This window comes from Parambassis ranga, chromosome 9 (genome assembly GCF_900634625.1).
Source record: "Parambassis ranga chromosome 9, fParRan2.1, whole genome shotgun sequence".
NCBI lineage: Eukaryota > Metazoa > Chordata > Actinopteri > Ambassidae > Parambassis > Parambassis ranga.
In genome coordinates this window covers 11,641,024-11,702,135 of record NC_041030.1, presented here as the reverse complement: position 1 = coordinate 11,702,135, position 61,112 = coordinate 11,641,024, and the positions used below count along the sequence as shown (strand labels likewise).

General features: G+C 40.3%; 6 protein-coding genes across 9 annotated transcripts; 3 read left to right on the top strand and 3 right to left on the bottom strand.

Annotated features, from left to right (window-relative positions):
- Window positions 1–2,803: 2,803 nt before the first annotated feature.
- On the bottom strand, window positions 2,804–15,223 carry zfr (zinc finger RNA binding protein). Of its 2 annotated transcripts, XM_028413292.1 has the most exons (20): window positions 15,123–15,223; window positions 14,864–14,945; window positions 12,407–12,686; window positions 12,153–12,294; window positions 11,815–12,033; window positions 11,402–11,643; window positions 10,805–11,008; window positions 10,302–10,614; window positions 10,006–10,199; window positions 9,792–9,911; window positions 9,307–9,452; window positions 9,066–9,231; window positions 8,707–8,909; window positions 8,436–8,586; window positions 8,092–8,233; window positions 6,087–6,184; window positions 5,144–5,239; window positions 4,713–4,824; window positions 4,374–4,471; window positions 2,804–4,212 (listed from the first exon to the last, which is right to left on the bottom strand). In XM_028413292.1, exons 1-20 carry the CDS (start codon window positions 15,157–15,159, stop codon window positions 4,030–4,032), a joined length of 3,228 nt encoding a protein of 1,075 aa, XP_028269093.1. In that variant the 5' UTR covers window positions 15,160–15,223; the 3' UTR covers window positions 2,804–4,029. The 2 variants fall into 2 exon arrangements, with proteins under 2 accessions (XP_028269093.1, XP_028269094.1); XM_028413293.1 differs by lacking the exons at window positions 2,804–4,212; window positions 4,374–4,471; window positions 4,713–4,824; window positions 6,087–6,184.
- A 1,248-nt stretch (window positions 15,224–16,471) lies between these two features.
- Window positions 16,472–17,465, top strand: uqcc3 (ubiquinol-cytochrome c reductase complex assembly factor 3). Its single transcript, XM_028414052.1, has 2 exons — window positions 16,472–16,707; window positions 17,187–17,465. Exons 1-2 carry the CDS (start codon window positions 16,531–16,533, stop codon window positions 17,313–17,315), a joined length of 306 nt encoding a protein of 101 aa, XP_028269853.1. The 5' UTR covers window positions 16,472–16,530; the 3' UTR covers window positions 17,316–17,465.
- A 304-nt stretch (window positions 17,466–17,769) lies between these two features.
- ydjc (YdjC chitooligosaccharide deacetylase homolog) lies at window positions 17,770–22,469 on the bottom strand. Of its 2 annotated transcripts, none has more exons than XM_028414049.1 (6): window positions 22,342–22,469; window positions 20,647–20,822; window positions 20,151–20,310; window positions 19,537–19,636; window positions 19,267–19,444; window positions 17,770–19,004 (listed from the first exon to the last, which is right to left on the bottom strand). In XM_028414049.1, exons 1-6 carry the CDS (start codon window positions 22,342–22,344, stop codon window positions 18,674–18,676), a joined length of 948 nt encoding a protein of 315 aa, XP_028269850.1. In that variant the 5' UTR covers window positions 22,345–22,469; the 3' UTR covers window positions 17,770–18,673. The 2 variants fall into 2 exon arrangements, with proteins under 2 accessions (XP_028269850.1, XP_028269851.1); XM_028414050.1 differs by lacking the exon at window positions 22,342–22,469 and adding an exon at window positions 21,603–21,684.
- A 546-nt stretch (window positions 22,470–23,015) lies between these two features.
- On the bottom strand, window positions 23,016–26,400 carry ak6 (adenylate kinase 6). The gene is made up of 6 exons (XM_028414051.1): window positions 26,297–26,400; window positions 26,145–26,220; window positions 25,712–25,804; window positions 25,400–25,458; window positions 25,061–25,206; window positions 23,016–23,505 (listed from the first exon to the last, which is right to left on the bottom strand). Exons 2-6 carry the CDS (start codon window positions 26,179–26,181, stop codon window positions 23,316–23,318), a joined length of 525 nt encoding a protein of 174 aa, XP_028269852.1. The 5' UTR covers window positions 26,182–26,220; window positions 26,297–26,400; the 3' UTR covers window positions 23,016–23,315.
- A 12-nt stretch (window positions 26,401–26,412) lies between these two features.
- rad17 (RAD17 checkpoint clamp loader component) lies at window positions 26,413–32,047 on the top strand. Its single transcript, XM_028414046.1, has 17 exons — window positions 26,413–26,597; window positions 26,902–27,005; window positions 27,365–27,580; window positions 27,716–27,790; window positions 27,870–28,008; window positions 28,243–28,379; window positions 28,532–28,584; window positions 28,716–28,841; window positions 28,931–29,000; window positions 29,085–29,196; window positions 29,302–29,496; window positions 29,758–29,852; window positions 29,936–30,082; window positions 30,404–30,532; window positions 30,733–30,853; window positions 31,261–31,318; window positions 31,423–32,047. Exons 2-17 carry the CDS (start codon window positions 26,964–26,966, stop codon window positions 31,616–31,618), a joined length of 1,911 nt encoding a protein of 636 aa, XP_028269847.1. The 5' UTR covers window positions 26,413–26,597; window positions 26,902–26,963; the 3' UTR covers window positions 31,619–32,047.
- A 304-nt stretch (window positions 32,048–32,351) lies between these two features.
- ccdc125 (coiled-coil domain containing 125) lies at window positions 32,352–36,935 on the top strand. 2 transcript variants are annotated; one of them, XM_028414048.1, is made up of 12 exons: window positions 32,352–32,542; window positions 33,171–33,423; window positions 33,525–33,583; window positions 33,659–33,745; window positions 34,076–34,153; window positions 34,353–34,438; window positions 34,507–34,589; window positions 34,734–34,846; window positions 34,993–35,097; window positions 35,707–35,866; window positions 36,122–36,240; window positions 36,323–36,935. In XM_028414048.1, the coding sequence occupies exons 2-12, from the start codon at window positions 33,171–33,173 to the stop codon at window positions 36,653–36,655; spliced, it is 1,476 nt and encodes a 491-aa protein (XP_028269849.1). In that variant the 5' UTR covers window positions 32,352–32,542; the 3' UTR covers window positions 36,656–36,935. The 2 variants fall into 2 exon arrangements, with proteins under 2 accessions (XP_028269849.1, XP_028269848.1); XM_028414047.1 differs by having other exon boundaries at window positions 33,522–33,583.
- The last annotated feature ends 24,177 nt before the right edge of the window (window positions 36,936–61,112 follow it).

The following is a 61,112-nucleotide window of genomic DNA, read 5'->3' as shown; positions in this document are numbered from 1 at the left end:
CTGTTTTCTGCATGTTTGTCAAATATTTTGCCATCTGTTTATCACCAGCATGGACATAGTACATCAGCAATGCATCTACAACAATACAAAATGCCCATTTTATGCACTTCTCGCACATGTTGGACCTCAGGTTTGGTGGCATGTTTTTTTTTGTAGGGATCAGTGACACTAAAGGGTTAATTGGAATAGTCCAGCCACCTGCTTTAATGAGATGCTACATGTCTCTAATAGTGTTGTTGTTCTTTTTTTAACCCACAGCAGATGTATGTTTACAGGTATGTATTTTCAAAATTGCTACTGGTGACTTTACTGATTCCCTCTGTCTGTGAACATACAGCTGAAATCTGGTGAGTTTCTGATTATTACATGTGACAGATACTGTCCTTGATAAAGACTCAAAGTGTGGAAAGTGTCACCTGTCTGAGTCTCACGATCGCTGCGTTTGAGCCCTGCTTTGGTGTGCATGTTAACACTCCACCCGCAGAGGAGTGGAACAGGGTGAATTCATTGGATAGACTGTGTGTCGCTTCACACACCCCCCTAAAAAACAAATGACTGAGTCACCATGTCAGAATGTGGAGAGGATGAACGTCCAATGAAGGAACAACTTTTGTGGTTGCATTCCATAAATTAATTTTTTTGTGTGTCCAGTAATAAACAGCCTGCTGAAGTCTGTTAGTGCTTTAGTAAATGTTTAAATTGAGCTTGTTATCAAACTGATAGGAGCTCTGCTACATTAAAAAAGAACAGCAGATGGAAGAAACACATCATCATTACATTACATTAAGATTTGTATTATTCCTCCCCAGTGGCTGCATTCTGGTGTACTGTTTGAGCTCACAAACATAAAAATCTCTCATGTGTTCTACTACTGTTACTCTTCTACTAAAATTACTACTCAGATAATCTGTAAGGTCAGTGAACATTTTGTTTTGTTGCACTGTGGATCAGTTATGCTAAAGTCTAAATTTCATTTTTAAAATGTTTAATTCCATTGGTTTTTAATGTTTGTGATTGTTATGCCTCCCCTTTTTAAAAAATGACTCATTATTTTTGTTACTAACAGTTCCTGTTAGAATGAAGCTTTTGCATCCTCACAGAGATTTGAGTAGTTTTTGTTAAAAGAGTAAATGTGAAATGCAACATTATGTAATCCAAAGTCGTCCTGTGGTATTATGTAAGGCTGAGAGCGCAGCAGGTTGTGGGAGGGTGACATGAGGCTGATATGAGGTTCTGCAGGTGTCTGTGGTTGATAGACAAGACATTAAAGCCTGCAGGTAAGAAATCTGTTCCTAACTGTGCTGTGCTGTCTTTTTATTATATCTGGTTTTAATGATGAAACGGATGAAATGGCTTTCTGAAGACAATGGAGAAAAATGAATATGTTCGAATAAAAAAACAATAATAATCTCAACCCCCTTTTTAAAGCTTTTTTCCGTGACCGATTCATGTTTAGAAAGAGCTTATCTGACATTATTTCAAGTTAAGCCCAGACAGATTTTAAGCAGTTTTATTGCATATATACTGGAATCAGTATATACATTATATAAAACTTTATATATTTATATTTATATATGTATTTATATATTTTTGTAAGTGCAGGTCGGTGTTACCAATCATCAGCCATATGGTCATATGACTGCTGGTCACAAGTGAGTTAATCATCAGAAGTGCTATTAAGTAGTTTTTTCAAGAAAATCTCGTTAGTGAATATACTTTAGCTTTGATTAATTTTATTTGACATACATACAAATAAATAGTTGAGATGGACTTTTGTACCAGCAGTTCCAAACAACTGAAGAGCAGCTTCATAATTAGGATGTTCTTTTGGAGATTCACAAATAAAACGTTTTCATTATTTATTAAATTATGCAATTTCTCTGGAGGTTTTCACCACAGAGATTATATATGCAGAAACATATGACGTATGTTGTTATAGAGCCACTAAGCATGAGTATAGAGGAGGTTAGGCTGAACTGATGATGCTGATATTCAGGAGTCCTGATTAAAAAGCAAAGCTCTTGTTCCTACTCTAGTCATGGCCTCCGGTATTCCCGTCCTCCTGCTGGTTCTGTGCAGTCTGACCGTGGCTGAAGCCCAGCTGAAGCTGTTCAACCTGCGCGCCAGCGGCCTGCCCTCCAACCTCCTGGGAACCACTGACGGCTACGTCAAGGTGTTCTGTGGCTCTGCCTATCTAGGAAAAACGTCTGTTCGCAACAACAACCCGAACCCGTGGTGGGAGGAGGAGTTCACTCACTTCAAGGCCCAGGAGAATGATGTGCTGAGGATGGAGGTCCATGACAGTGACTTCCTCTTTGATGACCTGCTGGGTGTCTGCCAGAGACAGATCAAGAAGGGGACCAATGAACATGACTGCTACTTGGAGAAAGGTGGAATCCTCCATTACACCTATACTCTTCAAGGAAACAATCAATAGGCTCAAATGATCTTTGACTTTTACAGGCAACTTTCAGTCATTAGAGCATGAAGAAAATGTAAACCGCTCTGCCATTTGGTTTCTTTGGTATCATACAGCTTCACTGTTGTTCAAACCAATAAACCTTCTGAGACAGAGAACTGTTTACATGTGTCACTGGATGGAATGACAGTGGTCGTTTTCTTGGTTGTTATTATGGAAAAACAAAAGTTATGAGGACACCTCAAACAAGCTGTAAATTTCAGTGTTCAATAAAATAGGTTTTATTCCTATTTAACATGAAACAAGTTAAATCACACTTGCAGTGTAGATCTGATAACTGCTACCAAATAAAGCTGAAACCTAATTATGATAATCCCATTATTTATTATTGACTGGTCAAAATCCATATCTGACAATATGTACACATCTCAGAACATGAAAGTAGTGTGAAAAAGTTCAGTTACTTAAGAAAGTAAAATCGTCTATTTTAAAAATTATGTGTAAAACGAACATTTCAAGTCCGGTTTTAAATATTGTAGCAGAAATCTAGTAACTCAAACCGCCCCCCAAAAATCTACAGTACAGAAACATCTAACTGGCTGGGGCTGCTTTACCACAAATTACTGCAAAATAAAAGATATCATAAACGCAACCCTGAATACTGTATACCATGACAGACACAATTCTTCAGTCTGGAAATGTTTATTCTGCTTCTGGCAGAATGCAGAGCACAGCAAGCATTCACAACAGCACCTACGCTGAAGTTCCCACCCCTCCTGTTCCCAGTCATGATCCCATGTTCTTCCTATGTTGAACTTCATTTAGCACCTAACCAAGGTAAAAGGCAAGCAAGCCAATAAAGTTCCTTATTAACCATGAAAACAAATGTAGAAACTGATACAGTATGCAACGTGAACATGGCCACTTTTTCCACAAACCAAAGTCTTTTTTCTCTATTTATAGATTATACAAATACTTTCATATATTTATATATATGTATAGCAAATGAAAGGACATGAAACTACACTTTAGGGCTGACAACTTCACTACTAACAAAGATTACAGCTTCTGAATGTGTGTGCAATGCCCTGTAAGTCTTTTAGCATTAGTTTAACTTAGCACTGAAACGTAACAAGACCACAGCATCAAACATCACTTGCATTAAGCATACTAGTTCAAAAGAGTAACTGAAATCTGAAATGAATGCTTCACAACAGTAACAACCACCGCTGAATGCAAATATACAGATGAATGAAGGCATTGATGCATCATTGGTTTTCCTCCTCATCTACATAAAGATAAGTCTGACTTCATTTTTCTCCTGTGCTCTTCATCTTCAAACAGAAACACCTCAGGGTGGAGCAGAACGGCTCTCATCAACACTTCCATCAAGAAGCACATCAGGTAAAATCTGCTTCATCTAGCACAGAGGTCTGACCAACTTAAAAAAAAAAAATCTATAACTAAAACAATGCACAAACGGAGATGTCTGTGTAATACCAAATGACACCGGTACAACTGTAGCTTAAAAAGAAGAGGTCAGTACACAGGCATACAACATCTTAGTACATTTCAGTATGTAGGTTACATTTAATTTATAACGGAGCAATTTAGAAACTATCGTAGTCTTTCTTGTCTTTTTTGCCTTCGCCCTCAAAGCTGTCTGTCCCATCGCTGTTGTCACGGCGACGTTTGCGACTGTTGCGGATGCTGAAGCGAGGGTTTATCTGCGGCAGAGGATCCATACCCAGAACTTTATGGATCTGCCGGAATGCAAGCAGCCTCAGAGCAAACTGTAGAAGAAGAAATATTTCAAAATCGTTATTGACATTACTTCTCAATTCATAATCCCAATGCAAAAAACTTAAAAAAAAAATAAAGCTTATCCTTTAAATAAAAAGAACAAAAATATTTCTTTGGTCAGTGAGTTTGAGTATAATAGAAGAGCTTGTACTTGGGCACTTGAAGTAATGTCCTCTCTCTGTTGCTCTCCCATAGCTGCTAGTGTATCCACAGGCATCTTTTCACAAGGATCTATCAATCCTGGTCCACCTGTTAAAATAAATATCATCAGAGGGCTTTTTTTTTTTAAATCAAATTTGAACTGAGGAACACTCCTCTGTCACTATTACTACAGTGGAAATTCTGAATAATTTTAATGGGGGCCGATACAGAAAACTGCTGCATTTTACCATTAATCAATTTGTTGTGACTCAAATTGTCCCAAAAACATGTACATGCAATTTATCAATAGGTCATGATACACATAAAAGAAAAAGTAAAGGAACCTCACCAGGGAGTAAAATCCCAGAAGAAATACATTCAAAGACACGTCTCAGTGCATCACCGGGGCTGAGGGGGACAGAGGCGCTACTGATGGCTTTCTCAACTAGTAGCTCCATGGCCTGAACAGAGTGAACAGCGCTGTGACTTAGGTGGCAGTTCATAGAGCATACACTACAGCAGTTCCAGTGCATTCCAGTACTGAAGAGTAAAAAACTTAACAGCATGGGTTGCAATAATTTCACATCACTACACCATGGTTAATCTTTTCAGCTGCTGAACTGTAGTACATATGCTGGTCCCTTTTATAAGCACCATTAAGGCCTTCCTGAGGTGTCACACTCACAAGAAAAAGTCAGACCGATATGCAATTAAATAGTTGAACAACCCCAAAGACAGTTTTTTTTTTTTTTTTTTTTTTTTTGCACATTTCAGTCTTACCCATCCAGGGAAAGGTGACCATGTAGGAACTCTCTGACAGAGGTCTCGCAGGATTCGGATGATGATCACACAGGACTGAAGACCGTTGGCTCTAGCCTTTTGGTGCAAAAAAGGTTAGTATTATGGAACAACCCAGGGTGAGAAGAGATGGACCAAACAAGTGAATCAGTTCCATCACAGAGGTCCAAACACTACTGTGCATAATGGAAGCTTGAGTATGGTTTGATGTGTGTATAAGCCATAACAGTTTGCAATCAGCTGCCATTCCCAGTAGTCTTGTACCTCACAGTTAGTAAGGGAGTTCAAAGTTTGCAAGATGCACAAGAAATGAGGGCCTTTCTTGCCATCTTCTAAACCCTGACCCCAGATTTATCCAGGTATCTCACAAACAGGGACTTCAAAGTACAAGTCCACCTGAGAGGAGAGCATAGGGACTGAAAGAGCAAAGGAAATCTGCTTTACTTTGCCCATGCTTTTGCTCAGGTAGCAGAATCACAGGAAACTATTCAGATATTCCCTTTTCTCTCAATCCCCATTCTACAAAATATATAGAATAAAAACCATACAAATGTTCAACATGAAAGCACTTCTTGATGGCACAACTTTGTGCTAGTTATTGTGCAGCCTTATGGAATCATATGTACCTATAATGCAGTACTTCAAAAATTGAATAGGTAATACAAGGATGCCGGTTCATCACTAATATTTTTTTCCATTAGATTCAAATGAACTTAGATTTACAGTTATTACATACAATGGCCATTGACCAGATCATTATTATAATAGGTGGCATCCTTGAATATTTTGTTTTGTTTCAAACGGTTGTATTTTTCATCTTGATGATAAAATAAAATCAAATGTGTAAGAACACAAATAAATGAATAAACAAATAAATAATACATCTCATAAGGCTACAATAAGAAAGTAAAATGATGTTCCGAACCTGGAACCACTTAGCGTGGCGCAGAGCAGCCAGAGCGTCAAGGCATTTTTGCCTGTCCAAGACGTCCGCTGGGTCTTTCACCATACCCGAGGTTACATCTAAAAATGGATTTGAAGTGTCAAAATGGTGATGAGGAATGGGTGTTTGACCAGGTCAGCGAGGCTGGCAAAGAACAAACACATTGCCACACATACCAATGTCAACCAACAATTGGTTGCTTATTTTGTAAATTCAAAAGAATGTTACTGGCTCTAAAAAACCTAACTACGTACACAAACTAACACATGGTTAGAGTGATGGACAGAAGATTGACATGTTAAATCATCTATATTCTCTACTCTAAGAGGTAAGAATTTACTGACTCAACACTGTAACCTAAACTAGGTTTAGGCTTACAAATATTGAAGCCAGTACCATTTTATCAGGTAATTGTGCTTAGCGTTACCTTTTCAAAGCGTATTACTGTCATAGAGTCTTTGATTTTCAGTACAAATAAGGACAGATAAGGTTATTAGTATTGGCTTATGTTGCAGAGACAATGTGCATATGGCGTGACCTGATAAAAAAGTGGCATGGCAATAGTAGGTGTGGCAAAGTTTTTGGGATGTGAGAAAACCTTGGTCAAAAATCCTTCCGAAGCCGCTGGGCCCTACTAAACCTCTGATGGGAGACAATGTACTAGATGTTTGTGTTTCTTTTTTTAGATGTTTTTTTGTGCAGGTTTATATAATTACTACAGATATCAAAAAGGAGGAAGCAATGGTTGCTGGAGAGGAGAAAAAAAAACTATGAAAAAAACAAAAAGGGTTAGGATATCATGGCATGCATACCTAACATCAGTAGGTTGGAAAAAGACCCCAACAATCATTGTATACCAAAAGCTGTACTCAAGTGCAACCAAAGATTCCTCTGTCATAGCCTTCTTTCCTGAACTTTTAACAATACTCCCCTAAGAATTATTCATATCATCAGATTTCACAGCATTTTATCCTCATCTTTCTATTGTAAATTAATTGAATGACATCTTGTACATCTTCAGTTTTGTGTCCTCATCTTTCTGTTGTGACTAAAATCGAAAGGACAAGCTTTGATTTTAGCTGAATATCTAAATATTTACCGTACTGAGCCCAATTTTGATCCTATGTGTATAAAGACAAGATTTCGATCAACTCAGGGGAGCACTTTAGAACAGGGGACCTCAGCATGGTGAACCGTTCACCAGTACACAAAAGGAAGATTTGTTTCCTGTGAGAAATTTACATCCAATTTCCTCTGGCTTAGGCCAAATTATGATTTGCACAATCAACAGTTCCAATTAAACTTGAGAAACAGATGTGCCTCCTGTAGTCTGTTTGTTCATCTGTTATAAGAATGGACTTTTTTTCTCCTCATCTGTGTGATTTTTTGGAGAAAAATATGGTAATGCATGTCTCCCATTGGTTACAGCTACCAATAAAATAGAAATATCCCCTGGAACACAGGAAACAAAATAGAATCTCACCTGGGAATAACTAGACTTAACACAATGCAAACACTGATCATGCGTTGTTTAAAGGATAAAAATAGCATTGAGAGGTAAGAGTTACAGAGCAAAAAGCATAAGAGCAATACTGCTGGCACACGCCTCTTTCGTCAAGTAATCTGCACTACATCATATAAAATTGTTATTGGTTAAATAACTAGTTTGGGGGTCTCTTAATGGCTCAAAAACCAGTAAAGGAGAAAAGAAATTATGCAGCTCATACAATGCGCACTATAGATTCTAAAGGAAAAAGACATCATAGAGTTGCACTGAATATGATGAGCTGACTTGAGGTGAGTGGTATATGAAGAGCAGCTTGACAGGATGGTCTGATTTAAAGCCCAACTAAATAATGTGTGTGGAGTGCCAGCAGGACAGTGCTCTTCAGGGTGTCAACCAACATACTGAAACTGATTTCATAGAGAGATAGCAGAAAGACAAGAAGAGAGGTGCAATGGGAAAGGCTCTGATGGTTTTTCCAACCTCCGTCCCGGCCATTTTCCTCTCTGATGACAGGTGAAGTCAGCGTGATTGTCACTTGCATCTTTGGCTCGGCAGAGGATGTCAGAATGATGGCTGCTTCTTGGATAGATCCCTTGACTTCATATTTTTCTGGTGTCACCATCTGAAAAGAAAAATACAACAACATTATTGACTGCAAATTAGTAAGTGATAACTTAGAAAAACAGCTGAACTCTAATGAATTAAATGCATCTTTATAACCTGAAAATGGTCAGCGCTACAAAACATTTTAAATTTGGATTGTAAGTGTATATTTAAGTTACCACAGAGGAATCAAACTGTGGTGACATTTGTAAAGACAGTACTGTTAATTGTTTGGGAAGGTGCTCCACAATGCCGGTGAGGAGGCTCTTTGTGGGCTTCTCAGAGCAGAGTAGGACCAGGTTGACATTCTTGTCCCCACGAAGAAGCAAGCCTTTGGCCAGGACTCCAACCCTCATCACCCCCTTCAGGGCTCTGGGCCATTACACAAGGAGAATAGAAAGGAACAATATTGAAAATCAGAACAGGAAACTGTTAAAACAGCATAATCAGAAGTCAGCGAAAAAAGGAGACATTCTACTCCAGATACTACACCTGTCTTTAGTTGGTTCAGTCTTCTCTTTGTCCTCTTCCTGGGGTTTTTCCTGGTCTGTAATAATGTCCGAGACTAGTTTGAGGGCACGCTCTGTGATTGACACAATTTTCTGGATAGACTGGAGCTCGTCCTCTGACGGGTAGATAGCTGCATGCTTGGTCATGACGTAACGATCATCTGAGGAGTCAGGCCGTCGTGGGGGCTAAAAGACCAAAAGCACAAGCTAAAGTAGAAGTATTTTGACCTGTGCTGTGATCAAAGTTTAAATATTCTTGCCCTTTTCAAAGCCATTTATATCTCCCTTGAGTATACATCAGTTCTTTCTTTGTTTGCAAATTCTGTATGGTGCCAAACATACCACGGGACCCTGAGGCTGCAGGCCGGGCATGCCAGGTCGGACCCCAAGAAGACCAGGGGGGCCAGGAGGTCCCTGTGGATACCCTCCATCTGGCATACGGCGCCGCTCATCCCAGTGGTGCTGCTCCTCCTCCATCCGTCTCCAGTACATGTCTTCTTCATAGCGTCTATGAATGAAACACATCCTGTGTGAATCCATGACTTGCCCTACTTACCGACGGATAACAAATGGTCAGCCATACCTCATTTCCATTCTCCATCGCTCCTCCTCCTCTCGTCTTCGCCAGTATTCCTCCTTCTGCATCTGCTTTCTCATCTTCTCTTCCTGGATTTTTCTTGCTCGAATGCTGGGTTTGACTTCAACCTGCAGATCTGGATTCACCTTTTTCTACAAATCAAAACAGTAACAAAATGTTTTAGCTGCTCCTAGATAAGAATGACCAATGGAGCAAAATGATGGATGCATTTATGGCAAAAAACCCACAACGTGTTTAAGCTTGACCAAACATAGCTACGTTAGTTAGGCAGTGTAGCTGTTGAAATCACTAGCAATGCATTACTACAATATTTACTTTTAAAAAAGGGGAGATGAAACCTAAATAGTTGTATATTATGTAAATATGCCTTTGGTCTTTGTAATTTTATTGCATTAGCATCAGTCACTTTCTTTCCTTCCCTGTTCATATAAACATATTACAACAAGTTACAATATATGTTAGTTACAAACCTTGTACTGCAGACGATGCCTCCGACCTTTTAGATGCATCTCCTTTGCATTTGGATCATTGAAACTACATTCACAGAGCTTGCAATGGAAGCGGATGACTTTACCTTCATCATTTCGGACCTTAACAAGAAATGTACACATTACAGTCTGAAATTTAACCAATTTTTGTTCCATAGACACAGGTTGGCTCAAAGCCATGCATGTCAAAACCTACTTCTTCAACATAGTCATGACCAACAGGTTGAACGTCACTCTGCAGGGCTGCCAAGGCTGATGTGGACAGTGAATCTGAAACTTCAGTTTTTTGGTCCTGGCAACCTGAAGAAGGTGTCAAAGGCTTAGAAGCCTCGACTTTGGCCTCCGCTCTGGCCTCTTCCATTTTAGCCGTTGTCTGTAATTTATTTCCACCTGCAGTCAACGATCATACTGTTATAGTCATAGTAGGATTTAAAACAATAGCCATTATTCTTCTAAACAACAGTGCTGTACTCATAATATGTGCTTACTAACCAACAAAATTGATCTTGGGGGTGTTGACTTTCTTTCCTGCTGAGGCAGCATTAGCAGCAGAGAGGTTATTGGCTAATGGGTTCTTTACAGCTGCCACACTGCTGACAATGTTGACAGGTTTAAGGTAAGGGGGGCTGGAGCTGTTGGCAGAGGAGGAGGCAGACACACACATGGAGCTGGTGGTGCTGGAGCTGCTCAGGGTAGCTGTGGTGGTCTTGCTCTGGGCAGTTGTAGTGGAGGATGATGTGTGGGTGACCATACTAGGCTCAGTAGAAGGAATGGGCTTTCCAAGTTTGGTATGAAGTTTCACAACCTGGATCACAGAAAAATCATTGTCAGCATGTCTGAGGTTTCCATTGACCATAAAAGTAGAGTTATTACTCCCAGCAATTTCTCTGTCTAGGCATAAATGTGAAGACGACATGTGGTAACTTTTTTCATACACCTACATATGCATCACTGAAATGCATAGGAACAACAAAGTACACCATGCATATCCATACCTTTTGGTGTTTGGCTCCACGGATATGAGCAGCATACGCATCGGCACCGGTACATGAAACATCACAAAGTTCACAGCGGAGCTGGTTCTGAGCGTTGCGGGCCAACACCCCCCCACCACTACCACTGGTACTGCTGCTCTGGGAAACCTTTAGCGCTGCCTCCTTCTTCTTGTGTTTCTGGCCTTCCAGGTGCTCCTTGTAAGTCTTATTTATTTAATGAGAACACAGAACATGCAACACAGCATTGGTTGGAATGTTGCCGTTCCAAATGAAACCTAATAATAAAATTGTCAATTTATAAAAGACTAAAAAAAAAAAAACTTCGATCATTTATCAAATAAATGCTGTTTATACTCAAATATACTATATATGAATATACCATATGTTCTACCCAAGAGATTATGTCCAGAGTACATATTTCAAATACTTAATGACGTTACTGCTGTTAGGGCACTATTCACTAGTCACTTAAGTAAATAGAGACACAGTTGCAAAATGAACTTATGGGACATTGGTGAGTCTTACAACTGAAGCTACAGACTTTCACAATAAAGCCACGCCTACTAGGTATATAAATTATGGTTATGCTGTACTCACCTGCGGACCTGCACAGCTGATTTTACATACATCACAGTAGTGGATCTGAGGGGGTTTCGGTGGCTGTTTGGGGCGGAGCTGTTTACTCTGAAAAGGGGGTTTCTTGGTGAAAGTGTTCCCAGTCCATGCTGCTGTTGCTGCTACTGCTGCCACTGCCTGCTTTTGCTGCTGTTGTTGCTGCTGCTGATAGTAGCTGGAGGCTGCTGAATAAACAGCTGCCTCATAACCAGAGTATGTGGTTCCTGGAAAAGATAAAACCAATCCCTAATTGAAACCTTCCAACCTTCCAACCTTCGCATGTTTATTTCAGACCAGTACTTACTAACCTCCCTCAAGTCAACCAAATACAGGGCAACTTCAAATTTAGCCAAAAACTACAAACAGTTCTCAAGCTGTACACATTTCCAACTTACCAGAGTATGTGACAGCATTTGTGCTGTATGTAGGGCTTTGGGAGTAAGAAGGGACTACAGATGCTGCAGCAGCCACGGGCTGGACAGTAGAGGTCACTGGATAGATGGAGAAGGTGGATGAGGCTGGACTAGGTGCTGCTGGCTTTATCACCGTCACCTGTCGAGTCTGCTGGCTTTGTGTGTATGATGTCACCCCCTGGCTATATCCTGGTTTGGGGGCTACAAAAAAAAACATACACACCACTCTTTAACAACCTGATTAGTTTTTGCCATATACACCTCTATTGTTCTCTCACAAAATTTGCAAAATAGTTGAATGAAGGGTGAGTCTGGCACACCTGTTTGGTAGTAAGTATCTGCCACGCTGGGTTGTGGCTGGGCAGCAGCAGCGACAGCAGCTGTGGCAGCTGGCTGCTGATAGTACTGTTTACTGTCATAGGCTACAGCTGGAGCGGTGGATCGAACATAGGAGTAGGAGTCCTGAAAATAAATATGATAAAGCACAATGTAAGGGGTTTGTGGCTCATTATTTGGCCCATGTCAAAAAAAGTAACACAGGCGTTACAATCTGTGTAGGGAAATATATTTGTACCTGGTAATTCTGTGACGTAACTGGTGGAGGTGGTGGTGGGACTTCAGGCTGCCTTTGAGGGTAGCCGTAATCAGTGGCAGCGTGGGTTGGCTGGTATCCTCCATAAGCTGCAGCAGTAGCTGCTGCCACAGCAACGGGTGCAGGCCTAGCTACTGCAACTGTGGCTGCAGTGGGGGCATAAGCTGCTGCCACAGTGTGTGCTGCCACTGGTGCTTGATGAACAGTATAACTGGCAACTGTGGTAGGATGTGTGTATGCTACCCCGGCAGTGGGCTGCTGGCTGATAGAGCAACATAGAAAAGGAAATGTCAAAAGGTTAGCTGGATCATCACAGCCTGAATTCTATCTCTGCTGAAAAAGATGCTACATTACAGAAACGTTGCACAAAAGATATGGAATGTTACTATAAGTTTATAGTTAGTGAGAGCCTGTGATGTTCCTCAACTCAGGTTTACTAAGAACCCAGCCATTTGCACCAAACTTCTTCCCCATTTGTAGGTTAGTGATCCGAATAAAGCAACACTGTGTGTATTTAAAAAAGTTACAAAATTCTTTAACATGACACATGGAAACAATGCATAGCTCTAAAGCTTTAGTCTACATGACTATATCACTCACATCAGTGTGTCCAGCTGCATAGAGATGAACTAGCATGTTATTTCTCGAGAAGTGGGTTAAAAAACATTCAAAATCGGTCCATAAAATATTTAGTTAAACGGTTTTCATATGCTATTCCATAAATCTTCTGTGTTGTGCCTTGCAAGACCATGCAATCGTCTTTGTATCACACAAGAGCCAGTTGAACCAACATGGTTTACGATTTTACCACAATCCAGAACTTTTCTCTTCCCTTTTGTTGAGATGTAAGTTTATTTACAACCACCCTATAGGTTTTCTTACAGCTCCTAAGACACATAAACACTATGTTGATGTTGCATATTTTGGCATCATGTCAAGCTGCAGCCTTTCTCCGTCCCAGTAGTGGAGACCAAGTGAAAGATACAGTTAAAAACAATACGTGTTACTGTGCAATTTAACAGTACAGACTGTTGAAAATTGGAATGTGTGCTGGGGATATGTGCAGATTGTTTTGTTTTGATAGTTAACATTACATCAACATGTAATGTTTATTTGTTGTGGGGACAGTGTAGTGTGTCCTTTCTCATTAAAATAGAGGACAAAAATGGTGCAAGTGTTTATCATCAAATTAAAGGACGTAACCATTACGACTTACAGCCTATACTGATGCATGAGCAGTGCACATTTTAGGATTGGATGGTTGAGCACTTAAGTGAACTGTGTAAGGATACCATTTCTCTACCAAGAAGTGGTAGAATGTTGTGCACTTCAGTACTACACCAATGTCAATGACAGCAACCTCCCTTCTGTATTGTTAATGTTACAATATTGTAATCTTACATAATTTTCACACACCGCTGTAATGAAAATACATTTCAGATTTGGATGCTTAAGATCAAAGAAGGGTCGTGTTCAATCTTCAGATTTGGTGTAAAGCTAGATACAGCTGGATAATAATTACCACAGCAACGAATGTGGTAATTAAAATGAACACTCCGTCTTGATTAAACTTGCCATGACCTGCCCGCAGCAGGTTTTTGATTATTCTTTTTTTTTCTCCACCAAATCATTTAGGAGAAACCAGATGGTCCATACTATTGATCTCTGTTAGATTGTTAACAGTGTAATTTTATTTTAAGTTTTATTGCATTTTCTTGCTAGGCATAACACCACCTCTGTACGGAATGTATTTTTTCATGTTAGCAAACCTGCTAAAGGTAAGATGTAAAAAAGCTGTCGAATTTAGAAACTAAAATACACTAAGAGAGCAGCTTGGTTTGGTAGGTATGCTGTTTTGTATTCAGATATTCTATTGCAGTGGGAAACATGGATATTTTGTTTCTGCTGAGCTTATGTAAAAAACGATTTATGTCCAGGATTCTTATCTTGCCCTGTATGGCAGCCTGCAAAAACAGGTTTTCAAGCTTGACACCCTTCACCTCCTTAAGGCTGACATACAAGAGGTTCAGGCACTGTTAACCATTATGCAGTCCTACACCGACATTGCAGCCTCTCCATTTTCCTTGTGGTATACATTTGTGAGCTGTAAATTCCACTCTAATATGTCTTTGTGCACAACAGCCCTACTTGAAAATAGTTAGTATTTTATGTATCGTATCTCAGCTTTGCTAAACGCATGAAGGCAACCTCTGTCGTTTGTTTACGCAGTGCAATTTTCAGTCTTAACTCCGCCTTCTACATCAACTGCAGCAGCAGCAGCAGCAGCAGAGGGATAACAGCCCCCTCCCCCAGCTTGAACAATGAAAGCCTTACAGCCGCTACATATCCGCACAACGTACAACTCTGGCTAATGTTTGCGTGCAATGACACCAGGCAGAATCATAGACCCCAACAAACAACAACATATGGTTCTCTTACCTGTACTGGGCTGCAGCGCCATGGGTAAATCCAAAGTAATTGCCGGTAGCCATTTTGGCATCTTCACCAAGCCGGCCGGGCACTGCGGAGGACAGACACACAGGATAACGCTAAGCTAACCGTTAGCAGCAAGCTCGGATGAGCGGTCCAAGGACTATCCATTACGGTTGTTATGTTGACGTTCCATTTGCGTTCCAAACGACACTTAAGACTTTCTGGATTATAGTAATATGACCTTCATGTTTTTAACGATACTTACCATAGGTGAAGGAGACTACTGGACATATGGGAATCATTGGTTTCTTATGTTCTACCGACGCCTGAGTAGTACACCAGCCTATTTATATTACATGTCATACCCGGAAATGCCTATTCAGCGCATGCGCTGTAACTGGAATGGGAACGTAAGGGTGCGGTCATGGTCCGGGAAGATCCTGGGCCCCCTAGTTTTATATCTAAATATTTGTTTGGTAAACAGCACAATTAAATACATTACATGTAATAACGATACAGGGAACATTGGAGAAACATTGTAATACATAGATCTTAAATATAATACAGAGCAATCAAGAAAATGTAAATGAAAAACACAGACTCGGTGTAGCCAATGTTATTTTATTGAATTATCAGAATCACTAATAGATTTTTATTTTTAAAAACAAAGACCAACTCAGAAAGAAACTGGAGTCCAAATGATGTGCAAGGAGGAAAGGACATAACAGGAAAAAGTAGAAGCAGAATATGAGAGAAATTTCAGTTCTTGGATAATGGTTATGTTATTATTTTAATTTGTCGAATTATGTCCAAACATCCATGCTATCATAGAGAGTCAGAACAGTGCAGGACCAGACTGGCAGAGGTAGAAAGTGAACTACCTCAGCAGATCTAGAAGAAAAACTAGTGAGAGATGTGTCCAAAGAGTCTAGAACAGCTGCCAAGAATGATTTATCAAGTCTGGAACTGAAGTGTCAGCAGCCTGGAGTTTGTACAGTAATGGAGTGTGTGTGTGCTGAAAAGACACATCCAAGCCAAACTGAAGTATGCTAGGGACAACCTGGAGAAAGATTACACATACTGGAAGGAGGTAATTTGGTCATATGGGCATATAACCCCAAGAACATGGTTCCCACAGTCAAACATCAAATCTGGAAAAGCTTGAGAGATTTGCTAAAGAAGAATAGACTATGATACCCCTATTCCTGGGACCAAGGACTTTGCTTGTTTCCTTTTAATCCCAGAATGCAGCTTTGTAGAGAATTATAAAACATTTTGGCAACAAGAAAACTATTCATTCACCTAGATAGATAGATAGATAGATAGATAGATAGATAGATAGATAGATAGATAGATAGATAGATAGGTATAACAGGTATAATGCACTGACAGATTTTTATTACAGCAGGATGTGCAATAAGCTTTATTTTTAGAGGGTATCAGATTGTCAAATCATAATATAGTTTTAAACAAAACAGCGTATAAAGGTAAATTATATGGGGAAAAACACATTTCTTTACGGTTCTCGCAAAGGACAAATTAGTAAAGCAAACACCAGGGGGCAGAAACACGCCACTGCTACGTCAAATATGCTGAGCTAACAGAAGAAGAAGAAGAATATCCCAGCCTGCCTCTCGCAGCTGTGTCCGACGTTACCAAACAGGGAACTGTGTATGTACGGGTCGGGTGAATTGTTAAGACAAAAACAACGTGTGGCCCCGACGCTCTGCAGGATGAGCGGCTTGCGGAGCCTCATCACCGCCACCGGCGTCGTTACTGTGATCGGGGTCGGCTATGGGTTTTGGTCAATAATATCTCCAGGAGAAGAGAAGCGCAAACTGATGCTGAAGGTGATCCAACGTAGAGCCACGCTGCGCTTTTCATTCATACTGTTAGAGTGTAGTTTTGGTTTTGTGCTAGCATTAGTAGCCTAGATGTTTTCAGTTTTTTTACACAACAAATGTCAATAAAGTCTCGCGACCCGTGACGTGTTTCCGTGGTAAAACTAAAGCACCTGCTGGCCTCACATGGAGAAAGCAGGACAGGTTTCTGTCCTTTTATGACGCCTAGTCTACATTATAACTGACCCTGATGTAATACAATGTTCAAAGACTAGAAGAAAGAGGTGACAGAACCCCACACAGTCAGAAAGGACTGAAGAACTATCAGGTGCCAGGTTTATATGGCTCAATTGCAGCTCTGAGTGTCTCACAATAAAAGCATCAGATGTCTATGTTTTACTAAAACCTATGGAAGTCTATTGCATTCACTTAAATGTGCTTTGTTCCAGTTTTCATGAAAACTTTCTTCTTCCTGCATTGCTCATCAGAATTTGCCAGAATCCAACCCAGCGAGAATGGAAGAGACGCGGCAGAGGAACGCTCTGGTGATGCAAGCACTGAAAGAGGCAGCTGAGACCAATGACAATCTTGCCAGAGGAATCGGAGGATCCAGATAGTCAGACCCAGCTCTGTGAGCTGTTTGTATAGTATTCATGTAATAAATGCTGGACTCAGAACCATGACCTGCTCACATAACAATGGGCATTGTGTTATATTGTACATGGATGTCACATGAAAAAACGTTTTATTAAAACTCTCAATGAGAACTACATCTTCCTAGTTTTCTGATGGACAGGAACAGAAGTCTGGGTGTATGTGTTTTTGGTGAACTACTTGTGGAAGTTATTTTGATGATTCAATAGTATAGAATCATTTAAGAGTTTGTGTAATAAGTGGAGAATATTTTCCATTTTTACCTTCTGACACAGCTGATGGAACACAATGTTTAGATTTATTTAGATTTCACATCTAGTGCTGCACCCATATGTATCTCTGACTGGACAGTGATGACCACAGCTGTACAATTACAGCACAGATGTTTCCAGAATTACAGAAAAAGAAACAGCACGCTGTAATCCAACATAGTTTATTAGCTAACTCAGTTACAACGTCAAGCTTTTCGCTTCGAATTTATAAATACAAATATAGACAACAGCTATATGAAACACAAACACTACTGTTAGATTTGATGGACACACTCAGACCTGAGATCAGTGGAAATTATCCCTGCACCTTCTTAACTAAAAACTACAGCCTGATAAAATACATCAGTAATGTGAGATGGGAGGTAAAATCACACCTTAGATCTATGACATCCATACAGAGTAAAAGAGCAGTCAGGTCATCTGAATTGCACAGAACAGAGATGGCAGTGATCGCCTTCATATGAGTTTATTTACAACTTCTCTGATCACCTGATTGCTGATTGGGCCAAGCTTTAGTGAAGTCATCATATTCCCTGATGGCAGTTAATGTACTTGGTGAGTGCAAAGCATAATGATGGGCTTGCTACAATATAAAAACCCTGATGGTTGTGCAATACATCTGTTTAACAGAACTGTACATAATGAGTGCAAACACAAACAGTAGTTTGTGTAGTGTTTCTGTGCTTTGAAGTCAGTAAACATAAAAATGTTCTTATGAAACTGTTCTCCTATGTATCTTACTCTGAAAACTTCTTACTCTCACTTTTTTAGGAAATGTGAAGCATGTCTTATGTCCTTTAAAATCCTTCATGATTTCAGCTAGCATTTAAAAACCTACAGCACTCTTGCTTTATATGAAAGCGCTGACCTGTGATTACTTTGGACCTAAAAACAGTAGCAGTAAACAACTATCTTGCATTCATTTGGTAAAAAATGTACCCTGCTCTTTTAGACATAAGAGCTGAGGGTACTTTTAGTGATTATAGTAATCTGTACAAAAGTGAAGTAGCTACTGAGTTTCACATTGGTCTGGTGTATGTGTTGTGTAATCAGAGGTCTTTGAAGGCACACAGCTGCACTCTCTCCTGTCTGTAGAGGGCCAGCAGGGATGGGTCTTTGAGCATGCTCACCTCATGCTGTCTGTCAGCTGACTGGGAGAAGTCATCTGGACCCTCTCCACAGCCTCCTTTCTGGGGGTGACTGGGGTATCCTGGGTGAACCATAAGTTCTGCTGTGACCACAGGCTGGTTAGACTCTGATGCACTGCTGGAGGTAGTAACTGCAGGCCCTGCAGAAAAAGCATGGCTAAGCGCCCTCTGCAGGCTGGGGATGGACATGTTCTGGCCCATAGTGGTCAGTCCCAGGTACACATCTGGCCACCTGTGGACATTGGAGATTTGTCAGCCATAGGACACGAGGGGTTCCTCAGAGAATGTATCATTCACTCACTGCTGCAGCCCAGTAATTGGCTAAAATCTATCGAGTTTAATATATTTATCCACATAGGTACATTACTGAAGATTCCAACAAGGACAGAGCGTCTGTCTGTTTGTGCATTAGGGATGAATGAACTAATCTTTGTCTTTGTTTGTTTGTACTAAGAAACCGGGGATTAAACTGAAAATATGGCTAAACAAGAGACCTGATTCCATAGCGTTTGAAGACAGGGATGGAGTCCATAGCATCCTTTTCCACCTGCGTGTAGAACCTGTGGAGGTGTGCTGGTAGCCATGGGCAGCTGTGTAAACCTGGCTCCACTGGCACACGAGTGTATGGAATCCTGAGGTCTGATAACACCTGTGCAAACACCTCCCGCACCTCTGCACAGCACAAACACAGTGGCAGTCACTACATGTGCAAATTGTCCTTTTCATCTTTACTTATGTTACTCAATAAAAACTGGATTTCTAACCTGGCAGTACGTGAACGTGTTGGTGTCCGTCCATGTGGTGGGGAAGATGACCTGTCAGTTCCATGAACAACTTCACCTGTGCCCTCAACTCTAGCTCCACCTGGGGAGAAAAACACTTGGAAATGAATGTAATGGAAAAATGTCATGTCTATGTTAGCAAGTTACTGTAGTTGCTAACATTTTGTTAATATTAGAGCTACTGCACCCAAAAATAACTGTTGTCAGACACCAGTTGCCATCATCATTAAGCACATTGTGTGTGTAGTAATGCAAATGACTGTGTTGACACTTTGTTGGGTGGCTGTGCTGTGTTCTGTGTGTGCGCGTCTATGCAGATTGAGTGGTGCAGTGCCATGTTTGCATTGAATTTTGCATTTTCTGTCAAAGCAACTGTGCACATGGAGAATGTGGGAGAAAGCTTGCTTGTTTAACACAGGACTTTGGGGTTAAGCATGATTATAAACCCTTATGTCAGGTTTTTATAAGGTGTTGTAAATGATCTAATTCAAGACGTGCGCCTTATGTGTAAGTGTATAACTAAAAAAAACCTTCCTGCATATAACATGTCATGCTACATTCAGGTCAGTAACAAAGTGGGCTTTGGGGCTGTGTACCTGTTTCATGCAAAGCTGGCTTCTCTCCAATGCCTGGCGAAAGCCCATCTTCCCATGAAAGAAGCCATGTTGGTTCACGAGAGTAGAGGCCTGCTGAAGACTCTGACACACAGGAATGCCCTCTGACAGGTTGGCGTGGAGGCCGATAGGGATGTTATGTCTGAGGGGGGAAAAAGGGCATGATCACATGATTCTGGCTGAAAGTCTGTAAAGGTCCTAAATAACCTGTTATTGATCAAGAAAAAAAAAACTAAAAACATAAAGACTGTAAGAATCAACATTACATTAAAACTGGTGAACAAATGGGTTTTGAGAGGTGATGAGAGGAAGACACTGATTCTACAGGTCAATCCTAAGCGTTATAACGTTTGTTATTAGTGCAGTAAGAAATTAACAGGAGCTGAGATGGATATGTGGGGTAGGAACACGATACCACCAAACAAACAAAGGACACATAATCTCTGCTTGGATTTTACATAGTGTAGCATTACACCACCTTTTAGCAAGATCGGCTGCCTCTTTGGCAGCAGAGGCATTGACCAGCAGCGACACACTGGAAATGCCTCCAGCCTGGAAGCAATCCACAATCCCCTGGTTCCTCCTGGGACAGTAGCCGAAATCATCTCCCGTCACCACCAGCTTCATTCGCGGCTGTGGCATTATTGCTGGTCTCTGATAAACACACAGATTCATAGCCATTATTAAGGATGATAGAATGTTGAAGGTTATCCGTTGATTAATTTATATGGATCATTGCCTGACTCCTGTGCATGTGTCGGAGTGCCCAGCAGAAAGCTTTAGATGGCTGGATGAGTTGTATAGACTCTGAGCTACTTCAGTTTTAGGCTTATGTATCATTCAGAATGACTGACACTCATTAATTGGTAAATACAGTAATTACCCACATAGACACCAAATAGCCCACAATGCAGACTAAAACCAGTGGTGTGTCCTGGACAAACGTCCCTATTAGGAGCAAAGTGGAAAAGTGTCTGTTCTCCACAGGTCCTCTAAGTATTTTGTTTAAACCAGGTATAAGAATTAAAGGTTATATATCCAGTTAGGTGGTGAATGGGACATGAAACCCAGCAGAAGCGGAACAAAATGTAAGAAGTACTTTACTGTACTACTAAGTTGTCGTTTGTGATGCTCTGTAGCAGTGACCCGATACGTGTTTTGTCCTCCAGGCAGGAGTCAATGTAGGACGGAACCTTTATTGTACCCAGTCACACAAACATACACACAAACTCCCCACAGCCCCAGGCAGCGTCCGCCCTCAGCGTCTTAAATCCGCTCCCCTGCCACAGAATTAACAATCCTGATACCAACCACACACAAACATTCAAGACGCGTCTGCTGGTCCATTGTCCCTCAACAATGACCCACTGCGCTCACGACCCCGGTCTAAGAACACGATCTTACCTCACCACTTAGGATAAAACTTAATCTTACCCATTGTATTACACACTTTAGTCCATGTACGTCTGGAGCCACATAGGCATGGTGGAAATAAGCCCTACTTCCGACTGGCAGGACGAACAGCCGGTGTTATGCCGGGTTTGGCATGGCTGCCGGGAAATGCATCCTCCGTTGCGGGAACGCGCACACAGCTAAAGCGCAGACTCCGAGTATTTTATGGGCGCACAATGAACAATTTCTTCTCGTATCTCGTAATCACAATAAATGATTGGAAGTAACATTTTTTATGATTCTTAAGAGAGATTCTGGCATGTCTTCGTGAACGTTTCACACAAAGGAATTTCAGGTAGCTAACGCATAAAAGTAACTGAGAATGTGTAAAACCTTCAGGCGCAGACTTGCCAAAATCACTTGATAATAATAGAAATATTATTTTGATACGGCAGGCTTCCGAATCATTTATTGTGATTAATTAATAGCAGAAGCAACAGAGCATTGTCCGCCAGTAAAATATTCGGAAGTATCCGCGTTAGCTATGCGCGCGTTCCCGCGACGGGGATGTGTTTCTCGGCAGGCATGCAAAACTCGGCATAACACCTGTTGGAGCTGAGTATAATATGACGCCCTCTGCTGGACAACACATGGCAGCGCTTTGGAAAGATTGACAGCCTGAAGGCACAGTCCTCATTTCATGACGACCTTTGCAAAACTGGTCATGGGAACATCTCCGGTAAATATACACACCACTATAACATCTGATCATTTATCTTACCATGGCAGCGGGCAGCAGATCCTCCAGCGAGAAGCCTTTTCATGAACATACCTCCCGACATTAACAGTCTCTAGGAGCTCATACAGTGCTCACTGTGCGTTCACACTTTACACACAGGTGTGGCTTCCCACGTTGTCACGACGTGGACACCTGGGAGGAAATGAAGTGCATGTCCTTTTTTCCCCAGCTCACAGTAACCTACTGTAAGGGTACAGTGAAGTCTGAAATATCCATCTACATTTAATTGTTTATTTATTTAGTAACTTTATACTCCTATCTAATGAAAGCATTAATGTAACAAATCTCTCTTCTATCTTGTAATTGGTCAAACCTGTATTACACACCAGACTGTGTCAATAATTAATCTGTTTTATCAGGCAAATAAATTGCATCAGTTTCAGACTACTGCACTGGTCGTTGACCTATGCAAGCATAATAATCAATAAATTAAATATTGTTTTTGGTAAAATGTATCATTTAGTTTATAGTAGGCTAATAAAAGAACAACTTTCTTTCATTTAACTTGATGCATGAGCTGAAATGAATGGACTAGTACACGTTACTTCAGTCCTTTCCAACAGCCGGACACACTGGTGTAATCATACCACATCCTGTTGATCAGGTCTGATATGGCACATTGCTGTGTAAACACCACTAGCGGATTGGAGGGAGCATCATTTCCCAGTGATAGGCATTTATTTATAAAAAAAATATATGTATGCACTAGTACACAAGGGATTTACACTAATGATGCAATGAGTAGTTAAACAGCTGGTGTCAGTACCAGTGTTTGTTACTGCGTGTAACCATTTGAGAGTTAGTTAGTCCAGCAGCAGTCCCAGATGAAGCTGGCAGGTGAAGAAAGTACTTTGAACTTTTGAGTGTCCATGAGAAAATTATTGCTGCTTCAAAAACAGCTACACCTCAGGTTTAAATGTCCAAATGAAACATGTTGATTCAGCAGAGTTCAACTCCTAGTTGTGGTCTTTCATCCACTGCTCAGTCCACTGCACTATCTGCTCCAGGTTACGCTCTAGGTCCTCAGGAGTGTTGCTGGGAAGCTGGTGGACAATGTCCTCACTGTAGGCCTCCATGGCCTCCTCATAGATGGTCTGGAAGATCTCACACTGTACGTTGTCCTGCAGCTTCTTTCCCGTGTAGCCCCTGTCACACACACAAGAAGGGAGGCTTATAGCTCATGTAGTGAACTAGTTCCACTACACAATTATTTATTAGCATTTCATCTCCTGACTGAAACAAAATATAACAATGATTCTAAATGCATGTAAGATGCACAGAAAACCATGTAATGCTTAGCGAGGATGTCCTATCCCTCCTATGCTAAGAAAGGATAGGATTTATGAAATATAATACTCTTTTTAAAGCATGGTCTTCTTGAACCACAAGTGATGTGCCCTATGGCAGTGCCATCAGTGCCAAGATTCTGACAGACATAGCAATAGATGAGCAGCAGTGTTACCTCTACAACAAGAGTGGCAAACATTTATCCACTTTTGGATCTTAAGCAAAGGGGTTTAAAGGGTTTAAGAGGATCATAGCTATACACTCAAACTAGGCTTGTGCAAAATCGTATCGTGTGCAATTAATCGTCAGAAAAACTGTCACCGATTAATATTTGCCACTTATCGATTACGGCGATTAGTGCCTCGTCATGATGACGCACTTTTGTGTGCGACGTACTCTCACCATCACCCGCGCACATGTGAGCCCACAATAACAATAATGGCGATGGCAGTGGTATTTAGTTAAATGAAGCGGAGCAGCACGTTCCTAACAGAGGCTCTACGTCTGTCACCATAAGCCGGAGTACGAAGAAAGCTGAAGAAAGTGCAATGAGGACACAACGTCGGCTAAAGCTGTATATAGTGCCGCGACATGCATTAGGTGAAGCGTGGAGAGGTGGTTGTTGCCATAGAAACTGGATTTTTGCTCGTATCAAAAGAATGAACTTTGATATTTATTTACGGACTCCACAGCAAGATAGGAAACATTACAACAGCGAAGTCTCCTCCAGCAGATATTGGAAAGAATTCCACTCTATCATTATACAATCTATGATACGTTTAGTCATTCTGCTCCTGACGACCAAACTAAGCGCTGGAAGAACGTAACGCAGGTTGATGTCCGGTTTGTTTGTTTTTTCTGCTGCTGTTCTACAGTATGAGTGAAAACATGCACTAGTCTGTGACATATTCCAGTCACAGGTTCATTTGCACAGACACATTTTTTTAACTTGAAATAATCACTGATGTGACTTTTCTGAACTTATTTGTCCTGTTTAATTTTAATGTTGACATGCACTGCTCTGTGACCTTATGATAAGAACATGTGAAGGACAAAGTTACTTTAACTTTTTGCTTCATTATTATTTTGAAGCAGTTTGTGCATCTGTTATCAATATATATTTCCATGGCTGGTTTGTGCCTAATCACTACTTAATCACCAGCTTAACCTGTTAGAATGAAGTAGTTAACTTGACTGATGTTTTGTCGGTATCATGCTAGAACACTGTGGCAATTTAGAGTCAAAAACATGTAAGTGCAATTGTCATCAATTAATCGTCATCGGCTAAATGCCACAATTAATCGTGATTCAGTTTTTGCCAATATCACCCAACTCAAACCTGGAAACACACTGGCAATAACTTAATACCACTCAGTCTTAAGTGAATTAAGACTCAGTTTTAAATGGGAGTTACCTGCTCTCTAGTCGAGTGTACAGCTGGGTGTTGTCTGTGCGAAGGACAAAGATGATGTGGAACCAGCGTTCAGGAAACAAGTCACAGCCGTGATAGTCAACAATCACACCACCTTCTATCATCTGTTCATCCAGCTCGTCCACCACCTGCAGGATCCCAAGATGTCAGTTTCATGATGATCAGTTGCAATATGGGGTCCATAATATCTAATGTGACTGATCTAGTGTCTTGATAGTAATTTTATTTAGTTTATTTATTTACTTTATTCATAATATATTCATAAGTCTACATCAAGCTTACACTTGTATATCATGATGTAGTACTTGGAATTGAACTCACCCTGTCTTCATCCAAAATGGGGCACTGGTACTCTTCATCATAGCCATCATAAAGTTGCCCTTGGGAGATATATTCAGCATCATTAGGACAGCTTACTTATAAGTCATATGCCAGATCCATGCTATTTTGAATAAGTATATGCTATACTTGGACTGGAGAGAGCAGTCACTGCAAATCAAATATTACTCAAAGTAGGGAGGGGAGGAAGGAGAAGGATACAGCACCACAGATAACATTTATAATTTCACATCAAGAGGAAGGATGTTCCATCCTCTAGGGATCTCAGCTGGGGTCCGGTGTGTTAAGTTTTACCTTCTTGGGCCAGGTCTCCGATGTTAACATACGTCAGCCCTGTCTGCTGGGCCAGCTCCTTCCCTAAAGTGGTCTTTCCAACACCAGGGGTTCCTGTAGAATCAGGAGAGATCAACTTTTGCAACTTTTCTTTACAAGGTATAATTGTGTTTAGAATCAACAGATTTATAGACACAAAGCAAATGGTGGTTTGATTTGTGTTTATAAATCATTATGTCGCAGCACCTAGTTATTTTTAGTTATCAGCAGTCCATACATCTGCCTGCATATAATCTCATCTATGATCTGTGTTGCACAAATCACACTGAACATATTTAACGTGACCGAAACTGTAATAACCCAAAGGTACAGCTGCGTTAGTGCGACGTAATCTGTGATCATACGGGATTTCGCGTTACAAATATTTCAGAAACTGCATGCAGCAGAACATCACCTGTTAGCAGAATGTTCGGTCGCTTCCTCATCTTCATAGCTTGCTAGCACCTAACACGTGTCCTGGTATTCACCGCCTGAAAGACAGAATAATCCTGTTTTTAATCCATGCCGACACACTTTTACTTCAACAGTAAAGATAAAGTCGCTAACCTGTTCATAGGTAGTTGTCAAAATAGAAGACTTTGGCTGGATGTTTACTAGCACGATGGCAGAAGCGGACCTCTCCAGGCCACTGCCGTAACTGAGATTTTACGGCAGTTTTACGTCAATAAGAGTCAGTTTAGGGCTAAACAGGATGCTGGAGTTTAAATTTTACGCTGTAACTCCGTGAAGTCTGTAACAACGCACCATCGCACCATATTTGTGTCACAACTGCATCGTTGTATCCGACCAAGAATTTGAAGTGATGAAAACATCGAAGTTTGCGTTTGGCATCAAATGTTCCCACAAGGTAAAGTTAATTTGGAGACATATGAGCTCGGCAGAAGTAGTTAAGATTTCACCATTCTGCTGTCAACATTCTTAACTCTTATACTTATAGTTAGCAAAACAGTATTAGCTTATCGCTGAGAGCTATTAAAATAGCATTTAAATAGATGTACTTTATACTTGACTTAAGGTTTGGTTCATGGTTGTGTGGTGTGGGGAAAAGGAGGCGCAGTCAAACGCATTGGATCATAAAACTTTGAATACCCACGGTCTGTCTCTATCCTGTATACAAACATATTCTATCCTCGCTTCCGTGTGTCTGCCAGATCTAACAACATCACTACCTGCCTCCACTGAAACACTCCCCTAAATGTGACCAGGCTCCAGGATGAACAAGCTTTCTCTGGGGGGCAAAGCTGCTTCAAGCAGAGTAAGTCATTCCATTATAATATCTAACAACAGTATCAGACACAGATAATGCAAAGGCTTGTAGATTGTTCAACCCCCTCGTGAACAGCACAAAGACAACATATGAAATATTGAATGCGAGATATTTGGTATTTTGATGCAAGATACCCACTTAATCTAGCCTATTATGATGAGCCAAAGTTTTCAATGGGTGGCTTTAGTGAGGATTTGGGTGATTTGCAGTGTAAAAGATGTATTGTATATTGCATTTTTAAATATTCAAACAATAGATAAAGAACAAAGTAGTGTCATGCTCTGTCTGGGTCAGAATTACTGACCTTTGAAATGTTTAGTTTTTAAAAACCTTTTGACTGCACATAGGTAAACCCCTGGGTGGATCCATCCTTCCTTGATTTGCCAGCAGAAAGCTTTTCTCTGTCTGGAAAGAGAAAGGGCAACAAATCTTCGGGCTCCAAGTCTGAGCTCAAGGTGCCCAGGAAGAGGAAAGGCGAGGCCAGCGGCTCTCACCTGCTGAATGAGTCAGGCCAGAGGGACCAGGATGAGCCCTGGGTGGACAGATATGCTCCCCGTTCACAGGTCAGCATCATCAATTTAAACAAAGTATACAGTTCAAAACGTTTTCATCACAGAGCTAGTTTAAAGATGTAGAACATGTATGAACTATATCCTCTGTTTTTAGCCATAATAAAGTAATAGATACTGTCTGTGCAGGCTGAACTTGCTGTCCACAAGAAGAAGACTGAAGAAGTGGAGAACTGGCTGAGAATTCACACCAATACATCCAAGGTAGCTGAACCTTTTTTTAGCATTGGTTGCAGTAACCAGGTCTTTGCCCAGATTTGAGTCTTCCTGTCATCATCTGCAGGGTGGAATTTTGCTACTGACTGGACCCTCGGGCTGCGGAAAAACTGCAACAGTCCAGGTTCTGTCTTTAGAACTAGGCCTGAGGGTTCAGGAATGGAGCAACCCCACAAACCTAGAAGCATACAGCAGCAGCCAACATGGTGAGGAGAAACCTGCCATTTATATTCTGCCATTTGTGTTCCATTTTTACTATACTCCTATATACTCCAGGAGAATTAACCAGATCATTTTCAAGGGGTGTCATTTAAAGACCTTTGCGCTGCAAACCTATCAGTAAATTCTGTGGCTGGAGCTACACTACAATAGCACCCTGTACAAACTGTATGTGCTGAATGTGTTCTGGATATAACTCTTAATTCTCCATTTTTGAACAGAATGGAGGATGAACAGTGTGTTGTACAGCTCCCAGGTAACTCAGTTTCAGGAATTTCTCCTAAGAGCCAACAAATACAACTGCCTGAAAATGGCAGGTGATGGACAAGCTACCGACAGGAAAATCATTCTAGTAGAGGTATACTTACAGCTATATACATACAATTTATGACAAGTTGTGTTTCTTAGTAGTGCGTATCAAATTATGCTTCAAACATCATTGCCATTAATACATTGGTCTAAAGCTGTATTTTATTTAGTGTTAATGAATATACAATTTTACCTCCTCAGGACTTCCCAAACCAGTTCTATAGGCAGCCTGGCAGCCTGCATGACATCCTGAGGTGAGTGAGGATTACATTGGATTAGATACACCAGAGTTCATTCTGATATTTGCAGGGTTTTAGGAATGCAGATAGCTTGTTGTATGTTTCACTATTCTGTTTGAAACTGTACCTTTCTGTGTGTCTTACAGATGCTTTGTGAAGTCCAGTCGATGTCCGCTGGTGTTCATAGTGTCAGACAGTCTGAGTGGAGACAGCAGCTCACGCTTTCTTTTTCCCAGAGAGGTCCAAGAAGAGCTGGGCATCTGCCACATCAGGTTTACTGCAGACTGTGACCTGTGTAAAAAAAGTAAGTGTTGAACTTTACACAATTGTTGAATTATTATTTTGTTTTCTCCATTTCCAGCTTCAATCCAGTTGCTCCAACCACAATGATGAAGGTCCTGACTAGCATTTCAACCCAGGAGGCAGGAAAGGTAAGAGGAACCCCTGCACTTGTTTTCATATTGGGAGAGGAGCTTATACATTCTACATTATGTTTTTTCCATAAATCCAATCAGAGCTGTGGGAGGATATGTGTCCCAGACCAAGCAGTGTTAGAAGCACTATGTTCAGGAAGCTCAGGAGATATTCGCAGTGCCATCAACAGCCTCCAGTTTACCTCTTACCCAGGTCAGGAGAAAAAACACACATTGCACCATAACACACCAATAAGGTCGCAGAGAACTGTAGGTATTTTCTCACAATGAACAAACGTCTGTCACTGAAACGTTTCAGACACATCTTTGGAAAATGTGTGGAGACTGAAGAAAAACAAGTCTGTCTCATCACTGGGTAGAGCTGTTTCCAGAACAAACCAGAGGAAGAAAAAGTCCAAACAAACCAAGGACCGTGAAGAGGAGCAGGCTATTGGAGGGAAAGATGCTTCCCTGTTTCTGTTCAGAGCGCTGGGGAAGATCCTGCACTGCAAACGTGAGACATCTGTCATTGTTTTATTGTCTTTCCTTCTTTGTATGGGTTCTGTGAAACCAGTCTTAAAGATGTCCTATGTGTGTTTGTATCCAGATATGGATGCATTAAAGATATGATATAAGCAATGAGCAAATGTTGTTTAATGTACTCTGGATCTCCCCACACTGAAATACAAAACATTTTCTGTCCCTCAGTGTAAAATGAGGCTGCACTGTGGTTTTAATCTCAGAAATAACAAACCTATGGTGTTTTTTTGTCCAGGAGAAAGTCCTGAAAGTACTGAAGGGGTCCCTGAAGCTGCTCTACCATCTCACATATCACATCATCACAGAGAACCATTACTTATAGACCCTGAGGTACAAACATTTTATTACTTTACCTAAACAATATGCATTTTAGCCTTTTACAACATTGTGTTGATATCTGTCTTTTTCTTCAGCTGGTTGTTGAAAGGTCACACATGTCTGGAGAGTTCTTCAACCTCTACCTCCATCAGAACTACCTGGACTTCTTCTCTGAGGTGGAGGACGTGGACAGAGCCAGCGAGTATCTGTCTGATGCTGACCTACTCACTGCTGATTGGACAGTCAGTCTTTCACCAGATATTTACATTATTGTCATATATTTATATCACAGTGCTTTGATCTGTTGTTCCTGTATCCAAATATTTCACATTAAGGTGTACCTACAGTTCAGGCTGTTCCGTACAACGTTCTTAGCTGACAAACAGTTTCAAGCGGTGTGTTTAACAGTGTAGCTGGCACTCACATTCTAAACAAACCATACAGGTGATGATAAAAATACTGAGATACTTTCGGAAAAGTTCACAGCAGTTGATATGAGAGTAGCATGTGATACAGTGCATGCTCTGATGTATTGCCTGACCTGTGTTGCTTGTTGTTTTCAGAGCCGCAGCGTCATGGGGAATTATGGGTTTTCAGTGGCTACAAGAGGGCTCCTGCACTCAAACTCCCAGCAGGTTTCAGTCGGCTTCAAACCACTGCACAAACCCAACTGGCTGCTAGTGAACAAGAAGGTATGACACTGATGCTGCGACAGTAGCTCAACAGTTTAAACTACTGCTCTGTCCTCAGAGGTTTGAGTTGCTATTAAGTTTCCTGTAGAAATCACTGTAACTTCTGGACTGCATCTGAACTAGTGCATCAGAAATAGGATATTTAAATAGGATTTGACAATAGATGAGAGTAACATTGTTGTTCTGCCTGTTTTTGTCAGCACCGTGAGAACTCCCTGGCTGCTCAGTCCCTGTTCAGGAGCTTCTGTCTGACCCCTGTCAGCCTGCAGACTGAACTGTTGCCATATCTCGCCAAACTCACTAACCCTATGAGAAACCAAGGTAACACACATACACCATATTGCTTACACTAGTTTGCATTGTACAGATAGTTTTGAAGCGATTTTAGATTTAGAAGATTTTTAATGTTAAACATAAACTAAAAACCCTCATTTGTATCCTATTTTTAATCAGGTAAATTCAGTTGCAATGCCTGGTTCTATCTGAAGAAGGCAGTCAATAAGCATATTTCTAATATGTACAAACAACCACCTAGACTTTAAAAATATTATTTTATTATTTACATTGTTGATTTAAACTTGTAGTACTGGTATTGTTTGCACAATATTTTTTACATTACATTATTGATTATAAAACCCTTCATGACATTTAACATTAATCAAGATTTGTGACCTCATCAGATGCTAAAGTTTACAGTGCTACTAATTAGTGTCCTCATGGTGTCTCAGCCCAGATAACGTTTATCCAGGATGTGGGTCAGATGTCACTGAGGAGATTCCCTGGCAGGTACAGTACACTGATCAAATGTGTCAACTTCTAAAATCTGATTGAGGATTAGAATTCGAACCTGAACAGTTTTAAATTTCTGTGGCTTTGTGTTGTATCTACAGATTAAAACTGGAGACTCTGACAGACAAAGAGCCAGGCCAGCTGCAGATGGACAGTGAGGAGGAAGAGGAGAACAAAGAGAAAGAGAGCCAGGGTGAGGCTGAGGATAGTCTGCCAGCCAGTCAGCCCCAACCTACGTCTAACCAGGCCCTTCTGGAAGAGAAGGACCTTATCATAGAGGAATATATCAGTGACTGACACTCACTGCTACACTGTGACTGTTTTACTTTCTTTTGTTTTCTTACATCAATTCCTTTGAAACAGGATTTGGTTAGTTAGTATGTGACCAAAACAGAGATACCAGAACTCCGACTGTCCACAGGACCCGAATCTTGCCTCACTGAGGAGTTATCTCTCATTTTTCAAACAAGCTTATTTAGTGCCTAAGACTCCTAATCCAAAGGGATCTTCAACAGCTTAGTTCAAAAGTATTTATTTTAAGTGTATATTCAGCACTTGTTCTTTCTTTTTGTTTGGCTGCTTAGTTGTTGAACCTGAAGCAATGTGTAACGGAGCCCTGTTCAGGAACAAATGTGTTACTGTTCCCAGTTGTGGAAAATCACAAGTATGACAGTGTTGTTATGGTTAAATATATGTGTGAATTAAAAATAAGGTGTGAAAAGCTGATCGTGAAGATCTTTATCTGAACAGTTTCTCCACACACCGCTCTCACACACCCCTTCATCCAATATTTACTCAGCAGTTGTCTGTTTCAAGTTTCTCTCTGGTGATTGTAACGGCAGCTCCCTTTCAAAATAAAAGCATTTTTTTAATATAGCTACAATAGCTCCACTGATGATAATAATAGATATAAAATGACGTAAAAGAAGACATTCACATTTTAGCAATAATATGCGCCGGGTGCGTATGTTGTCCCTTTGGAATGCATTGAAGGAAAGAATAACCGGAAGTCATTCCAGCTGAAGGTTTTCAGATGTATGCGGGAGGAAAAGAAGTCAGCTGTTACAATGTGGCACCGATCTGTTTAATATTAACGTTATTGTAACTTAAACTTTCGGTAACACGTATAAACCTGAAAACCCGTGTGAGACTTTTGTGTTCGTCTCATTGGAAGCTGCAGAAACGCTGAGGAGACCAACGCTGGCTGCGTCAGAGTTACAGGTAAGAGGAAGTCATTCATAAAAACACTGTAGAGATCAAACTGTCGCAGCGATCATCTCTATGAGACCAGGTGCTATTGAATCAAACTTCGGGCTTCTTATTTATCACTTTGTGAAGTCCAGTATCTAACATTTGGGGTTTTAGTTTCATTTGCAGATGATCCAGTGTGACAACGAACCTGCTGATGTCACACACGGCAATACGCACACTCTATTTAACTGTCCTCAACCCTGTAGGCTTAATGAAGTTAAGACCTGCACTACAGTTCAGAAGACACAGAGAAGAATTTTGATATTTTCTCTGAGGCAAAATAGTAATTTGGATCAAACCTTAAAATATGTTGCCTGTTAGTGTCAAGTCAATGTATTTGGAAGACAAACAGTTAATAGATCTGTCTTCTGATAAGGTTAACTATCCAGAATCTGTACAAGTTCAGACGGAATTGTGTTCATTTATGACACTAACTTCATGGCTTCAGGCTAATGGATGATGCTGTGCACTAGCTGCTTTCATTACATCTTTTTCCACTGTGCACACTGGCTTGACAAATATTGAACACGTGGTGTTCTGAATAATGTTATAAACTTCTAAACGGATAAGTGGGGTTTGTTGGTCTGACCTGGTGCAGATGCAGGAGGTCAGTGAGGCCTGCAGCCTGGACGATGACATGGTGGGTGGAGACCTGGGTGATGGCATGGGAGTCAGAGCAGCACCCAGCTCTACACGAAAAACGAGCCAAAGCTCAGGTGGTTTGTCAGAGGGCCTGTCAATCAGATCAGAGATGCTCAGGCACAGCAGTCAGGCAGGAGAGAGGGCCTGGATGCCCGCGCTGAAGACGGCAGATACACTGCAGAGAGCCCGCTGGAAGCAGCCACACTTTGGTGAGAAACTGCATCACTTATCGTTTTTAACTTCACATTCATTCCCTCCAAATAACACACAAACACACAGAAGCATGAGATCACTGTTTGTGAATCAGCAGGCTCCATGTCTGACCTGTCGCAAGATGAACTGAAAGAGAGACTACAAGAAGCAACTGAGGTAAACCTTCGTTGATAATCTGTGTCAACTTCATGCGGGCCTAGAAAAGATCTGACGGTTCTGCTGTGTTGACAGATGATTGATGTGTTATGCTGTGAGCTGGAAGTGATGCATCGCTACCTGGAAGGGAAGTACGAAGCTCTGAAGATCTTACAAGGGAAGGTACAGCAACACACACACACAAACTGAAGTGCTTTATGCAAACGAGACTTGCTTGGTTCAAACTACGAGGGCTACAGAGGTATGTCCTTTGTAGATTGGAGCCTTCATAGACTGCAAAGGTTGCACCAACAGGTCTTAAATAGGCAGTCTGATCTGTGGAAGACTTCACGTTGATCATGCCTAGCAACCTGGCGCCATCACACAGTGTGTCTTTTAGAAGTATGCAGCCCCTGAATTGGGACACAGCTGAAGTTGTCTATAGTTTCCATGGTGAGATAGAAACCTGCAGTTTGCTCAGCTCCTGGCTAAACACTGATTTTCTTCACACAGGCCATTCTTGACAAAGCCACAAGTCACACCAAAAGTCTGCTGCAGAAAAGTGAGGAGAAGAACAAAGCTCTGGAGAAGGTTTTCTTATTTTTTATTTTTTTTTATCTGTCACTCAAATAAGGGTTTATTCTGTCTGTGTTAACAAAACAAAAAAGAAATGTCATATTGTAGTTGTTATCATAAATTAGGAATTGGGCATAGGTACAATGAAGAGGGAGACAAAACTGAGACTTGGTCCTTGAAAAACATACAATACACATTTTTCCATGTGTTGCAGGAGGTGAACAGTTTGCAGTGGGAGCTCAGCTTCCAGCAGGTCCAGATGAAGAAGTCTGAGCAGACCTGGGAGCAGAAATACAACAGGTCTCCCTCACTCTGCATGTGCTCTGTTTTGTCAGTGACTGTACTAACATTATTGTTGTTGTGATCAGAATTTTAAGTGAGAACAGGACTCTGTCTGACAACCTGGAAGAAACAGAGGCTGAGATGCAGCGGCTCCAAGCAGAGAATTCTGGTAAAGGATGAATAATGTAGAATCATCTTAAAGTGACCTAGACACGTCTGCTCCCGTTATCTCGTCTGTGAAGTCAGGTGGATCCATCTGTCTGGAAGGCAGCGTTAACTGTGTTTATCATTTGTATCTTGTGTGTGTTTGAAGCACTGAGCCGACAGTACTTTGAGCTTCTCTCCATGCTTAAAGTGAAGGAACAGAGAGTTTACCAAGGAACCAAACCTCAGTACAGCCCAGACAGAGATGCCACTGTTCTGGAGGTAAGAGCAACACACACAGTGAGACAAGGCAGGCTTTACATTCAGGCCATAAAACAAGCTGGATCCTGTTGAGTGTCAGCACAACTCAGATATTAAAGCCCTTTGTTTGCCTGAACCAGATGTGTAATCTTCTCTGTGTTTCCCAGCTGGCTGTGCTGGGGGCCTGTCACTGTCTTGGTGTGAATGAAGTTTGCGCATGCAGTCGGACTGCTGCTGCCAGCCGGAAGCAGCTCGTCCTCTTACAACAGGAGGTAAACTAATGGCACTGCCATTGTATTATAGTATAATATATAGTATATTATAACCTCAACGGTTCAGAAGGTGATATAATAGGACTGACACACTGTGTGAGGTCATTTTAGCTACCCCCGACCTGCCCAGCTTTGAATTTTTTGAATGACATGGACTCTTATTAAGAACACAGTGTACACACACACACGCACACAAAGCGGCTGGGTTGCCACTTAGCTGAGCCCAGTTTAGCAGTACTTGTCTGTACTAAGAGCCTCTCAAACTGCCACCAGGGGGCAGGTTTGGCCCACAAGACCATTTCGAAGGAGGAGTTCCTGAAAACTCCTGAAAGATTATATACCAGTAAATAAAAAACAAGGTATTGTCTATAAAAAAATGCACATTGTAAAAGCAGCTAGCTTGTAGCTAGTAATGTGATTTATGTCTAAGCAGCCATTTGCAGGATTATCAGTTTTACAAATAACAGCTGTTGTAAAACAGGTTTCATTGGCATCTAATTTGTCCATTTCTGTTCACTAAAGTGATTAAAATACACAGATTTGTATCCAATCTGTCGTATGAGCTTCATGTCTCTGAGAATATCCTGAACTTTGTGTCTCGTTTTCCAGCTGGATGCTCAGCATTTAAGGAGAGAGGAGGCCTTGATGGTTGCAGATGCTTTTCGTATCGCCTTTGAACAGCAGCTGAGGAAGAGAAATGAACAATTCCTGCTGCTGGCTGAAACCAATATTCTCAAACAAAAAGCTGACGGCAAGTCTGCTATTAATAGTAAGTCCAAGCCTTTCTCTGTCCTTTGTGTGTTTCACATAATATAGATGAATTTTTTAGAGGAAACAGAAAGTCTTTTTAGCCACAGATGAGTCAACGAAATACAGCAGTATGATTTTAGGTACTAAAGAATATTTGACACAAAAGACATAAAAATAGGGAGGCTACCTCTCAAATGTCAGAACCATGAAGCTATAAATAATCCCAGATATGGTTGTTTTCTAGTCTCATTAACTGGAGGCCTTCTCCCTCCAGGTGCTAACAAGAGTTCTTTGATGACTGTGAGTCAAAGGTTGAGGGGGTTACTTCCTTCCAGTTTGGAGATGAAGATGCCAGAGGATCTTCTAGAGACTCTCTACAGACTCGTGGACTTGGTTTGTGTCTTCTACACAGTCTCCAGGTCTGTTATCTCGACACAGCCTCTATGCAATATTGATTGTGTGTTTCCTTCTGTAGCTGAATGACAAGGACGAGGCCCTGGCCCACCAGAGGAAGGTGAGCATCATGCTAGCTCACAGTGCTGATGAGCTACAGAGACAGTTGCATCTGGATTCACAATGCCAGCTACCGGATCCAGCAGAGTCCACAACCATGAAACAAACACAAGACCCAGCAGAGCACCTGAGCCAGTCTCAGCAAACACCTGATCCGACAGATTCAGCAAAAAAGGTTTCATCTGAGTCCAGCATCCAAACAGAGGCAGAACAGGACAGAACAGAGCCTTTAGAGACTAACATCCAGTGGCAAGAACATCACAAGAACCACCAGTCAGACCAATCAGAGCCCTGATCCATGCCTGCACACAGGAGTAACAAAGTGTTTGGTCCCGTACGTAGAGCTGAGCTGTAAACAAGTGGAAACACCACAGGAACTTATATGCATCCATAAGCAAAGTATTCTTCATGCTTCATTTTTACACTCAATCAACAATATATCTTAAACCCACACAACAGCCCATACAACCCATGCAACAGAAAAACAGTCAGTAACAATGGTGGTTCTTGTTATGTACATTTGTAACGTGATATTTTTCATTTTTTATAAACTGTAACAATATTTGAATTCAGAGTGTTTTATTATAAAACAGCTTTATTGTTGAATTAAAAGTCTGAAGTGTGGTTCAATTCATTTTTCCAATTCTTTGTGCAGTAATTTTATAACAGTTTGATTGTTGATTTAACAAAAAATGTAAACATGGGAGCACAGAATTATTTTAGTTTTGTCAGTGCAAACAATTTGAGTTAATTTTTCTATTGAGAAGTAATTGTGATAAAATTACATGATTCTAATACAACCTGATTATTGTTTTTTTATGATACAAATGGCCACAAGGGGGCAGTATTGCAAGCTAAACAGGGACAGGGTCACTGAAAATGTTGGTCCGAACTATGCAGTGATTTTAAATGATCAGAGAGGAGACAAAACAATCACGACGAACATTTCTACAAATAATATATGCTCTACATCACTCAAAGCACAGTAAAACAACTGCACAACTGCCAGAACCAGTGAGTGCCAAAAAAACATAGCTTCATGTAGCTGTGTTGCTATTTTAAAGAAATTTGGTTGGAGTGGTAGCACCATTTTTGGGTATCAGGCTGTTGTGATGCACATGTTCTCCTGGTCTGTGTGGCTGGACTAATACCTGCTGAACACAGAGTGGGCAGCTTGCCTGACATGAAGATCATTGGACACTGACACTTTGCTGCTTTGATTATCACTGATAAACATAATGAATGCACCTGGTAGTTCTTGCATCTTACTTGCACCAATACCTGAGTCCCCAGCCTGCTTATGTGCTATCAGAATCAGAAATACTTTATTAATCAAGGGATAAATTGCTATGTGACAGCTGTGAGGAACCTTGGAGCTTTTTTTCACCAGGATATTTCCATTGATTAAAATGTTCTTGGGTTCATTCCTTTGAATATTTCTGTGTGCTCTGTCCAGCTACGACAGGCTGGTAAAGCTCATGCATTTGGTCAACAAAACATTTTGACATGCTCATCCCACAGACCAGTGATGCACAGATTATTAACATCTGCAGCTACAGCAAGTGAAGACAAATGCCAGTCATCACAGGTCATCAGTCGTGACAGCAATGACTGGATTCCTTTAATCAGCTTGTGGCTACATAGTTCCTGAACTGATACCCAGGAATTTAACTCCTGTACTGTATCATTTTCACAGTCCATGTATGCCCCATTAGCTTTAGATAATGGCAAAGCTTTTCACACTTGGAATGACCCATGAGCCATGTGAGCAATTTGCATCTTTAGGCCTTGAAGCATCACTGATTGCAGGACTTTTGGGAATTGGACTGACATGAGCAAATAAATGGAAACAGAATTGAATAGTAATAGCAGCTTATGGCAATGAACAAACACAGCCTAAAATGGTCATTTATGCTCAGTGAATGTAATATCAGTATGTGTCAGGACTTTTTTTTTTTACTGATGGATGTCAGAAATAGGGAAATAAGTATTTGATGCTTGTTAGTGTAAAATTATGGCTGTCTTTCCGAGAGGAATAAGTTGTGTCATTGCAAACTAGTATGTGGCCATCCTCACTCCCTGCATTTAAACTTCTTTTTCATTTTACCCTGTGTGAGTAATAAAAAAAATACATTCCCACACACAAAAAACACAATCTCTTCCAACCAACCCATGTGCTATGTGCTATACACTGAGTGATGAATCCAATACTTTTTATTAAAGCATATGTATTTAAAATTTTGTATATTTTTCTATGTTATTTTAATGTTCAGAACTTTTTAATTAGTGTGTAAAGAGTAGCTTAATATTGCTGCTCAGCTGCATTCATTTCATGTTTTGCACTTGCTTTTGTAATTAGTCGGGTAATATATCTCACACTTGATAGTGGATTACAGCCGACTAATGGTATGCAGTTCTCCCCATGTTGAAAGTAATGTAATATGGATGTAACTATAGGGATAAAGTTGAACTTTGAAGTATATGAAATTATATTGCACACACGTTATACAGTACACCAATTAAGCAAAACCCTATAAAGTTTTGAAAATCTTATTAGATTCATCTGTATTTTAGGTGTTTTTTGTGCATATTTATGTTTAGCCCTTATGTGTGTTGCTCCTGTGATGTGCTGCATGTTTTTTTCATGTCTGCCCAAGCAATTGAACTGTTTTTAAAGGTGCTATAAAATTCATATTTTTGACGTGTCCTGTGTACTGTAGAAAGCTAAGACTGCATTTTATATGTCAAATCATGTATTTATCATAAACAGGCTACTAATATCTAAGAACATTTTATCTCATATTTTAAATCATGCCTGTTTTTAAACTGACTTTTGTCCTGTTTTGGTGTAAAATGAAATATGCCATGGGTGCATGCTGAGAGGCCTGCCACAGGCAGATCTGACCCTGCTCTGTGGGTCACAGCCTCTCTTCTCCAGGACACCAAACTCTGAGGAACAAAAGAACTGAGTGTATGGCGGCGAGGGTTTTTTGGGCCGCCTGCATCCCCAGGGCACTTTATTTGGGGCAGCCTGAGCCTCCAGGACTTTTATTTTTGGCACTTTGGAAAATATTGACACTCCCTGAAGCTCTCAACCCTGCACCATTGATTGGAGCTTAAGCTTCACAGTTGGACCCTGACCAAAGCTGCTCCATAGTATTGGCGTGATTAATTAAAAAGAAAATGGTTTTTAGTATGGCTGGCTGCATGGAGAGTGGCAGCAGCAGTGAGACCGAGGGGGAGGGGGTGGTACGCTCACACTCACACACACACACACACACACACACACACACAAGCTGATTGGCACACTGCAGGGTGAAGGGAGGCGCATGAAAAACATTAACCCACAATGCACTGCTGAGTTTTGACATATTCCTGCTCCAGGCTGCTGAATTTATGAGCCATTACTCCTGCCAGCCCAGGATCTAGTTGGAGCATTATGTTCCATGTCATCTGCCATTAGCGGTGCAGTGACTGACATCCATTGAGAAAGCCAATGCTCTCTGACACTAGCGAGCTGATATGGCCAGCGTGGCATGTTTGGGTTAGGATGAAGCCACATTGTTGTTTTGTTTTCGGGCCCCCTTCTCTTTTTCTTGTGCATCCAGCTGAGTTCATGCCTGCAGTAATCAGGGACAATACTGCAACCTCCAAACCTCACAGCAGCCGCAGTGCTCTACAGTAAGCTCCAGCTGGACACTTTCCTTTTTTTGGACACAGTGAACTTAGGTTATGTCCATGGGAAGGATTTACTGTTTATGTCATGTTTGGTGTTATATTTTAGTAATAATAAGAATAATACAGAAAACAAACTTCAATTTAACTTCAGCAAAACCTCTTGCTTATTTGTAACTAAGCTCAGAAAGTTGGTTTTGTAAGAGCTTCTTAAGAAGTGAGGATATTTGCACAATGTAGGACAAGCATCCCAGTGCTCAATCTCCCCACGATTAAATAAAACAAAGCAAAACAATGCCCAGAAACATTAACTTTTGTAACGTGTTTACATCACAGCAGCAGCAGCTCACGAATGGAGCAGCGGCCTCCTCCTAAGCCAGCCTGTCCTCATTAGCCTACAGTCTACATAGCTCTTAAATGTGATGGTGGAGGTTAATAATGGCATTCAGTGCACTGTGTTGTTGTTTACACACTTCACAGGGAAGGTCAATGTATTGACCTATCTGGATATGCGGGCAAGCACGACAAAACGCTGACATATTATCTGTGTGGCCTTGATGTTCCATTAAATGATCGATTCAGTTGGTTTGGGGGCTGGGGTGGAGGGGTGGGGGTTGCTCAGGGACTATGAAAAGGTCAGTAACTGTTAGTTCATTGGTGGAGTGATTAATAAATCAATAAGAGCAGCAGAGAGGTCTAGTGAATCAAACAAATCCACAGAGTCCTGACTTCTGTTCAGCGCTGAATGAAAGGTGGTGGAGTGTGTGTGATTCAGCTTGTCACTTTGATATTCATGTATTTGTGTAGATGTATTCACTGGCCCTCTCTTAGAGGTAAATGCCACTGACTGTACAGAGATGGTGGCAGCTCAGGAGACAATACTTGTGCTGGTATACTGAGCTCAGTACTCGTTATGAATGTGTAACATTATTAGTTGTAACACAACAGCGTCATAATGCACTCCCTAGCTTCAGTGTGCTGTGCTACATGTGCTGCAGTTAATGTTATGACAGACTAATACTCTATTTCACTTCATCTTAGTTTGTAACCAGCCCACACTCTGCACCTATCCAGATAAGAAATAAACCTCTCTCCTCAGCTTCCCTTTCCACACAACACAAACCTGACTGGTTGCTTGAATCAGACAGATCCAGTGAAGTGTAAGTGAGCATGGTCACACTGTCTGTGGCAGGGAAAACTGCAGCCATATGTCACCACTGTTCTGCTGAAACACTGTCTGTCCCTCAATCCCTGCATTCCTCTCACCCTTAAAGTCTCAGTGAGGTTTGGCAATTTTAATTTTTAAAATTTTTATTTTATTTTGTTGCATATTGGTCATTATCAGACTCAAACATCTGCTTGCTACCACAAGTCAATATGAGGGCAGGGATAACTAGTATACAGTTTCAGAATCAATAGCAGATGTCTGTAAACAATGCACAGTAGATGGGGAATCAGTCTGGTAGATTTCCATGCATGTTCTTATCCATCCATCCATCCATCCATCCATCCAGGGACCACCAAACCTTCCTGCTTCCCTCAGCTTATGGGACATGTGGAAATCTAACTATATACTATTGTTTTACTGCTTCAAGACCAGTTGCACAGATTTATGATATTTTCTTATCATTTACAGTCACACACAAATGTTCAGACATTAGAACTACTTGGTTAGGTTTAGGAAAACATGAAGTTTACCATAAGTTAAAATGAAGCCTTTCACAGCATTACACAGAGAGACTATACTGTCCTCTTTCTCTCTCCACTATATTCAGCAGCCAAATTCAGGTAACTGGATAAAAAATCTCCCAGTGTCTTTGCACTTTGTTGCTTAGAAACTGCTGGCTGAATGTAGACCCTGGCTCAGCTGAGCCTGTTTTCTCTGAAGCCTAACTGACATCATAAACACATACAGGCCGAATGAAACACAAAGAGTTGTCTATTATAAGTTCAACAGAATGATTTTATATAAACATACATTTCATGTAACAACAGAAATAAATGAAAACAGGTGAAAAGTTACAATAAATATAAAAAGATTTATGGGGAAAATACTTATATTAAAATATACAAAAATTTGTTTTGATTCTGATTTAAATGAAAACTAAAAACACATCAAAAGCACACAACCTACATGTATGACCCATGATAATGACAATGGTTCACCGGATAAATTGAATCCTTCACTGAGCTGAACTGGTAAATGCACACAACACACACACACAGACACACACACACACTGTGCCCCATGAATGTACCTATGTCCCTCATTACTGAGCCCAAATGCTTCATTGGTTATTCATTTAATGGTGTTTGTGTTTTGTGATTGGGCTCTGCCTTTCTTGACATGTCCTGCTGTTGATGAAGCTTTCAGGTGAGCTGAAGCGAGAAAACTAATAAACAGTAATTAGAGAAACCAAGTGTCTCATGTACACGTGGAAGCTGCAATTTGTGTGACCGTGCTATTTGTTGCCCTCCTGTACAAAGGCAGTGAAGGCACTTCCACTTTTAGCCAACAGGGGGCAGTAGCACCCCATGCCTCTGAGCGACTTGTGCCTGTCTGTACTGAGGTGACGGAACAGAGATGGTTGGCACATGTTTATTGTCTAATGTATCAGAGTATGTTTGAGTGGATTTCAAACATTTCCCTTGGAGGCAGCTCTCCTTTGAATGTTCTTCTCTGTGTAGGGTAAGGATGAGATGATTCCTCCCAGAAATACCTTCTGGGGTTTGAGGACACACACACACACACACACACACACACACACACACACACACACACACACACACACACACACACACACACACACACACACACACACACACACACACACACACACACACAGTTTAATTGTTGGCTTAATAGAAACAAAAATAAATAAACTTGAGTTTTTTTAAGGATTGCTACTAGTATTACAATATTATGTTGTAAGCGGCCAATCACAGCTGACTAGATCTAAGCAATCCATAAAGCATTTGGTAACACAGAGTAGCACAAGTAGGATCCTTAAAGGTAAGCTGAATGCTAATTGAGCTTTCTGTTTCCTCACATCAATACGCCGGTTGGTTGGACAGCTTCCAGAAGCTTCCAGCATCGTGTCTAGAACAGCTCTCTGAAAGTAGTGACAGATTCAGTAATGGCATCAATCAGGACTCTACTGTGTGTGCTATAGCACTTTACTAAAAGCAACTGAAACACAGGTAAACATAAAGGTCAACAATGATTTACTGGATGTCACTCTGACAGCACACATCAATGTTCCAATTCAGTCATAAACACACCTACCAAACAGCTCAGCACGATGGAGAGATCTGTCTACTTAACAGTGGATTTCATGGTAATAATTAAAACAATTCTACCAAGGGACATTTAAAATGAACACTAGTGGAGGAAGTACTGGAGCTTGGTACTTAGGTAAAAGAAGAGTGTGACTTTAGTTTGAGACTTTGAGTTCTCAATATCTAGGTGCCATTTTAATAAAGAATGTAGATATAGCTCCTGGTTATACTTCTGCCTCTACAGATGTCACTACTAGTAATTATTGATTATTATTGATTTCCATTGCAAAGGATATATGAGCAGGTTAAAATAATTAAAAATAATTAAAATTAAAATTGACAATGGGTAGTTAAATTAAATTTTCAGCACAGACATCTTTGAAATGTACCCAGAACCAGCTATGGACAACTCTGTGTCTCATGAGGCAGGCTGTGGGCATCAAGTGAACAGACAGGTAAATGGATGATAATAAATGGCAATAAAACACAGGCATTCACCATTTTGACTTATGTAACTACAAATATTGTGATGTAGTGGAGCAGAAAGTATAGATTATAGCTGCAAAATGTAATGTAGTAAAAGTATTAAGTACTAAAGTATTATTTTTACTCAGGTAAAGTATAAATACATACATTTACTTAAGTACAGTAAGGAAGTACAAATACCTTCTACCACTGAAAATTAAATGCCAAAGATTGTGGTGGAGAAATTGTTCAATACTTTATTCCAAAATGGTTTAAGAATAATGTAAAAAAACAGGCAGGATCATCCGACTTTGAACTTTCCCACTGTGAATGCACTATGTGTCCACAGCAGCTAAAAATCATGATATGGGTAATCCTTCGCTGCTGTTTTTGTTTTTCTAAAGGGAAAGGTCAATTAAAAAAAAAGCTGTTGGGCCAGTTGTGTAGGTTGGGCCATGTGGCTGATGTTTGCCATTCACCATAAGGAGAACGGTGCAGAAACCAGTGTCTGTGAATTTCAGATTAAGATTAAATTGAAATGACAAGTTAGTGAAGCCGCTCTAAAGCCCTGTCTCAATATGACATGAGTGAATTTTCCAGCTGGGCGGATGTGATTATTGATCTCACCAGCACTTCCAGCACTGTGCTGATATTGAAGTTGGGCTTTGTTAAACGTTGCATGCTGGAAAGTCGGATGTGCCTGTCTGACCGTACTGACCGGCGAAGTCTGGATTATTTTTGCATACATGTTTGTGATTAATAATTTATCTTCATCTATTTTCCCCTCTGATGGTCTGCCTATCTGATATTTTTCTATACTCTATTTGTCAATAAAACTAAGATTCTGATCCATTCTGATACTCACAGCCAATATCAAATATACTATATTGATACCTTATGTGAAACAGTTTGTACATACAGTATGCTACAGTTTTGATATATAATGATTATATTTAATAGTAATGTACATTGCTTCAACAACTTAAGTTTAAAAGCAGCAGCCTGCTGAGGGATGGTGTCGCTCTCTTTATTACAGAAATAAATGTGTGTAGTTTCCTGCACAGAGGCACAGGGCCTGTCTCTCAGGCCACTGAAGCAGCTAACAGGGAGTGATGAATCACAGGAGAAATCTGCCTGTCACAGCTGAGGCGGCAGAGGGACACGTTGCTGGTCTTTGTCTAGGACCAGTCTCTGTGCAAGACTGACTTCAAAGTAGGCCTAATGGCAGCTCTTCCACTGCACTGATGCCCAAAGGCAACATCTCTGCTGCACTTCCATCTCATAAATCCAGCATCTGGTCACACTGACAGGTTGTTATTAATCCCAGGAGCTTGTGTGATATTTCTGTGTAGATTTATATAGAAGTGATGAAGTAGCATAAAGCCTCGACATCTCAGTGACACAGTGAGATCTAAACTTAAGTAAAATATAACATTATATACAACAACTGTTACATTTATGTTTAGACTATAAAAGTCATTAAAGTCTGCAGATATGGTAAATATATATCAGCATACTGCTGAATGGAAATGTGTGGACTGACACAAATAACAGGTATTTTAACTCATGTGGTACAGGATTAATATTTTTGTGGCCCTGGAGAGAGAGCACATTTTCTTTTCTTTTTATGCAATGGCAAGCAATGAACAAACACTCTCATACAAAAACATAAACAGCATGATCCTAATCCTTTGGTGAGTGGGACCCCTGAAAGCAGATCAGTCAGTATCCACTGTGACCCTGGCTGAGGTTTTGTCATCTGGCCCCTTGCCATATGGGGGTGGTGTGTGTGTCTGTGTGGGTCTTGTTTGACAAACTAACCCCAATCTTTCAGACCTCAAATGGCTCCATGAGGATCTGTTTGGATTCTGCTACAATAAAAAACTTTTTTCTACTCAGTGGCAACATTTTGGTGTATACATTGCAGCTAATTATAAAATAAATGAATTAATCACTTGACACCCTTGATTTAGGCTACGTAAAAAACACATGGCATACTGGAGAACTTATATTTTAAAGACTAGATTACACTCTAAAACTAAAGTTATATTAATAAACCAAATCCTGGGTTCAGTTTTCTTGGTGAACAGATACAAAACATGAATGTTCATCTAACTTTTTTGTTATTATAGACTGCTTTAGCACAGCCTTGTGTCTCTAGACGCTTAGCCGGCTATGGCTGTTGTTGCTAAGTTAGCATGCCACCTGAGAGTACCATCATTATTTTACAGTAATTTTAGAGTGATTTTTGAATACATCTGAACAGATCCCTCATTTTATGTCTGTTTGGATTACTACAACATTTTATAGACCTATATAAGTCTGTTATCATAGTATAGTACCATATGTATCATATGGGATTATTTTATACAAAATAAGTGTAAACTTGCTCCATGCTGCAAGTGAAATCTTTCTCATCTGTTACTAAAGTGATTCAGCACATTAGTGGCTGCTCCTCTGTCTTCTAAGTAGTTCGTTGCAGTGGCTATAATAGCAGTGGAAGCAGTGGGGGTGGGAGGTGAGGTAGGAGAGGGGACTGTGTGACAGTAGATCAGTGTAATTCCTCCCTGGCAGATGCAGGCCAGATTGAGCTGGAAGGATAAAGATGTTACCCTAGAGCACCAGCCAAGGCCTAAACAACAAATGGCCTCCTGGTGTGTGGCACGTGTGTGTGTGTGTGGTGTGTTTGTGTGTGTGTGCTACCGAGGGAGAGAGATAGAGAGATTTTGTCTTACTGTATACTGATTGCATTACCAGCAGGCCACTTTAACATGGTCATACTTAGAGCCACTGGGACCCCCTTATAGCTGCTTAAGATCTGCCATAGGAATGAAGCAGCTCTGTAATCTGCTGCTCAATACACACACACACACACTTGCCTTTTTATGCTGTGAACCATGATGCTGATGACAGATGTTTTTTGTGTATTTTAGAAATACCGTTTTATATTCATGCAGCGGACCAAGGACCTCTGATTTATGAAGACAGTGATCATGTGATAAACCCCCTTCATCCAAACAGAGATGAGCTACTTCATACATATGATGCCTTCACACTTATGTGTCTATGGATTAACAGTATTTTTTCATTCCATTTTTAATATTTCCATAGATATTTTGAATATTCTTCAATCTTTAGTCCATTTAAAACATAAACTTTCTTCACATCTTAAGAGTGCTTCAGCTCAAATATTTTTTTTATTTGTTAGACACAATTGTCGACTGTTTTCAGAAGACAGCAGGTCTCTAAAACCCATCAGTTCTATTTGCTTGCAGGGGTTGAATGTATCACATATATAGTTGCAAAGAAAGAGAAATCAGTGTAAAAGCTGGCAGCTCTGCACTCCAGAGGTCAAACATGTTGACGTTTTTGCTGTATGAACACACTAAAGCTTTTCCTGATATGAAACTACACACTACCCCAATGAAAAGTACAATACTTGTAACAAAAAAAGGAGGGAATCCAAAAAGAAGAGGAGATAAATACTAAGTGTATTTGGCATCTGCTGGGAGGCTTGATGCTCGCAGGGAGTGAAAGGAGATTATGTTAAAGCCTAAATGAGGCTTTTACATTTTTTTTTAAATCCTGCAGGCATAATCTAATCTTATCCGTCTCAATCCAATTTTTAATGCTGGCTACACATAGGATTAAAGTAGTGCAGTTTGCTTTGTAGGCCATTTGACAGCGAAGCAGCATCTGTTGCTGAAGATGTGCAGGTTAAAGTGGGAGAGATCAGGAGCAGAGAAAAGGCCATGATGGTCTGATGTTTGCATTCACATGCACACAGCAAAGGTCATGCTAATGTGCGGAGGATGCTCGTGACTGCTTTAGTCATATGATGGTCATTTGATTACATTATGTGGCTGCATTATCTTTCACCTAAGGAAGTCCCATCAAATGGGGGTGGGCCAACAGTTTGTGAATTCTTGTTTTATAAAAGTCGGGTCAAGATTTCAAATTAGGTTTATCATATATTTTTAAATGATGCTGCTTTAGATAAAAAAAAAACCTTTAATACATCTATTTATCTTAATTGAAATAAAAAAAAAATCAAATTCACTTTTACATTACACAGTTAACTGTATTTAGAAAGAGGAATAAGGACCACAGCAGATTTAGCACCAAGTACTTGAACCAGATCAATGTGCTGAGCTACTGCTAATTAATAAAACATGAGTATATAAGTCATGTTTTCCTTCCCTCTTCTTACTTGAAGCAGATGGCTTCCCACATGGTTAAAAATGAGTTTTTCAAGGACTTGTTGTCAAGAGGAGTGTGTATGTTTCTCTCTTAGATCATTTAAAATATAACATCTACAGTGTAGAAAGCCCTGATATGACCGGTGTTGTGTATGTATCAAATTCTGTTGTAACACTGTTTCTATAAATTAGCCGTTATGGAGGCAGCTTCGCATCATGACCTCAGGGACTGGGGTACCAGGTCATCTTGTCCAGGTCAGATTTCTTTGGAACAGATGGCAGATCTTCTAGCTGCAGAGTTTTGCTGTGTAGATGATACAGGATTAAAGCTATACTGATTTTAATCTGGTGTAAAAGGAAGAGGACAAAATACCCATCACCCCCTGAGGCAAAGAGAAATGCAGCTGACACAGACTGTAAATATCGCATGTATATGTATATATATATATATATATATATATATATATATATAAAGAGGCACTAAAAGGATCCAGCATAGTAGATCAATTATAGTCCTAAGTTCAGTCAGGGTGTCATCACTCTGTGTAATTGTCATGAACTGGTAGTGCTATCTGACCTGCTGGTGGGGTGCTAAACGTCCTGGCATCATTAAGCAAGAAGCCCTGGAACAGCTCATTCTGGACTGCCTGGTCAGCATGTGGGTCATGCTTAAGGTGTTTACATAAGCTGTTTGGATAATGATACAGGGACATGACGGCAGATAGTGAGAATGAACAAATATTTGACAGTACAAGCAGCTGTTTGTCAGGATGCCATTAAGCTGGGAGGTTGCATAGCGCCTTCAATTAAATGCAGCATTTCTCCCTGTTTGATGTATGCAGAGAAATAAAGCATTAGTCCGGACCATGATGTCCTAAACATTAGCACTGTAGTTTATTTGGATGTAAATATGTTTTCACAAATAGTGAGCCCTTTCATCATAAGGATGCCTTACATCTGATACAACAGTACTATTGGTTCTTAAGACATGTTTCTGCGTTGCCCCTTCCCTGGAGCTGTAAAATGAAACATCCACCAATGAGCAGACCCACACTCTAATGCCATCTCACACAAGAGGCAATCAAGGTTATCAACCCAGATTTGAATTGTGAAGTTCATCTACCACTACACCAGCCTGACTCCTGCAGGATTCAAGGGCTTATTGAGTTGGAAGACTGTCTCTTTACCTGAGCAGTGAACAATTGATTCACAATAATTGTCATATTTGACACAACTGTTGCTTGGGAGCCAGAATGGAAGAGATAAGCACTCATCAGGCAATAGAGAACAAGTGAAGCCAGTAACAAGAAATCTTGCCTAGAAATTACATTTCCTTATCCAAGTTCTACCATTGACAACTGAAGACCATGGTAAGCCTTTGAAAAAGCAGTTTTTTTAATTCTCTCACCAAGCTAGGTTCCCTCTAAACTTACAAATGGCTGACCTTTGAAAATTGCAGTGTTTAAGCCTTTGCTTTTTAGCCTTCTGTAAATGTCACATAATGTTATTGGGCTCTGGCAGCACAGGATCATTAATCTTTCCCGTGCAGGCTGGCTGAGGGAAATACGGTGGGTAGAGCAGCTATATCACTAAGTAGGGACATCAGAGCAGAAGTGTAAACATCATTTAGACACTGCAGTTTTTTTCTGCTCAAATGGGTTTGATGTTGATGAAGAGAGACCTTCTTTTCAAAGTGCAGTGATGCACAGTGTTTGATCGATGCTGCTAGGAAGGTTAGCAGTTATTTCAGCACTGGAAGAGGTTAAAAATGCAATTCTCCTCTTCTATAAAGAAACAGAACAAAGTTGTGTTACGTGCTCAGTTTTTCCGCCCTAACAGGTTGTGCAACTGATAATGTGTATACTAAGGTGGAAAGCAAGGATTCTTAGTTAAGTTTAGCTACTTTTAAATTTAATATTCTTTTGACTATGACAGTAAAAGTCCAAATGTGCCCATTTAAATGACAATAAATGTATTTATTCAGCTGTAGCCTGACCAGACAAAAATGTAGAGATGACAGCAACTAAAGATGATAATGGCCATAATTTGACCCAGGATCAGTTTCCTGATTTATAAATATGTAAATTTAAAATTTAATGACATATTGATCATGAAAGAGCTCAAGGTACAGACAGCACTGATGCAACAAACTAATATGTAACTGTGATTCCGATGTGTAAACACACAACTTCTAGTTACGATGTCCTTTTGATATGTGTTGTGATATTAACTGAATAAATAAGGAAGCCAGCTTCTGATGTTCAGTGGTGTAACTGTGGCCATTCAGTGGAAGTTGTGGCTGTAATAACATTAATAACTATAATAACAGTGCTAAATTATACTAGCCAAGGCAAAAAATCCTTTATGACTAAAAAGATGCCGGAAGGAGGGTGTAGAAATTAAATGCAACATGTTAATCCAACATCTATGTAAAGTTGCTCTTTGGCTCTGCAGCTCTGATCATATGTGATGAGGAGGTATCTGATCTGCTGCTCCCGTAACTTCTGTGAACTCCTTGTTGATGACCCCTGTTCCTCTTGGCTCACTGAGAACAAATAGCGATGCTGTAAAAGCTTAACAGGAAGCCACTTTTAGCTGAAGTATGACAATTACTTTGTTTGCTCCATCTCCCAATGCTCATAATTCAACCTGAAGGTCAAGCCTTAGATCAACTTTCTTGTTAGACACACACAGTCCTTATTGTTCAACGCACACACACACAGAAACAGACTGGGTTCAGACGATCTATTAAAAAATAACCAAAGTCCTATAACATTGTGATCAACATTGGTAATGTCTAGAAGAGTACATAGGGAACGGACGTGCTGTACAGTAAAACATGATAAAACCAACATTTTTAAACACATAGACACAACTGAAAGATGAAGTCTCACACAAGAATGCTTCAGTGCCCAATTAGACTCTCAGGAAATTGAAAGGAAACTTCAGTAGTGCTGCTTGCAGGTCTTGTTTGACATTCACATGGTTGTGGCAGGTAGTGTCACTGGATGGTGACAAACTGTTGTTTTCTGCTTCACAACACCAGCAGCCTGAAGCACTTTCATCAAGTAGTGCGTGCACACACACACACACACACACACACATTCATAAGAATACATGCAGCCATTCATGCACACATCAGTGTCCACATATACAAGCACAGACTAATTTGCAGTCTGCCTCCCACACACACACACACACAGCTCAAGCATGTCACGATGTCATCTTAGCCCTGTGGAGTCACTTTATTATAAAATGTAAAAATCCATTCAATTTTATTTAATCACATGAAAAGATAAGGCATTTCCAGGTCATTAATCACATAGACCCTATCAGGGGGTGGTGGCAGTGGGAGTGGGGCTGGTGGGCTGTCACCTCCACACAGAGCTCTAACAGTAGCTCAGGGAAAAGAAAGCACACACAGGCTATAGACAACAGACACTGAATCATTTCAGTGCAGCTGCTCTTCATTTTGGTCAGAAATGTTAATATGATTCCATGTTGTTTTCTACCCCTGTATTTTTATTAGCTCCATTGTAATAAACTCTTGATACGTACTGACATTGCCCTGTTGTAAAATTCCAAAAAATAAAAACAGAAATAAATGTGATAAATTCTTATTTTCTGTGTTTTTTTAAATGACAGCTGGGTTCAGTTTAGATTAATCAGTGTATGCCTGTGTAAAATGACAACTAGTTTTTATAGCCAAGCCAGACAAGGCTTGGCTATGTTCAAGCCATGTCCAAGCCAGACATGGCTAGCATTCTTGATCAGTGTAGCAGGAACCTTCTATATGGTCCACAAAAGGACTATTTGTGTATGCTGGAAGCCACCTTGCCTACACACTGCATCACCCTTCTTAAGACCCTGACGTTTTCACTGTCTTGATGGTCTTCTGTCTCTGGATGGAGGTCTCATACATGGCTACAAATTGCTGTAGTGTTTTCCCAAATCTGCCTCAAATATGGTGCTTCAAGGAGTTTTAGCATCCATTGAGTGACACCTCTAACATTTAGAGTGTTGTGGATAACTGCACGGCTGCCTTCCCGGGAGATACCCAGCACTGTGGCAAAGTGTCCAAATAGAGATTTCTCTTTGGTTGCCAGTATGCCATTTGTCTGAACACTGAATGTTGGTGGTGTTATTGTCTTATCTATCAGCCCAATAGTCTTTTGCTTGATGACTGTGACTGTGTCCTTCCAGGCTCTCTGCAGCAATTAATTTCAGCAGCCCACTTTGTCACCGTGCTGTAAAAAGAGACACTATCTGCCATCTGTAATATGCGCCACACCGTACAATAAGGCTGGACTGATGTGTTCTGTGAAGGCTTCCAGTCCCTGTGTTTTGATGGCATACCTAAATGAATATGTAGAATGAATATGTAGAATGATGTCCTTTAAAGGTGTTCACAACTCTCCTCCCCCCTTCCTCCACATAGTGCCAATGTCAGTGTATCCATGATGTGCAGGAACCCTGTTTAAACCAAACAAGCTTAATTAAACCAAATGCTTTGTTAAATTTAAACATACAGTAGGTCCAACTGTTCACATCAACTCAGTACCACAGCATAGTCACCTTAATTCCAGACAGCAGCAAGGATTGACATCGCAGTTAGCCAGCTAGCTAACTGGCAAGTTAAAGTAGTGCAGGCTGACAAAAAATCTGAACGCATCCCAAGCTGCAGACAAGGTCAGAGCCAGTGAGTGTGTAATAAATCGGGAGGGAGTGTGCTGAAGCCATTATCTTTCCCTCTCTGCTAGCCGAGCAGTGCAGTGACCTGACATTATAACAAATGGAGGGGAAAACTCTGTGAGATATAAATTCCTACTCTGCTCCCCTATGAATGGTGGCGTCTCTTCAGAAAGTGAGGCACTGACCCGTGGCGTCCACTAAGATCTGACATGACAGGAATGGAAGGATTAGGTAGATGGAGAGATGTCAGAGAAAAGAGATGGGGGAGGGACAAACCTGCATAAGGGAAGGCTGTGTAAAAGGGAATTATGATTAGAGAGGATAAATGAGATGTCAGGGCAAGCAACATATAACTGTCAAATGGACTTCTTCAGTGCTGCACTGTAAGTGACAGGCACCGGGTAAAGAGTGTCTGCACGGCGTGGGAGTGTGTGCATAGATGTGTATGTGTATGTATAGATGTGGCATATGCTTGGCTGTGATTATTTATGAGAAGTCCCACATGTGCATGTATGATCAGTAAAACTGCATAAAGAAGATTCAGATTCATTTGTTCTTTTGTTTTGTCATCTTTTCCGTTTTTTAAATGATCTATATTAATATAAACAGGTGATTATTTTTGTTCATTATTTCAACCAAAGTAAGAACAGTAACAACAAGTCCAACAGCCCATAGGCTCCTAAATCACTGTATTATAGCATTGCATTGCTTACTTAACTACATGTATGTGGTGAGATACATTACAAAAACAGTCTGACCAATAAAAGTCACACATTTGCATGTACTTGCCAAATATGCATACATACATACACACTCAATCTGTGTTTAGTAATGTTGCGGTACACCATTGCATTTTTTTAAGTTCTTAATTTTTAATGAATGAATAATCATTTGAGTTTTTTTTAAACTATTCTGCCATGTATGTCTATAACAAGGCTTTGTTTTGTATGGAGTGCTGCATGGTGGCTATAATGGGGCTTATTGCCATGTTAGATTATGGCTTGCCATCAGTTGGAGGACCATCCATAGCTTGCTGCTGTTGCCTGAGTGCTCACTTTAGGGTTCAAGTTCTGGGTTTCTGTATATGGTGATGGCTTTCAGCTGTCCCAGGTGGCAGATTTCACATGGACTAAACTGGCATGACCACAGGAGGGCGCTAACAGTACAAACACAGGGCGTTACATTGCCTTGACAGTTTGTGTATGACTTAAAACATAATCTAATGCTATAATGTTAGTATAATTACTTTACAGAAGTGTGTTAAAACAGTTTTAGACAAGCTTTGGAATCAGGGGTCTAAAAATCCTACCGAACTGGACATGAGCTAACGTATGAAGTCAGCTCTGTTGCTGAATATGCAGATTTTTCTCAATATGACAGGTCAGATGAGTAAATCCTCAAACGATGTTCTCTCAGCATTCTTTATATTGAATGTGTGTCTGTATGTCCCCTCTCTGCTCATTTCTTAATGATTTGGGGGATCAGAGGTGCCTCATTCAGTGAGATTGCTGTTTCATATGCTAAAAGCTTTCATCGCATGCTTAAAAATCTGACCACTGGTACTTGACGCAGGTCTTTGTCGGTATTAGAAGAAATCTGCTGGATTTGACTTCCTGTAGTTTGTTAATATGAAGATGGCTTTCACTTCAGGAATTGCTTTTGCTGAGGTTGGCAGGCTCTCTTTTTTTACACTGCTGTTAAATCTGCCTGAAGTGAGCATTAATACAGCATTAAGTATATTACAACACATTTAGTCTCCCTCATTTACTTGTATTAGGTGTTTTAATCTGTTGTTTTAAACAGCTGCCACATGCAGATTTGAGATTTGTATTCCATTCTAAATTCTGAGGGCTGCTCTACAAATGACAGAGCTGCACTCTATCAGATGTAACATTTCAGCATTAAATACATTTTGACTCTGTCCTCTGGTCCACCTGTGTCCTGTATTTTTCTTTTCTTAACAGAAAACTTCTCCTTTATATACTGCTTAATATGGTTATTGCTTTGGAAAATTCCACCTTGTTAAGACTTGACACTGTGAAAAATTATTGCTTTGTGTTGTACATTTTTTTCCTCTCGTTCCCTGCTCCATCATTGTCCATCATTTTATTGAAGCGCACGCTGAAGAAAAGAAGCAGGCTGCCACTGAAGAAAGGAGCGCCTCTGCCTAATTTAAATCCTTTCTCATTATGAGACTAGCAGGTGGTGCATGGAGAATATTGCTATTGAATAAAGGCTAATTTTGCTAATATATTGTTGCAAATAAGTGCATCTCCACATGAGCTTAGCTTTATTCTCTCATGTGAAGGAAATTATGCTCTCTTTGCAGGGCCGTGCCGGTTGTTATGTAGTCTTTCACAGACCTGAATCTTATTTTTAATGACAGTGCGACATTCATCTTTACACTCCATCTTTTTATTTGTTTCTGCGCCCCTCCAAGGCTGACCCACAGAAGCTAATTACAGTGGTATCCAAACCAAGAAGCTTCCTACTAGAATCCGAACTTAGAAAGAGATTTTACATTTTATTTAGTTGAAAAATCAGAGTGATGTGTTGATTATTGTGATTTTAAAATAATAATCATGAAATTAAATGATGAGGTTTGTTTTCTAATCAAAAGAACACCATTGATTTTGGATAGGAAAAAATGACTTTGAATGATTGATCCAAATGTGGCTTTAACCCAAGGGAACACACCTAAAAACTTAGCCCACATGTCTTTGGAACATGGTCACATCATGCTAAGATAACATGTCATTGTAAAAGATTCAACACTGATAGCAAGAAACACTGCATTCAAAACATCTGTCTCTTCATGTAACCCCAGACTGAGCCTCTCAATGTAGTTCTTCATGACTCCAGCTGTATGCTTGGACTTCATCGCCCTGTGGCAGATTGAATTCATTCAACTCTGTACAGAACTTACAGGTCATGTCTGTTTTAGTCTCTTCATACTGTTTCAGGATTTCATTGATTTCTTTTTATTTTAGGGTTCTTCTCTGACCTTTTGGTGCCATCTTTAGACATCATTGAACTGAGGTCTTTTGTCTTCTCCAGGGCCAGACCTTTGTCCTCTGCCCAAACTAAGAAGAGGACAGAGGGTGTGCATTCAGGGCCCTAAGGCTGTGGCAGGCTCTGCTCGAGTAAATCAGGTCAGCTGGGTCAGTGACCTCCTTTAAGTGCCTTCTTAAAACATACATACATCCTTACGTTTATGTTCCTTGCTATACAATGCCAGTTACTATTCTAACACCATATTTTATCAAGCACATTTGACGCTTCAGATAAGTTTATCCAAAGTTTCAGGAGCAGAACACTTTTCTGTCAAACTAATCCATTCTGTTTACTGACTGTTCTTGCTCGTGAACTGAAGGTAAAACTTAGGCAGCACAAACACGTAAAGCTGTAGGTGAGAGTCAGCTCATACGAAAGCAAAGACTGCCTCATCATGGTCTTCTGTAGACCAACGCTGGAACCCCCATTGGTGCAGTGAGGTATGGCTAAAGTTAAGCTGTCAAAGACTGAAACACCTGCAGGGAAAGACCTGCTGCATCTCTGCAGGTCATAATGAATGATCAAACCAAACAATCATAAGTTTCCAGTGCAGCAAAAAAACTAAACTGATTCATCAGCACATATTGATCATCCCTTTTGTTCTACAGCAGGATTGTTTCTTTAAGAGGCTCATGTCTCTAAATGTAGGGATAATTCTTTCCCATGTAAGTTGTACTTTATTCATTTTTAAAAAACAAGCAATAAAAGAATCATTTATAGAAAATCCTCATTCATCAGCCAAATGGAGACCAGCATAGCGAATGTATTAATTTGACAGAGTACTGAAAATGAAGGAGAGACAGACTCAGTATTCTTTTCACCCAGAGATAAAAGTAGAGACATTGTCTGTTAAAACAATCTGAATCTCTTTTGATCTCTCTGTAATCTTCTGACTTGCTTTCATCAGTTTCCCCTTTTGATTATTTTGATTTTGCTTCTGCTCTGATGAGACTCTTCAGCCTTCAGCTGCTGATGAAGATGTGTTTCCTGATTTGATGTTACATTCCTCACATCTTCATCAACAATGATCAAGCACGGCCTTGTTTGTTGTGAGCACTCTGCTGGGCAGATACTGTATATTGTACTTGTGGCCGCTGAGGTCAGCAGACTGCAGGATGAGGCATATTTAATCAGAAAGTCATTGTCACTCATTTAGCTCAAGATCAGTCACAAGTGTTTGATGATAATCTTCAGCCAGTTGTCTGGTATCAAACATGAGGCCAGGGATGGAGTACTCAAGCTCTTCAAAGTGACCTGAGTGTTTGACCCACATCTTAGCCTTACAATAAAGGGTACATGCAGCCTAATTGAATATACAGCTAATGAGGAAAATTGCAGGCCCAGAAATCAAACGCAGGTGCTCTCTTAGATCTGCTATGTAGAAAATACCACTCTTATCTCTTATACATTAAAAGACATCTTGAGGAAAACAAAGTGTGCACAAGGCTATTCAACCAGCTCAGTCAGTGATATAGTCTCCTCAGAGTGGCTTTGTGTGCTCTGCACTGCTTCTTGGGCAGCAGAGAATGAATGTCAATGAGGCTTCACTGCTGAATATCAATTAGCTAGCTGGTCAATTACCCAGCCTTTTGATATAAATTGTACATATGCAGAAAAATGCATGTCATTCATGTGGCTGAAAGGAAACACTGAAACAGATGCGGAGCATTTATAGATCAGTACTACACTTATTTGATACCATATTATGGTTTTCCATAAGGAATCATTTCCCAATACATTAAAAACACATGTTTCGTATGTATTGTGTATGTTTGTGTATAGAAAATTATAAAATGATGTTGAAAAACAAAGTTAAGCCACCTGACCTCCGCCTCTCGTCCTGACGACTTGTGCAGAGATAAAGTGAATGGATCAGTAATAAACTCTATTATCTCTAATCTTCACTGATTTCTTGTTCACTCTTGTGACTTTTCACATTGATAAAAATATATGCTGCGGAGTGAAATCAAGCTTCTCTAGTCTCCACATGATGAAATTGCTCTCGCAGTCCAATTGTCATAATTCACACTTATATTCATGACGTTCAGACTGCGAGAGCAGACTAAGCTCTTTAATCTGCTTTCAGTTTGCTCTCTAATGCTTGAACTGAACAGTCCAGATGTTCTTGAATGGGTTTTATGCGTTCTACACTGATCCCCTCTTCTTCCCCTGCTGGTGACAAAGCTGGGGCTTTTGTCTCCAAGCTTCCTCCTCATCTCAAAGTTTGTTGATGCTGGAAGTGGCTCATGTCCCTTTCACACAGACACAGTGCTGTATCGCCACAACACTGTAAAGGCACCTTTTAATACAGTCCCACACTGAACAGGCCGTATTTTGTAATAGTGTCAGTATGAAGAAATACACTCTGTGCAGGTTGCCAGTGCAGTTAGTACAATGTACAGTCTTTGGATGGGGGAAACTGAAATCATAGAAAACATATATATGGTGATCCTGTTTCATTTACATGTTTGTCACTAAAAAAAAAAAAAAAAAATTGAAGGGGCATTACTTCAGCTCTCTCACTGGGTGAAGTTTATGTTGTGGGTTGTGGCTTTGGTTTGTGTGATAGAATGAGTTTGACTAAAAGAACGAAATATAAATACAAGTGAATGGCATAAATTTCAAACCTAGCCCTCCAGCACTGGATAACAATACTGAAACTTCTTAAAAGCAGGCCATATGCATAGTCCGATTGTATACATACAAATACAAACAGTTCAAACCATCAGATGAACAAAACCATGAACCGTGAACAAATACTGTGTATAAAAAAAAACACCAATATCCTGGTTATGCTCTGCACGTATAAATACCTCCCGTAACCCTCCCAGTAACCTGGATATGCTATCTGCCGTGCTCTAGGATACTGGTGCATGTAAACACCTTGTCCATGTTTCTGAACCACATGCCAGATATGATTACAACCAGGATAAGACACACACCCTGTAACCTGTGGTATCTGAATATTCAGCAGTAAATTTACACTTTGGTATTCACTGCATGAGATTCAAAGCTTTACAGCTGTGGCAACAAGCATAGCTGATCCTGTTGGAAGTTCAGACTGTTTATGCAGGTATCAAGGTAAAAAAAAAGGAAAAAGAATCACTTTATCCATTTTAACCCTATTGATCATTTGCAAAGCACACTTATGACAAACACATACTGGCACTTCTCCCTGTGTCTCACAGTCAGACAGACAGTGTGGCTACAGCAGAGGGCAGTCTTACCCCAACATTACACTGCTGCCTGCTCTCACCAGGTGCTCTTATTCCAGCCCCGGCTCTTCCCTACAAGTCTACTCTTAAAGAGTTTTTAAATGATTAGAAATGTTTGGAGTTAATTTGATGACTTATGGAGATGAAACATCTGAAGCATTTAAAAGCAGATTTGAAAAGTGGTATTTCTAAGATAAACTGTATAGGACACAATACACACCTACATACACAAGAAACTGATACACAGCCATAGAATGGATATCTTAAAGTCTTCTAAATGTTTATTTAAAAATGATATGAACACTCTGAACATCTGTCTGTTAAGAATGATTTTGTGTTTACAGCCTATATAAAAAAAAAAACAAAAAAGGCACACACGTAAAGGTGTCACTGTGGTGAGCACAGCAAGACAGGTTAATCTTCTTAGGGTTGATAAAATTAATAAAATACCTCATGGGAATATTTTGAGATCCCGCTGTGAAAACAAAGCCTGCTCTATGGTATTATAAACCTGTAGCTGAGTCGTGTGCAGCTCCCTGTCAGATGGCACAGAAACGCTGCAGAAAGTGTTTTTTTTACTAATATGATGATAATATAAAGATGATTAAAAGCAAATGGCCAACAGAATTACATTTTTTCCAAGACACCATAGCTCTATTCATCAGTACGAATGACTAAGTGAATGTTACTGATGAGGGCAGAGCGGAGGCCACAAGAGCTAATGTGATTTTGCACAGGAATGTCAGTCTGTACAGCCACAATGTCTGATACCAAGACAGAAAAGACATATACTATTACTGCAGACTAACTGTCAAATATAGCACCACATGTTGTAACATAGAAGGATGTCTTACCATTAACAACCACTAAATGAGAGTGTCTGGTCACAAAATGATCATACATTTTCATAAAATACATAAAATTACCTATAATAGCTCATGATATCCCTACTATTTAGGCCACTGTAGATTTATTTGTAAAAGAAACTGCTTGTCACGTATGCAAATTAGTCTCTGGTTCTTTCTCTTTGAAAGTACATCATGGCATGGAGATTTGATTGTCCAGCAATCAAAGAGCTGAGCCCCCCCCCGCCCCCCCCCCCCCCCCCCCCCCCCCCCCCGCTGGATGACAATGATATCATTATTTCATATATATTTCTGCTTATTGTGTGAATAATGCTGAAGCAATGACCAATTTTATGTTCTTTTCAGTTTCCCAATGCGTTGTAATAGTGTATTTGTAAAATAATAATAATAACCATCATCTTCATCAATAAAGACTTTAAGTAACTACGAAAAAAAGCCTCACTGTGTCTGTGTTTTTCATATTCAAACCTGGTTGATGGGTTACTTTAGCTGGGCGTAATTTCATCAGAAATATTGATATATCTTGATAAATGGCATGGAAGCTAGCTTGATTGGAAGCCTTTTTGATCTTCTGGAGAGGTGCATCCGCTATTCCCAACAAACCAATGCGTCTCATTGTGTTACACAAGACAGATGCAACACCCCTTGATCTAATTTGACTCAAAATAGCCAGACAAAATGACAGAAAAGTATTGCAATTTTTTCATTTTCCCGTATCTGAAGCTTCTTTTCCTTCAAAGGGATGCAAGATGCCATTGGACGAGTGCAGTGACACAAAATAATGCCATTTCCCCGGTAAGGTTGTATTTTTCAGACACAGCCCCAGAAAAAAAAAAAATATATTTTTTTTTTTTCCTGAGCTATTTTACATCTGAAGTAGAGTCTGACATACTGAACTGTATCCACTGAGTGCTAAAGGTTGTCTGTAATAGGAGAACAGAATAAAATGTAGCTTTTTGGTGCATAGACAGCTAAAGCTAAATTTGATTCTGTTCTCCTATCACAGAATAAAATACATTTTAGCTTTGGGGTGTGTAGACAGTTGATTCAGTTAGTCAAATTTTAGTCAAATTGTATATTGTGTACCTCATATCACAGCTATTGCTGTGTTTGCTGTGCATAGTTACATCAATGTTCCACTGTAGTCCATCTTAGCATTAGTTTTAGCAAAGCAGAGAAGCTAATCTTTCAAAAGGTGATCACTCAGTTTAAAGCAGATGATGGTGCCTAAACAGGAGCAAACAATGACTAAGACTAAAAGAGAAACAGAAACTCCAGTCTCCTGTGCTTTGTTGTGAACTTTTGTG

Bases quoted from the DNA above. Each gene is read 5' to 3' on its own strand.
- zfr (XM_028413292.1), bottom strand. From the start codon at position 15,159: ATGATTCCCATATGTCCAGTAGTCTCCTTCACCTATG. The intron at 8,234-8,435 runs GTACTGTCTTTA...TTTTCTTTTCAG, and splicing joins ACCTTCCCAAACAATTAACA to ATGGTGACACCAGAAAAATA. The intron at 5,240-6,086 runs GTTCGGAACATC...TTGCACCAAAAG, and splicing joins GCCACGCTAAGTGGTTCCAG to GCTAGAGCCAACGGTCTTCA.
- uqcc3 (XM_028414052.1), top strand. From the start codon at position 16,531: ATGTACGGGTCGGGTGAATTGTTAAGACAAAAACAACGTGTGGCCCCG. The intron at 16,708-17,186 runs GTGATCCAACGT...ATTGCTCATCAG, and splicing joins AGCGCAAACTGATGCTGAAG to AATTTGCCAGAATCCAACCC.
- ydjc (XM_028414049.1), bottom strand. The intron at 19,445-19,536 runs GTTAGAAATCCA...TGTGCTGTGCAG, and splicing joins ACACGTTCACGTACTGCCAG to AGGTGCGGGAGGTGTTTGCA. The intron at 19,005-19,266 runs GTCTCTTGTTTA...CAATGTCCACAG, and splicing joins TTCAAACGCTATGGAATCAG to GTGGCCAGATGTGTACCTGG.
- ak6 (XM_028414051.1), bottom strand. From the start codon at position 26,181: ATGAAGATGAGGAAGCGACCGAACATTCTGCTAACAG. The intron at 25,805-26,144 runs GTGATGTTCTGC...CTGATTCTACAG, and splicing joins ACCGAACATTCTGCTAACAG to GAACCCCTGGTGTTGGAAAG. The intron at 25,207-25,399 runs GTGAGTTCAATT...GGGATCCTGCAG, and splicing joins CCATTTTGGATGAAGACAGG to GTGGTGGACGAGCTGGATGA.
- rad17 (XM_028414046.1), top strand. From the start codon at position 26,964: ATGAACAAGCTTTCTCTGGGGGGCAAAGCTGCTTCAAGCAGA. The intron at 28,009-28,242 runs GTGAGGAGAAAC...ATTTTTGAACAG, and splicing joins ATACAGCAGCAGCCAACATG to AATGGAGGATGAACAGTGTG. The intron at 30,083-30,403 runs GTCAGTCTTTCA...TGTTGTTTTCAG, and splicing joins TACTCACTGCTGATTGGACA to AGCCGCAGCGTCATGGGGAA.
- ccdc125 (XM_028414047.1), top strand. From the start codon at position 33,171: ATGCAGGAGGTCAGTGAGGCCTGCAGCCTGGACGATGACATGGTGGGT. The intron at 33,746-34,075 runs GTACAGCAACAC...TTCTTCACACAG, and splicing joins TGAAGATCTTACAAGGGAAG to GCCATTCTTGACAAAGCCAC. The intron at 35,867-36,121 runs GTAAGTCCAAGC...TTCTCCCTCCAG, and splicing joins CGGCAAGTCTGCTATTAATA to GTGCTAACAAGAGTTCTTTG.